The 72089-nt window shown below is 39.8% G+C and overlaps 1 long non-coding RNA gene across 1 annotated transcript; it reads left to right on the top strand.

Annotated features, from left to right (window-relative positions):
* Positions 1–45376: 45376 nt before the first annotated feature.
* On the top strand, positions 45377–49375 carry LOC145630700 (uncharacterized). The gene is made up of 3 exons (XR_014112190.1): positions 45377–47222; positions 47819–48451; positions 49064–49375. It is a non-coding gene; the product is annotated as an uncharacterized LOC145630700 (long non-coding RNA).
* The last annotated feature ends 22714 nt before the right edge of the window (positions 49376–72089 follow it).

Raw genomic sequence — 72089 nt, 5'->3', positions numbered from 1 at the left:
AGTTTGCTGCTCATCCACTTTGGTGTGGGTGGTTGCCTCTGCCCTGTTTAGGACATTCGATTTGTATCGAGCAGCAGATACAGCCGGCTTCCTTGTGGCCAAGAGCTTCTCCATTGCCTTGTCTGCAAAAATGAACAAGTGTTAGCACCACCAAACAAGTATTGAAAAGCAAAATGAAATTGCATATAAAACAGACGACCGACTACCTCTCGGCATTTCAGAGCTTAGCCCACAGGCGGCTAAGAACGTTCCCTCTTCAAACCATTTGTACAAAGGGAGATAGCATTGGGGGGTGACCTCCTTGTCCCCCTCATCATTCGTCGACACGGACACGGTAAACAACCCCCGGTCCATGATCTCCTCCTTTGCCCGCCTAGGAAGAGGCGGCAATGCACTCCTGCCTGGTTGGAGAGGTGGATTCTTATTCCACCTGTTATACTTTTGGTTCAGGCGGCTGTCGACAGACTTGACTATGTAAAACTTAGTCCTCCAGTCTTCCCACTTGTTCTCTTTGCCAACAGCCATCATGTACCCCTTGCAAGTGGTCAAGGTGTACCAGCCCTCACCGCCCCTAGCAGGCGCCCTGCTCAGATAGTGCATGTGGGCGAACGCTTCATAGCTCGCCTCCACCTGCAACATCTCACAGGCGGCAACGTACCCCAGAATATTAATCCAGGAGTTGGGTACAAGTTGCCAGATACCCAGTTGGTATCCAACCAAGATCCTCTCCACGACCGGATGTAGAAGGAAGCGGAGGCCAGCTTGGAAGGCCGCTTCATAGCAGCCGAATGCTCTGTCCTGATAGCTGGCCAGGCTCGGCCAGGTAATGGTGTCGCCCTCGTTAGGGACCGACAAAGTATAGCCATAGCCTAGAATGACCTTGCGCCTAAAATTGGGAAGGCAGGATGCCATGGAGCTCCGCCTGCTGGGCGGAACATGATGATAGTAGGGGGCTCTCTCCAAGCGCCTGGAAGCGCTCGACTCGGCCCAGCTTTCCCCCTTATCCACTGCCAGGGACTCCCTGGCTGAATCTATTTTCGTTCTTGCCTCCTCTGAAGTTATGGAGGCGTTCTCTGAAGAAGATGACGAGGCCGACTCGTCATTAGAGCTCTCATCAGAGCTAGGGGACCGCCGACTGGTGCCAGCGGGGTCCTCCCCCAGACTCTCTTCCGGCGCCTGTCCAGAAGGCCCGGGTTGATATTCTTCATCCGCTTCCCCTAGGATTGCATCACTTGGAGTTCCACTAGATGTGGGCGAATGGTAATAGGTGGGGGTTGGAGGAAGATAAGAAGGGCTGTCAGGATGTTCCGACAGCTCACTTCGAGGCACCCTTATTGAGCCGTCTGAATAAACAGTCGACCCATCTGAATGGTAGAAAATTCCATCGGAGCTACATTGTCTTGCTGTTCTTTTGGTTCTGGCCATAGTGTCCTGCACAGACACGGAAACGGTCGGATTCGGAGAAGTTCGCAAAGCAGGGTCCTTGGCCAAGCATTCGGCACTGCTAGTTCTAGATTCAGCCGTCCCCGGTGACCGGCTGATCACTATCCTATGCCGTGCCGCATGCGATTGGGTAACCGTTTTTTCGACAACAAAGAAAAAATGAAGAGTAAAAGAAAAAACAGGCGTTACCTTTAGAAGAAGGGTGAAAGACGCTTGGTTGACTGAAGAACGGTCGGACAGTTGGCCGAGTGTCGGATGCTTGAAAAGTGAAAACGCTTAGGGAATTTTGAGATTCTTTAAGTCAAAAAGTCCAAGATTCTCCAAAGATTCGTAAAGGTGTGAATCCAAGTGGGGGGTCAAACCTCACTATTTATAGGGGGGTAAAACCCTAAAAATTTTCCCTCCAACAGTTACTTTTTGAATCTGACCATTCAGATACTGACACTTGTCACAGGTGTCACGTGCGATGCACGTGACCCCTGTGAGAGGCAAATGATTTGGGTATTTTATACCCGGCCAGGTGGCCCAATCAGAAAGCGCCACGTGTCCTCCAAAGAGGTGCCATTTAGACCTATGGAATGATGACACGTGGAAGACGGACACTCTTCTGTCCTACGCAGACTGATGATCTAGCATGTACTATTCAGATGGCGTCACGTGTCACCCAAAAGATGCCCAAAGGCCTTTTGGGCTCAGTGACACGTGTCACTCAGGCATTGCCCCTGGGATGGCAGCCTTCAAAGGCCCAAATCCCGAGGCACCGCAAAACGGCGTGACCTAATTCCTAGGTCACCAGATCCTACGAGGGGCACATTCTTACATTTATGACGAAAAAGGAGAGAATATACAAGCAATACAAGACAACACGTCACTTAACATAGAGCTGTCGTTTTTAAGGAACACACAACACTTTACCTGAGCTTGGAATCCGAGCAGATAAACTTTACTTCCGCACGTTTTATTACCGAACATTTACTAACTTAATCTTCGGAGGCGGACCACCGACCATCCGGCGGTCCGTTTGCTTTGCAGGTACAGGCGTCCTTTGCTGAATCCAGTCTTAGTGTTGTAACTCTCCCAAGGAACAAAAACCACCGAAACATATATGGCATTCAAAAAGTTGAAGCCTTATTTTTTGGCACATCCGGTGGTGATCTACACCGACCAGCCACTCAAGCAGCCAATGTCCACCTTGGAGTCATCCGAAAGAATGCTAAAATGGGCTATTGAAATGCAAAGTCTTGAAATCACTTATGAATCGAGAAAGGTAGTGAAGGTTCATGAGGTTACCGACTTCATTGTTGAAATGACCAGTCTGGTGGCTCTGGATAATTTTGACCAGGTTTGGAATGTGTATGTAAACGGGAGCTCTACAAAGAACGGTTGTGGTGCAGGCGTAGCTATGAATCTTCGGAAGGAGGCAAATATGAGTATGCACTACGGTTCATGTTTCAGGCCTCAAACAATGATCAAATATCTTCAGGCGGTCAAAGATAAGGCTGCGACACTTGAAGGGTTCACCTTGAGCCAAGTGCCCAGGTCCGGCAACAACAAGGCGGATGCCTTGTCGAAATTGGCATCCTCCGCCTGTTGTGATATGCCTCGGTCAGTCTTCTGGGAAGTTCTTGAAAAAAGAAGCATATATGAAGAGCCCATTGGAATTCTGGACCGAAGCTCTACCTGGATGGATGGCATCCGGGCTTTCGTAACAGACCGCACGCTCCCTGATTCGCCACAGGAGGCAGCCGTCATGAAGAAGTGAGCGGCAAACTTCGAGATGAGAAACGAAGAACTCTTCAAGGCGGGATTTTTGAAGCCTCTTCCGAAGTGTGTTATACCAAAAAAGGGGAAGGAAGTTCTTGAAGATTTGCATGCAGGATACTGCGCCTCCCATATAGGCGGCAGATCCCTAGCCGTTAGAGCTATGCGACATTATTTTTGGCCTACCCTTGAGTCAGACGCCAAAGAGCTGGTGAAGAAATGTGCCAAATGTCAGAAGTTAAGCAAACTTATTCACCCCCTTGCAACTGATCTGACGGCAATCCATAGCCCAGTCCCGTTTGCTAAATTGGGCATGGACATTTTAGGTCCTTACACGCCTGCACCAGGCGGAAAACGCTACATTCTAGTTATTGTGGATTACTTCACCAAATGGGTGGAGGCGGAGGCGGTCAGGAACATGAAGACAAACTCGGCCGACCCTAAGCAAAAGGCTAAGTTGAAGCCTTCAACAAATTCATCTCAGACGGCATTAAGAAAAAGATTGAAAGAGCCGGTGGTTTATGGGAAGAAGAATTAATTCATGTCTTATGGGCCATCTGGACAATAGAAAAAGGGGCAACCGGTGAAACCCCATTTCTCATGGTTTACGGTACTGAAGCCGTCTTGCCCATTGAACATTACGAGCCGACTCTCAGAGTCATGCTTTATGATGAAGAGGCAAATTGGGAGGCCATTTGTTTGGCATTGGACTCTCTCCCGGAGCGTAGGGGCAATGTCGCCTTGCATCATGAGATATACTGTCTGATAATGACAAGAGCCTACAACAAGAAAGTGCACAAGCGCCCTTTGAAAGTTGGCGACTTCGTGTTACGAAAAATGGAGGCAACCGGTAGGGCCAATGAACTGGGAATATTAACTCCTTATTAGGAGAGCCCCTACCGGATCTATGAGGAAGTTAGAGATGGCACCTACTGTCTGGAAACTCCAGACGGCCGACGCCTGCCTATGACTTGGAATGTAGACAATCTGAAAAAGTACTAATTCTGAGTTGTAAATTTTGTAAACAAGAAGTCTATTAATGAGAAATCGCTTTTTGTTTTCAATTATTTTATTTCCTTCTTTAATTTTAAAATCGTCTGGGCAATATACAGACGGCCTAATTTTTGATCTCTCTAAGTTTAAAACTTAGTAGAAAATTCAACGTTCAGTTCACATGAGGCCACTGGCCAGATAACTAAACTCGGCACAAAACCGCTTAGTGGCTATACAGCCGGTCTCAACCTAGACTAGAGGCCAATGGCAAGATGGTTGTTTGTTTTATAAAATCGCCTGTACCAACATGGAAAATGGCGTCCGGCGACACCACTCCGGTTGCAATCGTCGTAGAGAGCAGCCTACCTGTTTGCTCTACGTATCTATGCAGACGACAAAGATTGAACGACCAAATTGGTCAAGTCATAGCCGTCTGACCAAAATAGTCTAAAGAACGATTAAGTTTTTGAAATACCGGATGTCCTAAGACATCAGCCGGTGACCGACCGAAGTTCTTAGGCTTTTCATTCCAAAATAGCATAAACTCTCCTGTCAAGGGCAAAAAATGTTGTGCAATGGCTATACAACCGTCTGGGAAAAGACTTGAGCCCAATGGCCAGATGGTTGTACATTTTTACAAAATTCGCCTTCTCCAATGAGTAATAAGGCATCCGGTAACACCCCTCCGGGTGCAATCGTCACATAAAGCACTCTATCAAAGAGTTCATGTACACAGGAAGGCGAAAAAAATGGACGACCTCATTAGTCAACTCATAGGCGCCTGACCTGGGTAATCTAATGAGCGACCAAGTTTTCGGGAACCTGGTGTCCAAAAAGACACTAGCCGGTGACCAACCTAAGTTCTAACCTAGATTACCTTCTAAACTTATACAAGTCCTCCCAATGGGGTAAAAGGACATGGAAAGTATATTTGGATTGCAAACACCACAGGCGGCCACCTGCCTCATGTCCTATGAAGGGACAGGCGGCTATTCGCCTCCTGCAATCTTCTCAAACGGTCTTTTTCCATCTGGTTGGAAGGCTGAAACGCCTGTCGTTTGGACGGCTGTGTACTTGGTTCGGGGCAATCACTAATGTGATTGATTAGCTTGCAAACATATCATGCTCTTTAAAGCATCAGATGATTCCAATCCGATCAATCGACTTAAAGTTGAAACCAACCACACAGCCGCCCAGGGGCAAGAACAGCCGGATTATCAATTGCCGCATGCTTTTCATAAGTTAGGCAAAAATACAAAGTATACTTGCAAAACTAAAAATGCAAAATTCAAGCGGAAAATGATAAAATGATCAAAACCGACTAAGTCGGCACATTCATTAAAGTCTATCCAACGAAACGGCTGTGGTAGAGCAATGTTAACCCGGCTCTTCAGCCAGTAAACAGAAGAAATACTTGGCACGCAGGCCGAAAATAAAGTTGATTTGGCATACAACCGCTGAACAAGAAAAAATTAAAAATGGCATACTGCCACAGAAATCATGGTTGAGTTACAAACGGGTCCTCCTGGTCAATGTCCCCTTCATCATCTTCTTCAGAAGGAATTTCATGCGCTTGACCTTGCACGGGATGCTCAGGCTCTGGAAGCTCAGTATTGGCCCAAACTTCAAAGGACTCCGGCTCTGGCTCGCCCTTCTCTCTCAAGTATACAACCTCCTCTGCATACTTGTGAGCCACTTCCCAGACGCCGTACTCCTTGTTTGGGTACAAGACGTTCCAGGCAATCGACATCCAGGCACCGTTATCAGCCTCACTTTCGGCAACCAGGAGCTCTTGTTCCGCCTGCAATGTCGCTGCAAAGTTAAGCTGCGCCTAAGAAGCCGCGTCCATCAGCTCTTTCACCTTGGCCTTGAGATCGGAGTTCTCTTGGGAAATACCCTTGAGCTTGTCCAGCTCCGCCTGAGCCTTGCCAAGTTCCTCTTGAGAATTTTTTAGCGTCGTCTCAGCTTCGCCGACCTTCTGCTTGGCTGCCCCCAAGTCCGTCTCGAGCTGCTCAATCCTCGTCACCTGCATCATTATCGTTGCTTTAGTCTCAAGTTCATTTAATGTACAGGAGTATCGAGCAACGTTGTCAACATCTCTGGCTAACTTATTTGCTCTCTTTACCTCTTCCCGCTTGCGAGAGTTGATAAGGGTTGGAACTAGGTCGTTATCAAATTCTTCCCTAAGTAAAACTAATTTGTAAACGCTTAACAAACCATATACGAGTATAGGGCAAGCTAAGGATCGAACCCAAAGGAATGAATCAAAACCATGTTATAGTCTAACATTAACCTATTTCGAAGAAATGTTAAAGGTTGAGTATTATAACTATGATAACAAGAATCGAGAATTCAATCAAAATGCTAAACACTAGGGATATAGGTAGCACATGCAAGCTTAAGAATCATGCTAATCGATAGATCACCAAATTGATTCATACATTGCAAAGGACAAACAATAGTTGCAATCAAAGGAATTTGAAGGTTACCTCCTATAAACTAAACTAGGGTTCACTATGAATGATTAACAAGGAGAATCACAATCAAATTCAATCAATTAAAGCAATTCCCAAATCAATTGTTCGTGTCATTAGAATTCGCAATACAATCTAGATTAATCTTATAGGTTGATCACTCCTAGTCTAATTAATCATATGCACAACTATGTCAACCAATTTAATTGCAACAATCAATCAATCAAGGATCATCGATTAACAATAACCATCAATAAAGCATGCTTCCTCTTCTCCCTAGCAACTAATCTACTCACTAATCATGATGAAATCTAAAACTTGAACAAATTCAATCTCAAACATATCCATCTCAAGCTAAATCAAAAGGATCAATCAATCAACAAATTCTCAAGACTAAATAAAGTTCCAAAACAAATATTCAAGCATAAAAGTAAATTGCTATTGAAGTAAACTCAAAGGAAAGAAATCTTACTAACTTGATTGATATTGAAGAAGAATCAAATACTTGATTGAAGAAACAATGTTGAATTACAATTCAAATCCAAAGATTACAATCTCAAACTTTCTCTCTAGTTTCTCTCTCTAAAAACTAAGCAAATTAAAATATTATTTAAAAGTTGGCCTTCAAAAGGATTTACAAGAGTATATAAAAGCAAAGAAACAAAAGCTGATCGGCCGCGCCTCTCCTCGAAACCCCGCGGGCGCGGAGAAATGGGTACAGAACCCGTAAATGCCTTCGCGGGAAATATGTGCAAAACCGCGCCCGCGGGCTACAGTACCCGTGCCCACGGCATAGCCACCCACTCCCGCGGCACTGGGCGCGGCAAAGAGATTCCAAAACCACTCCTGAGGGGTTGGCTAACTTTCTCATGAGGTCTAGTCCCATTAATTTGATCACCTTTTCTGACAAGGACTTACCTCAGAGGGTGATTAACACATCAAAGCATTAAATCTCATAGTAATCTGCAAGAGGATAAATGTCCCAATGACTTTTGCAGATAATGGATCAGCGATTAATGTATGTCCACACCGAACTGCGAGAATATTTGGGATAAAAGATGAAGAATTGTCTCCGTAGAGCCTATGACAACACTCGCCGCCAAGGTCTTTGAACTATCACCATGAATGTAATGGCAGGAGTCATAGAACATGCTACTACTTTTCAAGTGGTAGATATTAAAGCATCTTTCAACCTATTGTTGAGAATAAAAGTCGTCCTTTCATCCTTTCATCAAAAAATGAAGGCTATAGTTTGAGGGATCCTTGTCACAATCGATGTTTCACCGATGAAAATCAAGGCTATCGAGAATCCCATCATAAATGTGGAGCATGATGAAGATGATGAAGACTTGTGGGGCTTTAACAAAGAGGTCTCCTTAATTGAGGAGGATGAAAGGACCCTTCTTCACTATGACCTCCACTAACATGACGGTAAATGCTATCCTCAAGAAATAGGGATACTTTCCTGGAATGAACCTCGGAAAGAAGAAAGGGATAGCAAAGCAAATGGGACTACCTGGCCTCCCTAAATTGGACACTTTTGGACTTGGATTTGAACCAACTCCGGGAGATCTTAAGCGAGCCCGGAAAAAGGCAAATGCATGTAGGAATGCTCGTACATAAAAAAATAAAAAAGCAATCCCAATGGATCATTATCCTCTTACCCTAAATGGACAATTCATATAAGAGGGGCAGGATTATCCATGCTATCAATTTCTCAAACCCTTTGTCAAAAATGGGATAAGACAACGTGGGTTTGAAATATTTTTAGATTGTAACTTTCTAGATGATGTTCCAACTCCCATCCATAAGGAGAAAGCACCCCTATGATTTGACATTAATGTCATGGGACTTCTCTTTGGGTATGAAAGGAATGAGCCAAAGCATATTGAAGACAATTCCTTGCTCATTCAAACAGTACTACAGAGTGATAACTTTGATCCTTCCTAACTTATCACTCCAGCAGAAGGTCTAATTTAAGGATGGCAAAAGACCGTGAAGGTGACTACTCCAAGTGGAAGAGAAATCTCTATTACAACAGGACAAGGAACAATGTTCGAAGAATCATCTAAGTCGGAGTCGGAGTCAGAGTCTTCCCTTATTGAGTCTTCTAAGTCCTTAATTATAGCACCTTCTCCTAGTTCTTCTTTATCACCTTCTCCTAAAATAGTTCATACTCAAGTCCCAACAGACATAACTTTATCTGATGTAATGGTTTTTGAATTCAATAACATGTCTTCTTTTGCTTACTCCTCGTGTCATTATTTAACTCAAGATAATGAGCATTGCTTAACTAACAATGAAATTTACAAAGAAATATTAAAGCAATGGAAACACTTGAAAATAAAACACCGATAATTGAGGATACTAAAATGGTTGATATCTTAAAAGATCCAACCATTAAAAGAGATGTTAAAATCGGACTAACACTTAATAAAGATGAAAGAACCAATTTTATTAATCTATTAAAAGAATTTATCGATGTATTCGCTTGGTCATATGAAGATATACTAGGCATTAATAGAGAAAAAGATCAACACACAATTCCACTAATTCCAAGAATGAAACCTGTAAAACAAAAGTTACGTCGAATGAAAATTGAAGTAGCCCTTAAAATAAAAGAAGAAGTACAAAAACAGATAATAGCAGGTTTTATCAGGGTATCAAAATACCTCGATTGGGTTGCAAATGTAGTCCCAATTCTGAAGAAGGATGGAAGGGTATAAATGTGTATCAACTATCGAGATCTAAATAAGGCAAGTCCAAAGGTTGATTCCCTTTACCACACTTCAATATTCTAGTAGATAATAAAGCAAACCACGCATTCTCTCATTTATGGATGGATACGCAAGGTACAATCAGATTCTCATGGCAGAAGAAGACATGGAGAAGACAACATTCATAACACCTTGGGGTACTTACTATTACACGGTAATGTCATTCGGGTTGAAAAACGCGGGTGCCACTTACCTACGAGCAAAAAATACTTTACTTCACGACATGATGCATAAGGAAGTTGAAGTCTATGTAGATGACATGATTGTAAAATCAAAGGATCACCCAGGACATTTGGTAGCTCTAAGAAAAATTATTGAAAGTTTAAGAAAATACAACATGAGGTTGAACCCATCCAAGTGTGATTTTGGAGTCACCTTAGGAAAACTCTTGCGATACGTCATTAGCTCTAGAGGAATATAGATAAACCCAACGAAGATCTAGGCAATCATGTCAATGCCACCGCCCCAAAACCGAAAAGCAAATTTGGGGATTCATTGGCCGGTTGCAATACATAAGTAGGTTCATATCTTAATTGACAACAATATGTGAACCAATATTCACTAGTAGAAAAATTGTAATTGGCACCGAGTTATAGGCACCGGTTCTTATAACTGGTGGGAAAAAAAGGGGAAAAATGGGCGGGGATTTAAGAGAAAAGTATTGCCACCGGTTCATCTTTAAAACCATAAGTCCCTAGCTTCTCTCTCCGCCTCCTTCATTCCTTAATTCCTGTAATCTCCCTCTCTCTCCTCTCCCTTCTCTCTCCTCTCTGTTCTCCCTTCTCTCTACCTTCGATCTCCTCTCCCTTCTTTGATCTCTACTCTCTCTCCGATCTCCTCTCTCTCTTCGATCTTCTTTCATCTCCCCTTAGATCTTCACCACCAAAAAGTTCGACCACCGCCGCAAAGCCCACCACCACAACATCATCACTGCCGCAAAGCCGCCACCACCACCATATCATCACAACCACAAAGTTCGACCACCGCCGCAAAGCCCACCACATCAACATCAACAACAATTTCAGGGTATAATTATTCGAGGTTAGGGTTTAATTTATGGGTTTAATTCGAGTTTAATCGATTTTCTTGGATTTAATTTTGGGTTTGATTTTTTATTTTAATCGATTTTTTTGGATTTATTTAATCGATTTTTGGATTTTAATTTGATTTTTCTGGGCATAATTATCCTAATTTAATCGGTTTTGTATTTTGATTCGATTTTTCTCGTTTTTTCTGGGTTTAATTTTGGGTTTAATTAATCGATTTTTCTGGGTAGATGCATTTTTTTTTTTTGAGTTTTCTGGGTTTTTTTATTTTTCTTAGGGATATTGTGTTTTTTTTCATTTTATTTATAATTTTGAGTTTCTGGCTTTTTTTTTAGTTCGTGAGTTATCTTCGTTGAATTCGGGGTCGGAGGAGGAAATTGATGGCCGATAGTACTTCTGCTATTCAGCTATTGAGCTCATGCTGTTCTGCTTCTTCGTCATTTGTTTTTTTTTTTGTTTTTTTGTTTTTTTTTTTTTGCAAGTGTAAAATTACAGATTATGAATTTCAATTATATTATGTATTAATGTATTGAAAATTAATGTATTATGTATATATATATAACATTTTGGTGATTATGAATTTCAATTATATTTGGTGTGTAATTATTGATTTTGAATTTCAATTATATTTGGTGTTGTATAAGTTTTCTGCTAATTTTTAAGTAAAAAAAAAAAATATATTATGTTTTTTTGGACATTTTTGGCACCGGTTAACCAGTGCCAAAAGGAGGGAATTATATTTTTTGGGTATTTTTGGCACCGGTTAACCGGTTCCAATAACAAGTATTCCCACTGGTTCAAACTGGTGGCTTTTATGCGATTATTGGCACCCCTCTAATACTCATCGGTTCAAAACCGGTGGCATTGAGGGGTTTTTAACCGGTGCCAATATCGTTTTTTCTACTAGTGATTCAAAAATCTTAAAAAGAATGTGCCAATAATATGGGACGATGAGTGTTAAAAAGCCTTTAAGAAGATCAAAACCTATCTCGCTAATCCTCCTATATTAGCACCTGCACTCCCAGGAATCTCATTTAGGTTGTACTTAACAGTCACCAAAGAGAAAATGGGGGCTATGCTCGCACAAAAAGCATTTGAAAAGATCAAAGCCTATCTCGCTAATCATCCAGTATTAACACCAGCACTCCCAGGAATACCACTTAAGTTGTACTTAACAGTCGCTAAAGAGACAATGGGGGCTATGCTCGCACAAGAAGTAAAAGTAAAGGAGAACGCCATCTACTATCTAAGTAAGAAGATGCTCGAGTATGAAATACGTTATACACCACTTGAGAAATTGTGCCTCGCATTGGTGTGGGCCACAACCAAGTTAAGACATTACATGCTCATTAATACGGTCTTCGTAGTATCTCGAATGGATCTACTCAAGTATCTTTTCGAGAAATCTATATTAAATGGGCGAATATCAAGATGGATAGTCAACTTAACCCAATTTGATGTAAGATTCATGCCCAAAAGGCTTATTAAAGGATCTGTGGTTTCAGAATTCTTAGAAGATTTCCCAATTGAAGATTCTACGCCTATACACGAGAATTATTTTCCAAACGAAGACTTGATGGTCACAGAAGATGATACTTGGACTCCCTACTTCGATGGAGCCTCAAACCAAAAGAGATGTGGCATAGGTGTACTATTGGTATCACTTAAATAAGAACATGTTCCAATCTCCATAAAGCTAGATTTTGACATTACCAACAACGCTGCAGAATACGAAGAATGCGTAGTAGGCCTAGAAACAGCATTGGCGTTGGGAGATAAAAAACTTTGAATTTTCGGGGATTCTTCGTTGATCATTAATCAAATTTTCAACAGATAGAAAGTAAGGAGTGGAAGTTTGGCCCATTACGAAACCTACTTAGAAATTCTCACAAATTAATTGGAAAAGGTAGAATACACATATCTACCTAGAGAGGAAAATAAATTTGCTGATGGCTTGGCAAGACTTGTCTCAATGGTTAGGATTCCAATGGAAATTGAGCGAATTCCCTTAATAATAGAAACGAGGTATAAACCAGCTTATATCTAAGCAATAGAGGATGACGAAGTAACCCAAGAAGAAGAAGAAAGGAAGAACCTTGGTATACAGACATCCTCAATAATGTCCAAAAGGGAGAATATCCGCCCCATGTTGACAAAAGTGCGAAACGAGCCTTAAGACTTTTGGCTTCCCAATACGTGTTCATTAACGACAAATTACACAAAAGGGTACCTAAAGGTCGAGATCTTCTATGTATAGGCAAAAAGGAAGCCCAAAGGGCTATGAGAATAGTCCAAGAAGAGGTATGTGGAACACATGTAAATGGAAAAATGCTAGTCCAAAAGATAATGCGCGAAGGGTATTATTGGACTACTGTGAATATGGACTGTCATCAATATGTCAAAAGATGCCCTAAATGCCAAATATATGCTAACTTGCAACATGTTCCTTCATCTTTCCTCTACACCTATACATCACAATGGCCATTCTTAACATGGAGAATAGATATTATTGGAAGAATTATTCCTCCAAGAACAGGAGGCCATGAATACATATTAGTAGCAATTGATTACTTCACTAAATAGGTTGAAGCAAAATCATATGCCAAGCTCACTGCAAAACATGTAGCACTCTTTATCGAAAGAAACATTATTTGTCGGTATGGAGTCCCACATGAAATGATAAGTTACAATGGAACTCACTTTCAAGTAGAATGTGAAGAATTGTTACAAAAGTATGGCATTCAAAAACATCATTCTTCTCCATACAGACCTCAGGCAAATGGTGCAATTGAGGCAGCTAATAAAAATTTAAAGACAATCATCGAGAAGATGACAGAAAATTACAAAGATTGGCCTGACAAACTCCACTTTGCTCTGTGGGGTTATCACACGTCAATTCTCTCATCAACAGGGAATACACCATTTTCCTTAGTCTATGGAATGGATGACGTACAATCCGTAGAGCTAGAAATACCTTCCCTACGCATCGCGTTGGACAGTAAACACGATGAAATAGAATGGACTACAGCCAGATATGAAGAGCTAATTCTACTTGATGAAAAGCGACTAGATGCTCTACATCATACTCAATGTTATCAAACTCGTATGGCTAGACACTTTATTAAGAAAGTCAAGACAAGGAATATTAAAGTAGGAGACTTGGTGCTAAAAGCATTACGAAATAATGTTTTAGACCCAAGAGGAAAGTTTAGACCCAATTGGTCTAGGCCATATATTGTCAAAACTATCCTATCAGGAGGTGCTGCAAAACTGACTGATATGGATGGCACTGAATTCTCAAACATGACAAATCTTGACCAACTTAAGAAGTACTACCCATAATTACTTGAGTAGGACACTCAATAGAGCTACGTTTGGCCTGATTCGTTAGGAAAGGATACGTAGGCAACCCTTTTAGGCTGTGGCCACTTTAATTTTTACAAATCTCACATCCCAGCATCGACAAATCAACTTAAAGCAATTAACATGAAAATTTGCAAACGCATCCCAGAAAAGTTGTCGTCTAACGACAAATGTCAGCGTCGGCCGACAGCAGCAGCGTCTGGCGACAAGGTCAGCGCCAGGCGACGAAAAGCAGTGGCTGGCAACGAAGACAACGCCGGGTGATGAACATATGTGTCTGGCGACAGACCTAAATTGCGACGCTAATTTTTGCGCAAAAAACTGGGCAAATTTTTGTGTATTTTTGAAATTTTCGACTTCCGTACTCGAATAATTTTCAGAAAAATAATTAAGTGTTTTCATTGCTTTAATGGAAATTATAATGTATATGTAGATTTAATTTAAAAAGATGAAAATTGCATTAACAAAATAAAGTAAAATTACATTATTGATGGAATTTAAAGGAAAGCTTAAAAAATAAATTAACTTAAAATTAAAATTGTCTAATAAATTGAAAGTGAAACAATGCTTTAATCTTTTTTCTCTTTCTTTTCTCTCTTCCAATTCTTGTCAGCCTCTTCTTCCTCATCCATTACTTTTTCTAGAAAGCATCCTTTAGAGGATTTGCATTCAATTTTGGTGTCAATAGTTTCTCCCTTAGCCATTACACCATGTTTCTTCTCTACCCATATTTTCTTTTCTGTGGAGTCAACTTTCCTTTTCTCTTTGCCTTTAGTAGTGTTTTTCTTCTAAGTCATGATAGGAGTTTTAAATTCAACTTTTTCACCTAGGCGTTCCTTAGCAGGAGCTATCTTGTCTCCCAGACTATTCTTCACATTGGTTGTATTTTTATCTCTCTTCTTGTTCTTTATAGGCCTATCAAGTAGCCAATGCTTCACATCCTTGGACAAAGAAGGAGGAACCTTTTGGATAACAGCTTCCCATAAAGGCCTAGCACTCCAATGAGAATCAAACCTCTCTACTTCTTGTGAAACAGGAAATTCATAAGGACGACGAAGGTCTCAAGAAGGAATTGTTTGAGCAAGGCCATACTGTCTTTTTACCTTGCAGGGGTAATAAAAAGTCAACTTGAATATGCTAAGAAGACGACAAAAAGGTTGCTTGTTAACATCAATCATATTCTCAATTCTCCACCATGGGATGATCCATTTGATATCAAAATCACAAGAAGCGAATATTTTACTCAACTCCCAGCGACCCATCTTTATGGAAAAACATTTCTTTCGTCTCACAAAGCAGTTTGGTATATATTTTTCAACGTTGTCAAGAGGGCTAACTAATTCTAGCCTCTCCATTAGCCACATCTGCAAAAATTCAATACAAATAATTAGTATTACTATACAAAAATATATGTTTTTGAATTCTGTAATCAAAAATATTATTTTTCTACCTGTAATTAAATTGCAGATCCTCGAAAAGGTGCTTTTGGATTTTCTTTAATTCATCCAAACTGAGCATAGTTTCTCCAACAATTAACGGCATTGGATTCCTCCCTAATTCAATTTTTTCCATGGCAGACACTAATATTGCTTGACCCTCACGATTATTTCCACTAGTGAGAAGATATTAGCTAAACATGCAAAGGAGAAAATCTCTCCTCCTATAAACATGAAAAGACTCAGAATATGGTCTATGAAAGTAGTGGCGTGCAAATTCTTTCAGATTAACTACAATTCCAACTACAATATTTGTTAGATCTCTGTCTTTAAGATTAAAGAAACGCTCAAAATCTTTATAATAATATTCGCTCATATTAGGAATTATCGCAAGATTCATAAAAGGAAAGTCTAGAATAGCATCAAATTCTTCCGAAATAGGACTAATTTCATCATAGCCTAGTCTAAAGCAATGGGTGTCTGGATCCCAATATTCTAAGGAGGTATGAATAAAATCTATATCTATATCTACCCCCCTTAATACCATAAATACTTCCCAGATGAAAGAAATCAAGCTCTTTTCTCTCCCTAGTAGTCAAAGATCGGCACCACTCACGATTAAAATCAGTAAAACTTTTAGACATGATTGCTTAAAGAGAATTAAAGCTATAACTATCATTTTAATCTGCTCGAAATATACAAAACTCAGCAGATTTGGGGGCTATTTATGCACAAACTAGCTACAGTTTGTTTCCTGAAAGGATTAGGGGAAAAAAAGTGCAGCGTTAGACGACAAGAACATCGTCTGGCGACGAGGCCTGTCGTCTGGCGACAGATCAGCATTTGGCGACGAAATCAGCGTTTGGCGACAGAGAGTAGGTTTGACGAAAGCTTCTTCGCGCTATGCAAATCATATGTTTTTTTTAATTATGACTCGATTTTGTACATTGACTTTACGTTTTTTTATCCTTTCAAACACTTTTCGATTAATTTATGCTTAATTAATTTTTAGGCTTATGTTAGTCAAAATTTTATTTTACATTTTTTCTTTTTGGGGGAGAAAGTCGGATACCCTCCACATATAATAAAAATGACGGAATTTTTTTGCGCAAAAATTAGTCGTAATTTTTTTCACACGCACACAAAATAAAAAATAAAAATGCAAAGATAAAAAAGCATAATAAGTTTGTATATACAATAGAAGTCATATAATACATGTTAATAAAGTCCTACAAGTCAAATAAAATAAACACAGGTACAACTACGGTGCCGGAGGACGCAAATGGGGAGGCACTCCCAAAGTGTCGAAAAACAAGGTAGATCGTGGAGTATGTCCCTCATCGGCTCCGGGATCGTCGACAGTCGGGATCGAGAAAGTAGGGCCAGCCCATGCAGGCTCAACCTAATGTTGAATAGCAAACAGATGAGGCTGCGGCGGCTGCTGCGACGATGAGCCAACCTCGTACCTCCAACCATCCCCTAAAGGAGTTGATGGTACGCCTCTTTGGCCTGCCGGCCTAGCGTATGCACCCACATATGAAGAGCCTGAACCCTTCGGTCTCTCAGCAGGAGTCGTCTCTAATCGGCCACCTTCACCCCTGGAAGAGGAATGACGACGCCTCGAGTCAGACCTAGACCTCTCTCTCCTAGCCTCTGGTCTCGTCTGAGTGTGTGGAGGAGGAATAGGCTTTCCCTGCAAAAGCACACCATGTAAGATGCTTAATGAATAAATAAAAATATGAGATAAGATTAAGAGAAATACCTCTGTAGTGTCGTCACGGCGACATGAAGCTCGATCCCTCTATCTCACTAGCTGGTAACATAAGGCGTCCAAACCCCTCACCATCCTTGTAACCACCTCGCGAGAGAACTGTCAAGAGACAAGTCTGTAATAATCAAAGACATATATGCAAGTAAAAGGGCAAATAAATGACTCACCCAAGTCCGATGCCGAGGTATCGACTGCTTAATAAAGCGGTGATCCGCAAGAGCTAGAGGAATCATCTCCTCGGCGGGGCCATACATCCCCTGATAAGTGATGGATATGGGAGGAGCAATAAACTCCGCGTTCGCATCCTACAAAATAAAGCTGAGTAGTTTGTACCTACTTAGGGGTTATACAAGAAACAAATGCAAAATATGAAGAATACCTCCTTTGCTCCCTCTTGCATAGCAGGTGCTGGAGCTTAGAGCGAAAGTAATGCCTCTGTGTAGCATAGCTCCGGACGGGCATGAGTCTGCCAAGGTGTGCCCTCTAGCGACCTACTCGCTAAGGTCCTCAACCGAGTTCGATTTTAGTTTAGGGATGAAACTACCGAGTTCGATTTCAACTCTTCAACAACCATTTTGATCATTCTCTTAAAGAGTTCAATGCGGCTCTTGACTTTGATCCGAATTTGGATATTTTGGATCCCGAGCTCTTTTTCAACAATGAGTATGAACAAAACTCATGGTGGGATGTCATATCCGGGTGTGGTGACTTTGAGACCCGGTATGCTAAGATTAATAAGGTGTTCCAACCATGTCTCCGAGTTCTCCATCGGCTTTTGGGGTACTCGGTATTCCTGAAGCAAGAGTTAGGCAAAATGAGTTAGTTAGAGCTTTGAATTCTTTGGTTGGCTACTCATGAGGAATACCGAGGTCGCTTAAATTTGGGGTACACCTTTGTGAAGTATTGCCAAGGTTTGCAAGATAGGGAATCCGGCGAGATTCCATGTGGTAGTATGGTCACAAGGCTCGTGACCAACCTTGAGTTTGATCACTATTTGCTATCTTGTACTCTAGTGGGAGATGTTAATTCTCTCTACCTTGACATCAAGAAATTAAAGAAAATTCAGTTTTTGGCAAAGAACAATGATGACGAGGTGTTCGATTGGCTTAGGGATAACAAGCATTGGTGTTATCTCCCTAACCCCTCCTTGACTTCTCTCCACCGCGAGAATGTAGCGAATATTTGGGATGTCCCCTTGAGTCACCGCCCTCCCTACTATGATGATGATGAAGAGATGGGGGATGGTGATGAAGAAGAAGAAGAACAGCAACATCAACAACAACAAATTCCGCAACATAACAACATCAACAACAACAACACTAATATGCTAGCTCCGACTTGGATGCCCTTAGTGCTCAAATGAAGGGTATGCAAATCCGGTTGGACGGTATGTAAGATCAAGATTTTAAGGCCCTCTACACTCAAATGAGGGGAATTTTTGAGATGCAACAAGGTATGTTTCTCCAACAACAACAATTGTATGATGCGGGTGTTAACTGGGGAGACATCACTCCCCCGGTTAACTACCCTTACTTTCCACCCCAACATGGTCCTATACCATATTTTGGGGGTGATGGGGTACTGTAAGGAATATTTCAAGCATTACCCCTAGATTGAACCCCATTGTGATCATACACTAAACCATGGTGGCGTCCAAAGGGAAAGAAGATAGAGCAAAAGAGTCGCCAACAAGTTTTAGGAACTTGTAAACCGTCCACGAGGTGAAGGTTACACCCCTTAATGATCCAGGAGATCGTCAACTCCAATAGGTCTGGAACCATGACTGATAGTTTGGGGATGAAGGTGCAAATCCAACCTAAAAGAGATTGAACCTGCCCTAATAATAGGCCTCTACTTTATTCAGATCGTATTCATGTACGTTTTCTAACTAACATGCAATCATTAGGTTTAACCCTAAACTTGTTTATCTATGTTGGTTGAATATTAACGCACAAATAAAGTATTATTGGCGATCACTTGAATTATAATCAAATTAACCCTAAACAAGATTATTAATTATCTCATTAAGCGTGATTACAAGTACCAATTCCCTTTAAACATGCATAAAATGCGTGATTAAGCAATAACAATAAATAAAGCAACATAATAATAATTAAATTATATATAATAATAATCATGATCATAATAATAATAATAATAATAATAATAATAATAATAATAATAATAATAATAATAATAATAATAATAATAATAATAATAATAATAATAATAATAATAATAATAATAATAACAATAATAATAATGATAATAATAATAATAATAATAATAATAATAATAATAATAATAATAATAATAATAATAATAATAATATATTTCACGAAGGTTACCGATTCTGCAGTAAGTGGAGTCTGATTTTTTAAGTAATCCTAGTTGATGTTTGCTATCGTTCTGGGATTTCAGCAAGGAAAGAGGTTGATATTGGCGTGGTGGAGTCTGATTTTTTAAGTAATCCTAGTGAGGTCGCTGCCCCAAAACTTATGAAGAAATTGGCAGATATATATTTCACGAAGGTTACCGATTCTGCAGCATTGTTGAAATCTCAGCAGGGAGATCACACGTCTGCTTGGCTTTGGGCCGTTCCTATTTTAGGATTTGGTCAGACTCTGAATGCAAAGACTTATCGATGTGTATTATTCTACCGATTGGGTGTTCCGTTGTTCTCTGCCTCGACACCGTGCTCTGCTTGTTCGAGGGTTTTTCCAGGGGATATTTTTGGCGATCACGCGGTGTCGTGTGCTGGTATCGTGGGTATTAAACATAGACATAATTTTGTTCGGGATACCCTAGTTGATATTTGCTATCGTTCTGGGATTTCAGCAAGGAAAGAGGTTGATATTGGGTTGTCTGGAGGGAACGGTGATGCCCTCAGACCTGCTAATGTGTTACTTTATTCTTGGGATCGTGGTCGCGATGTCTGTGTTGATTTGACAGGATCTTCTCCTTTGACACAGTCAAGGCTATCTGACTTTATTCCTGGACGGGTTGTGGCTGATGCAGCTCAGCGAAAGCAGGATAAGTATCAGGCTCATTGTCAGGCGATTAGATATGGGTTCATTCCCTTCTCCTTTTCTTCATTTGGTGAATTAGAGAAGGAGGTTGTTGCGTTGCTTAAGCGAATTCAGAGGTTCTCGACGACGCAAGACATTGGAGCACGTGCTGCAACTCATATTTTTACTAGGGTAGGCTTTGCTATAGCTAGAGGAGTGGGGGCCTAGATTTTATCTCGGCTTCCCACTAATTTATTGTAGGTTGTATGACTTTTTGTTTTTGACATATAATAATAATAATAATAATAATAATAATAATAATAATAATAATAATAATAATAATAATAATAATAATAATTATTATTATTATTATTATTATTATTATTATTATTATTATTATAATAATAATAATAATAGTAATAATAATAATAATAATAATAATAATAATAATAATAATAATAATAATAATAATAATAATGTTAAATCATAATAGCAAGATCCTAGGCATGATACTAACAAGATTAATAACAAACCCAAGCATGTCACTAAACAATAAAGATCAATGCTTTAACCCTAACATGATACTAACATGCTACTAGGAAAGAAATAGGAAGCATCGCGGGAATCATAATAAGCATATTTGATATTAGAAATTTGAGTTGTTGCCCTAAACATGATACTAGGAAGATCAAAACACCCTAACATGACACTAGGAATCATAATAATAACCTAAACATGATTTCTATATCATTATATCAATAATGAACCAATTAAAGCACTTACTTGGATTCCTCGTACCTCATTCTAATAACAAAATACACACGTTAGTAACTTCAAGAAAAATAATAAAACAAACAATTAAATTAAATAATTAAAAGAGAGATTTGGGACCAAACCCTCAGAAATTAAAACCTTTCACGTCTAGGGCGAAGGCAACTTCGAACTTGGCTAGGTGTGTCTAATGCTAATTTATGAGGAATTTTGTATGAGAGAAGGCTAGTTTAGAAAAGAGAGAGAGAATAATCAAGAAATTCTTGATGAGAGTTGGTGAGAACAAAAGAATTAGAAAGAATAAGAATTGATGAGAATTGATGATGGAAAACGAAGTTTTAAGGAGGCTATTTATAGAGAAAATCAGCCGGACGGATAGAAATACGAATTAGAGTTTCGATGAGAATAAAACAGATTATCGCCAGACGCTGGACATTAGCGCCAGGCGCCAAAAATTAGCGCCAGGCGCTAATCCCTATTGTTAGACGCTAGTCATTAATTTCACGCGTTTTCTTAGTTTTGATAAAATTTTCCTTAAAAACACTCTTTCATTCTAATTAAAACTCTAAAAAGTCAACCAAAGTCAATTTATCAATGCTAATTGAATTAGGAATGAAAAGAACCTTCTTGAAGAATCTAGAAGACTAAATTCAATTCTAATTGCATTAGGAATGATAAATCCATATTAGGCTCTCCTCTAGATCATTAGGCCGCATATAAAGATCAAACCGGGCCTAGTTTAGTAATTTGGCCATAACTTCCTCATTATTCATCGGAATTAGGCTTATAATATATCGTTGGAAAGCTCCTTTTAAGCCCCATCCAACTACACTATTATTGGACCCTTGACATGGACCAAACCAAACTGGATTGGCTGTTTTCTTAAAATAAGGTAAGAAAAGAAATATTTCCAAAAACAGAAAGAAGAGATATTTTAATAACAACATCCTCATCACTGGACTTTTCACACTTTCGCTTTATTCGATAATCAAATGACGTGAAAGGTATTCATCACTGGGTTTGGCTTTGGGGAGACACATTTGGGTGTCTACAGAACCACCCACTTTGAATGAGTTTGGAGAAACACAGGTTTCGAAAACAAAAGTCAAAGTAGCGATAGGACGGAGAATGATGCAGAACGTTCTGCGATCCTAAATCATTCTAGTAACGCCGATACCTGCAAACTAGCGTTAGTTAAAACAGATAAAAGAGTTAAGAAACTCGTATCTTGCATCGTCGAGCACACGTCTCTAAAGGTAACCGATTTGTTGATGTTTGCTGTCGTTTGTGACAACCTTCCACAATCTAGGGAACGCCATCTTTTTGGTTTGATGTTCACTCGTCTCTGAATAATAGAGCTTTTTTTGGATATGTCCACGCGTCTCTGATCTGAAGAACTTTTTTTTAATATGAGCTTCTGAATTATGTGTCCACGCGTCTCTGAACAAAGAGCTTTTGAATGATATGCCCACGTGTCTCTGGAGGAAAAGAGCTTGATAATAGGATGCCCACGCGTCTCTGAGAAAAAGAGCTTGAAAGAAATGTCCACGCGTGTCTGAACAAAAGAGCTTGAAAGAAATGTCCACGCATCTCTGAACAAAAGAGCTTTGATACTTGAATGTTTGTTGCGATAATATTCCGAAGAAAACTTCTGAAGACCAACGCTTGTCGATCTTTAAAGTTCGCTTGAACTTTGCTTCCACTATGCCAGTACGTCGGCGCTTTTTCTGCTTGTGAACCATTATGTCGGTGCCTCTGCTGTTTATGAACCAGTATGTCGGTGTCTCTACTGTTTATGAACCAGTATGTCAGTGTCTCTGCTGTTTATGAACCAGTATGTCGGTATCTTGCGATGAACCAATGTTTCGGCGCTTTAAGCTAAGTGAGACGATCTTTCGTCAGGTCGATCACTTATTGCGATTGTAACCAAGCCGACTACGTAATCATGTCAAATTTATTATAGGACTAACTGGTGTACCAAGGAACCCAAAATTGCTGTAAGAGGTTGAAATAACTACTCTGAGTGATTGAGCGTTTTGTCGCCGCTGCAATGCCTCTGGCGCCGTGATTTGGCTCTGTCTCCAGACGCTGGGATCTAGCGCCAGGTGCTGAAAACTTTTTCCAGACGGTAGATGTTTTTGTTTGGCGCTGGAGTCGGGTTTCCATATTCTGCTCTTGATGCCGCCGGGATGCACTTGTATTTATCTTTGACTATAGGACTTTGCTAATCTCTTTAATTTTTTTAGGGTTGACCTAAGGTTTAGAGTTTCTTGACTAATCAAATTGACACGACTCAAGTTATAAACTCGACTCGCTGTGATTGACTCGATGTTGACTCGACTCGAAGTGAAATGACACGTGTGACTCATGACCCGTGTGTGCATTGTATTGTGATCGTGTGACTCGAAAATGCAAAAAAAGCAAAAATTTTGCGTCATTTTTGTAGAGGTGTAGGGAATATTTCAAGCATTACCCCTAGCTTGAACCCAATGGGATCATACACTTAAGTAAAGTGGCGTCCAAAGGGAAGGAAGCTAGAGCAAAAGAATCGCCAACAAGTTTTAGGAACTTGTAAACCGTTCACGAGGTGAAGGTTACACCCCTCAACGATCCAGGAGATCGTCAACTCCAATAGGTCTGGAACCATGACTGGTAGTTCGGGGATGAAGGTACAAATCCAACCTAAAAGAGATTGAACCTGCCCTAATAATAGGTCTCTACTTTATTCTGATCGTATTCATGTGCGTTTTTTCTGACTAACATGCAATCAATAGGATTAACCCTAACCTCTTTTTAATCTATGTTGGTTGAATATTAATGCACAAATAAATCTATTATTGGCGATCACTTGAATTATAATCGAATTAACCCTAAACAAGATTATCAATTATCTTATTAAACGTGATTACAAGTACAAATTCCCTTTAAACATGCATAAAAGGTGTGATCAAGCAATAACAATAAATATAATCAAGCAACATAATAATAATCATAAATCATAACAATAATAATAATTATAATCATAATCATGATCATAATAATCACAATAATCATAATAATAATAATAATAATAATAATAATGATGATAATAATAATAATAATAATAATAATAATAATAATAATAATAATAATAATAATAATAATAATAATAATAATAATAATAATAATAATAATAATAATAGTTAATATCATAATAATAATAATTAAAATAATCATGTTAAAGCATAATATTAATAGAAGGATCCTAGGCATGATACTAACAAGATTAAAAACAAACTCTAGCATATCACTAAACAATAAAGATCAAAACTTTAGCCCTAACATGATACTAACATGAATATTAGGAAAGACAATAAAAGGCATCATAGAAATCATAATTGATATTAAAGTTACCCTAGACATGATACTAGAAAGATCAAAACGCCCTAACATAACACTAGGTATCATAAAAACAATCTAAGCATGATTTCTTCATCATAATAACAATAAAAACCTTTAAAGCACTTACTTGGATGTCTCGTACCTCTTTCTAATAACAAAATACACACGTTAGTAACTTCAAGGAAAATATTAAAATAATACAATTAAATTAAATAATTAAAATAGAGATTTGGGACCAAACCCTGAGAAATTAAAACCTTTCACGTCTAGGGCGAAGGCAACTTCGAATTATGTTAGTTGTGTCTATGTCTTGTAAATGCGGAATTTTGTTTATAAAAAGGCTAGTTTAGAAAATAGAGAGAGAGTAATCAAGAGATTTTTGATGAGAATTGGTTATTCAAACCAGAGTTTTTAGGAGACTATTTAAAGAGAAAATCAGCCAAAAAGATAGAAAATCGAACAAGAGTTCTGACGCGAAAAAACATAGTTAGCGCCAGACGCTGACATTAGCGCCAGGCGCTAATGCTGGCGTTAGGCGCTAATCAAGTTTTTGACGCGTTTTCTAAAATCAGATAGAATTTAACCGTACAAGAGGATAAAATCGTATTTTCCTCAAAAACACTCTTTTATTCTGATTAAAACTCTAAAAAGTCAACAAAAGTCAATTTATCAATGCTAATTGAATTAGGAATGAAAAAAACCTTCTAGAAGAATCTAGAAGACTAAAACCATTCCTGAATGATAAATCCATATTAGGCCCTCCCCTAGATCATTGGACCGCATATAAGGCTCAAACCGGGCCCAGTTTAGTAATTTGGCCATAACTTCTTCATTATTCATCGGAATTGGGCTTATAATATACCGTTGGAAAGCTCTTTTCAAACCCTATCTAACTACACCATTATTGGACCAATATTATGGACCAAACAAAACTGGAATGCACGTTTTTTAAAAATAAGTTAAGAAAAGAAATATTTTCAAAAAGAGAAAGAAGAGATATTTTAATAAAAACATCCTCATCACTAGACTATTCACACTTTCGCTTTGTTCGATAATCAAATGACATGAAAGGTATTCATCACTGGGTTTAGTTTTGGAGAGACACATTTGGGTGTCTACAGAAGCCCCCACTTTGACTGAGTTTGGAGAAACGCAAGTTTCGAAAACAAAAGTTAAAGTATCGATAGGGACGGAGAATAATTCAGAACGTTCCGCGATCCTAAATCACTCTTGTAACACCGATACCTACAAACTAGCGTTAGTTAAACAGATAAAGGAGTTAAGAAACGCGTATCTTGCATTGTCGAGCACACGTCTCTGGGGTAACTGATTTGTTGCTGCATTTGTCATTGTGACAACCTTCCATAAGCTAGGAAGCTATCTTGTTGTTTTGATGTTCACTCGTCTCTGAACAATAGAGCTTTTCGGATATGTTCACGCATCTCTGAACAAAGAGCTTCTTTTTCATATGTCCACGCGTCTCTGAACAAAGAGCTTCTGAATGATATGCCCACACGTCTCTGAACAAAGAGCTTCTTTTTAATATGTCCACGCGTCTCTGAACAAAGAGCTTCTGAATGATATGTCCACGCGTCTCTGAACAAAGAGCTTTGATGATATGTCCACGCGTCTCTGAACAATAGAGCTTTTGATGATATGTCCACGCGTCTCTGAACAAAAGAGCTTGAAAGAAATGTCCACGCGTCTCTTAACAAAAGAGCTTGAAAGAAATGTCCACGCGTCTCTGAACAAAAGAGCTTTGATGATATGTCCACGCCTCATTGAACAAAAGAGGTTGAAAGAAATGTTCACGCGTCTCTGAACAAAAGAGCTTGAAAGAAATGTCCACGCGTCTCTAAACAAAAGAGCTTTGATGATATGTCCACGCGTCTCTGAACAATAGAGCTCTAATACTTGAATGTTTGTTGCGATAATATTCCGAATAAAACTTCCGAAAACCAACGCTTGTCGATCTTTGAAGCTCGCTTGAACTTTGCTTCTACTATGCCAGTACGTCGGCGCTTTTTATGCTTGTGAACCATTATGTCGGTGCCTCTACTGTTTATGAACTAGTATGTCGGTGTCTCTCCTGTTTATGAACCAGTACATCGGTGTCTTGCGATGAGCTAATGTTTTAGGTGCTTTAAGCTAAGTGAGACGATCTTTCGTCAGGTCGATCACTTATAACGATTGTAATCAAGCCGACTACTTAATCATGTCAAATTGCTTATAGGGGCTAACAGGCGTACCAAGGAACCCGAAATTGCTGAAAGAGGTTGAAATAACTGCTATGAGTGGTTGAGCTTTGTCGCCGCTGCAATGCTTCTGGCGCCAAGATTCGGCTCTGTCGCCAGACGCTGGAATCTAGCGCCAGGCGCTAAAATCTATTGCCAGACGCTAGATGTTGTCGTCTGGCGCTGGAGTTGGGTCAACCCTATTCTGCTCTTGGTGCCGCTTGAATGCACCTGTATTTATCTTTGACTATAGGAATTCGTTCATGTAATTAGGGTTGACCTAAGTTTTAATGTCTCTTGACTCATTGACTAGACACGACTCAAGTTATAAACTTGACTCGCTGTGATTGACTCGAGGTTGACACGACTTGAAGTGAAATGACACGTGTGACTCATGACCCGTGTGTGCATTGTATTATGATTGTGCGGCTCGAAAATGAAAAAAAGCAAAAAATTTTTGTCATTTTTGTGGAGGGTACCAACTTTCTCCCGAAAAAGAAAGACGCAAAAAAAGAATCGAAGTTTTCGAATGCATGTTGAATGAGCTTAGTCAAATGTTGTTTGATACTATCTCTCAAGGTGCAAGGATTAATCCATCCTAGGCTATCTCAATGGTTGACTTAACGATGAAAGTATTTGGGAAACTTAGGCACGGAGGCTAAGCACTTTATACTTCGTGATGCAATGACAATAATGATTGATGAGTGATGTTGATATGACAAGGCATGCTTCAACGTTGTGTTAAGATTCCATGACAAAGGGTTCCTAAGGGAAGGTATATTTGGTCATGTATCTGTGATGTGTGTGAAAGTGATTCTAAAGTTAGGCCGCAAGGGCTAAGTTTGTGGAAAAAGATATTATTTCAAGAAGAGTCAAATGATGATGACTCTTAAGTTAGGTAAGATAATGATGTAGGGATTAAGCCCCCAAGTCTAGCTCTAAGTAGATAAGGATGAGCATTGGAAATCCCTTGATATGATCATAGTGTGTGAATGTGAATATGAATGCATGTTTATTACGGTCGCACCTCAATGTGAGGTTGCCTACGTATCCGTTATGAATCAGGCCGAACGTAGCTCTAGCCAAACCTCACACAAGTGTGTGTATACCTCAAAAAGGTCTTTTTAAGGGTTGTAACGTGGTTAGGCTAAAGGTTATAGAAGAAGGGGATAAAGGCTCAAGACCCTCGATAAGCCCCCAAGGTGTGCAACCTTGCTTTTGAATCTTTATATTTTTATGCTTGAGGCTTGCTTCTCTTTTTTAGCTCTCTTTTCTGTCTCTCATTTTTTTTTAGCATTTATTTTTATTTTTATAAAAGTGGGCAATCCCGATCATGCGGTCTATCACTCACTTGGCATTCATGTTTCTCTGGCACTGTACCGAGCACTCGATAAGATATGCAATCTGAGACGTGTTCATATCAAAGACATGTTCATGTCAAAGACATTGGAACACTTGCCCTTTTGTACACTTTTATTTATTTTTTCTATTGCTTTTTTATTTATTTTGATCTTTTGAAGTCACTAAAGCTTTTTAAAATTGCATAAGTTGTACACCATCCCATCCCAAAGTTAGGTAGATATAGGTTGAAAAATGAAAGGTCTATCGTTAGACGAGGCTCAAAGTGGTTTATTAAGAAAGGATTTTAAATTAGAAGGGTGAAAGGCAATATGTTGTGTGTTTAGGGTAATTTTACCCCGCCACGTGGTCCAATCAGAGGATGACACGTGTCAGCCTCAGGATGGCCCAAAGTGGACCAATCCCTGCTCGACACGTGTCATTCCAAATAATTAGGGAAAAAGGCGGCCTTCAGGCCCAAATCCCGAGAACGCCGAAAAACGGCGCAGTCAACCAATGATTAGGGTTCAGTGACCTAATCAGAGGCAATTCCCCAAGACCCTATAAATAGGGAGATGTCCCTCATTTTGAGGACACGTTTTTTTTATCATTTAATACACATTTACTCTTTGATAGAGACATCCTGAGCTTGGAATCCGAGCAGATCCACACCTAAATTTTCGTACTCTTTATTCCCTTTCAAGTTACTAACTTGATCGTTGGAGGCGGAGCACCACCCAACAGGTGTCTCCGTTTGTTTTGCAGGTACAGCTCATCCCGGATCAGTCTTCGTGTTGTAACTCTCCCGAGGGACAAAAACACCCAAAACATTTGGCGCCGTCTGTGGGGAGAGTACCTCAAAGATTGTTCAAGAGTTTGTGCCACCTAACCGTCTGGGTGAAGACCCAGAAGTTTTTACAGACCATGAGGAGGATGAGGATCCTCAGGTCGACACCTCTACAGCCGAGGATGGCTCTCTAAGAGTCAAGCGCATCCGGCCCAGAGAGACTCTGGAGCGGGGCGCCTCCCAGGCGGGTCCGAGCAGATCCACTGGACAGCCGGAAGGGGCAACCCAAACGGCAGCTGGATCAGCCCCTGTCACCCGAGACGAACTCATGAGGTTCATGACTAGTTTCAAGGGTGAAATTACAGAGCTGATCACCAAAATCCGGGCTGGCCCAAGTAAAGGTCAGTCGGCTAAGAAGACTCCTCCAGGGAAGGGGAAGTCATTCAGAAACCGGCAGCCCACTCCTCATCCAAAGGAGAAGGCAGTCGGGACCATTGATTGGTCGAAGATTCTCCTTCCTGGGAGGAACACCAATAACACTCGCCGGCCCCAACAGCCGGTGAGAAGTAAAGAACCAACTTCTGATGCCCGGGAAATTATTAACCGGAAGAGAAATCAATCGCTGTCTAAGTCGGCTTCAACGTCGAACTTTCCAGACAGCTTCAACAACATTTCTGCAGGGAGTGCACCCTCCTTGCATGAGTGTCAGACAGGCGGTAATACCGTCCAATCTGGCCCTCATATGATTGGAGTTGTCCCGTATGTGCCTTCTCCGGCTTACGGGCAGTATCCTCCTCACTTCATGCAGCCGACCTTCTTTGGGGGTCAGGCGGCATATCCAAACGTCCAACCATTGGACTGGCAGCTTCGCCTGCTGCGCCTGGGTGAACAACCTTCAGCGTTCACTCGGGAGATAACCGAGGCGGCTCAGCCGGCCAAGGTTAAGAATGTGTTGGTTGGTACCTATGACGGTACCTCCAACCCAGAGGACCACCTCATGGCGTACACCAACCTTATGTATCTGCAGGGGTTGGATGATGCCACGTGGTGTCGGTGTTTCCTGGCTACATTGAAGGGCATTGCCCAACAATGGTTTGGCAATCTGCCAGCCGGGTCCATCGATAGCTTCAGGAACCTCGCCTTCCTGTTTGCTTCCAACTTCTCAATGAACATCCCTGCTAAGAAAACAAGCCTTGATTTGAGCACTATTAAGCAGGGAGAGAGAGAAGGGTTGCGCTCATATGTCAGGCGGTTCAATCTGATAAGAATTCAGATTCAAGGACTGTCTGACGAGGTAGCTTTTACAGACTTTTTCAAGGGTCTGAGAGACGGGTCGACCTCGTCAGAAAAGGGGCTTTTACCCTACAAGCGGCCCTGTGGGAGGCGGAAAGCTACATCCAAGCTACCGACCTCTGCTCGCCTGGTAGCAAGTCGGACTCTAAGAAGTCCGACAAACAGAAAGTCAGCCGGTCAGCTCAGCCGGCCAAAAACAAAGAAGAGAGCAAGAAAAGAAAAGAAGTCTGGGCGGTTACTGAGTCTGACCAGCCGTCCCAGAAGAAAAAGAAAGAGTTTAAACCGTACGTCCCCAAGTACGAGTTTAACAAAGACTGCAACTCCATCCTCATGGAGGTAAAGGACCGGCTGTCCATTGAGAAGCCGAATCCTATGAAGAGTTCTGTCCAGTCACGGAACAAGAATAAATTCTGTCAGTTCCATGAGGAGGTCGACCATAACACCAACGACTGCTTCAGTCTTCAGCGTGCGTTGGACCGTCTGGCTGACAAAGGGCTGTTGAAGTCCTACATTTCTAAGTCCCCAGCCGGGGCAAAAAAGAAAAACAAGGGTCAGTCCTCCAAGACTACCCCCCAGCCTGCTAGTAGCTCGGATACCGACAAGGAGCCGGTCTACACTATAGCAGGCGGGTTCTCATGTGGTGGCCCTACCATCCGGGACACCAAGAGCCATCTTCGAAAGATGGATAAAGATGATGATGAGCAGGCAGAAGCCAGCTTCTCCTTCCCAGACGTCTTGATCACTGAGAAGGACAGGGGCAGCGTCCGCTGCCCGCATGATGACCCGGTGGTCATTGAATGTAAGGTTGCCAACAAGCTGGTTGGACGGATCCTTATAGACACCGGCATCTAATCAGACATCATCAGCCTCCGGTGCCTGCAAAAGCTGAAATACAACGTCGGCAGCATGCATCCGGTCACCCACCCCTTGGTTGGTTTTGGGGGTGGGATGGTCTACCTAGCCGGGAGAATTGACTTACCCATCCGGCTGGGAGAGAAAGGCCAGGGACGACATATGGTCGTCAGATTCTTGGTTGTTGAGGAATTGACCGCCTATAACATCATCCTTGGCAGGCCAACCCTCAACGTAGCCAAGGCCGTAATCATCCCGTCTCTCATGCTCATCAAGTATGAGAGGGATGACGGCTCTGTTGGTTCCTTGAATGGGGATCAGAAGACGGCCCGAGAGTGTTATCTCTCAGCCGTCCGAGATATACTCACCCCAGGCGGTTAGGAACCAATAGAACTTGACAACGTCAAGGATGCCGACCCAGTTCCCGCCCCATCAGCAGCCGGGAAGAAAAGAAAGGCTCCCCTGCCGGTGGAGGTGAAGAAAGAGAAAAAATAGCAATCACTGACCGGTGAACGGTCAGACGAGCTTCGTCCCCAACCGGCTGGTGAAAGCATTGATCTCGTTCTGGACGACAGCCATCTAGAACGTACTGTTAAGGTTGGGACGGTAGCTCATGCTACCTTGGGTGCAAGCTTGCACCTTATGCTGAAAGAATTCAAAGACATTTTTGCCTTTGAAGTGGAAGAGATGCCAAGCGTCAGCCCGGATCTTGCTGTCCACAAGCTCGCCGTGGACCCCAAAAACAAGCCCATCCGGCAAAAGAAAAGAAACCACGGCGAGGAAAGAAGTCAGGCGGTAGCTGCCGAAGTCAAAAAGCTGCTAGACGCTAGGTTCATCCGGCCTTGTAATTTTCCCGACTGGGTGGCCAATGTGGTCCTTGTTAAGAAACCGAATGGGACCTGGCGCTTGTGTGTTGACTACACAGACCTCAACAAGGCGTGTCCAAAGGACAGTTACCCGCTTCCAAAGATCGACAGTCTGGTCGATTCAACAGCCGGTCACGCCTTGATGAGCTTTATGGATGCCTACTCCGGCTTCCATCAGGTACCCTTGTGGAAGAAAGATCAAGAGAAGACGGCCTTCGTCACTGATCAGGGGCTATTTTGTTATACTGTGATGTCGTTTTGCTTGAAAAATGCGCCTGCCACTTTCCAACGGATGATTAATACGGTCTTCATTAATCAGATTGGGAGGAATGTGGAGGCGTACATTGATGACATGATAGTCAAATCCAAGCTGCAGACGGATCGCCTTGCTGATCTCCGAGAAACATTCACCACCCTCAGGCGGCATAAGGTTATGTTAAATCCTAAGAAATGCGCCTTTGGTGTTGAGTCTGGGAAGTTTCTCGGATTCCTGATTGATCAAAGGGGGATAGAGGCTAACCCTGAAAAGATACAGGCGGTGATAGACATGAAGTGACCCCGTTCTGTCAAGGAAGTCCAGAGACTCACCGGTTGCCTGGCCGCCTTGGGGAGGTTCCTCAGCCGGTTAGGCGACAAATGCCTCTATTTCTTCCAATCAATCAGGAAGAAGACCAGATTTGAGTGGGGGGGGGGATGATGCTGAGGCGGCGTTCCAGAGGTTGAAAGATCATTTGCACTCTCTGCCTAGGTTGGTCAGTCCTTTGCCTAGAGAGACGTTGTATATGTACCTAGCCGTCTCAGACCATGCCCTCAGTGCCGTTCTCCTTACTGAGAGAGACGGCGTGCAGCTCCCGGTTTACTTCATTAGTCATGTTCTTAAAAATGCTGAACTCCGGTACCCCATGGTTAAAAAATGAAGCCTTACTTTTTGGCACATCCGGTGGTGATCTACACGGACCAGCCACTCACACGGCCGATGTCTACCTTGGACTCATCCGGGAGAATGTTGAAATGGGCTATTGAAATGCAAAGTCTTGAAATCACTTACGAACCAAGAAAGGCAGTGAAAGGTTAGGCGTATGCCGACTTCATTGTAGAAATGACTCGTCCGGTGGCTCCGGATAATCTTGATCAGGTTTGGAAAGTGTATGTAGACGGGAGCTCTACAAAGAACGGCTGTGGTGCAGGCGTAATTTATGAGTCTCCTGAAGGAGACAGATTTGAATATGCACTACGCTTTAAGTTTAAGGCCTCTAACAATGAGGCGGAATATGAAGCCCTGCTAGCCGGCATACGCATGTGTAAGGCGGCAGGGGCCATGAAAATTGACGCCTACTCTGATTCTCAATTGGTCGTTAGCCAGTATGAGGGAAGTTATGAGGCTACCCATCCGGCTATGATCAAATATCTTCAGGCAGTCAAAGAAGAGGCCGGGGCACTTGAGGAATTCCGACTGAATCAGGTGCCTAGGTCTGAAAACAACCAGGCGGATGCATTGTCAAAGCTGGCATCTTCCGCCTGCCATGATAAGCCTCGGTCAGTCTTCTGGGAAGTTCTTGAAAAGAGAAGCATCTATGAGGATCCCGTTGGAATTCTGGACCGAAGCTCTACCTGGATGGATGGCATCCGGGCCTATCTTTCAGACGGCACACTTCCTGATTCGCCACAGGAAGCAGCCGTCCTGAAAAAGCAAGCTGCAAGATTCGAGTTGAAAAATGGAGAACTCTTCAAGGCGGGGTTTCTAAAGCCTTTGTTGAAGTGTGTCACTCAGAAAAAGGGAAAGAAGTTCTCGAAGACTTGCACTCAGGATTCTGCGCCTCTCACATAGGTGGCAGGTCCCTAGCCGTCAGAGCCAGACGACATTACTTTTGGCCCACTCTTGAGGCAGACGCCAAGGAATTGGTGAAAAAATGTGACAAGTGCCAAAAGTTTGGAATTCACCGACCGGCTACTGACCTGACGGCCATCCACAGTCCAATCCCGTTTGCAAAGTGGGGCATGGACATTCTAGGTCCTTACACGCCTGCTCCAGGCTGAAAGCGCTATATCTTAGTGGCTGTGGATTATTTCACCAAGTGGGTTGAGGCTGAGGCGGTTAAAAACATCAAGACCTCAGACGTCATTTCCTTCATCTGGAAGAATGTTATCACCCGGTACGGGGTACCCATGTCTATGGTGTTTGATAATGGTCCTCAGTTTGAGACGCCTCAGCTAAAAACTTGGTTGGGAGATCAGGGGATCTCGAGTTATTTTGCATCTGTTGGCCAGCCCCAAGTAAACGGCCAAGTTGAAGCTTTCAACAAAATCATCTCAGACGACATCAAAAATAAAATAGAAAGAGCCGGTGGCTTATGGGCAGAAGAATTAATCCATGTCCTATGGGCCATCCGGACGACAGCAAAAGGGGCAACCGGTGAAACCCCATTTCTCATGGTTTACGGTGCTGAAGCCGTCTTGCCCATCGAACACTACGAGCCGACTCTCAAAATCATGTTGTATGATGAAGAGGCAAATTGGGAAGCAATGCGCCTGGCATTGGATTCACTCCCAGAACGCCGGGGCAATGCCGCCTTGCGTCATGAGATTTACCGTCTGAGAATGACTAGAGCCTACAACAAAAAAGTACACAAGCGTCCTTTGAAAGTTGACAACTTAGTGTTACGAAAAATGGAGGCAACCGGTAGGGCTAATGAGTTAGGAAAGCTAACTCCAAATTGGGAAGGCCCCTACCGGATCTATGAAGAAGTAAGAGACGGCACGTACCGCCTGGAAACCCCAGACGGCAGGCGCCTGCCTAGAACTTGGAATGTAGACAATCTAAAAAAGTACTACTTCTAAGAATGTAATTCTTTGTAAACAATGAGTCAATTATTGAAGATTCAGCCTTTGTTTGCAAAATTGAGTTATCGTTTGATTATCCATCCGGGTAATATCCAGGTGGATTCCCCATCTACCTGACTAAGATCGATACTTAGTGAAGGTTACATTTGTTTATCCGCCTGGGTAATGCTCAGATCCCTTGTTTACTTAAGTTGGATACTTTGTTTATTCAACTGCTTAACCATCCGCCTGGGTAATACTCAGACGGATTCTCCATTTTTCTAACTAAGTTTGATACTTAGCATGATCCGCCTGGGTAATACTCAGACGGATTCTCCATTTTTCTAAACTAAGTTTGATACTTAGCATGATCCGCCTGGGTAATACCCAAACAGACTCGTTTGATTAAAAAACTAAGTTCGATACTTAGTGTAAATTCAACACTGATTAAGAAACTAAGCACAAAAACGTTTAGTGGCTACACAACCGGTCTCAAACAAGACCAGAGGCTAAAATGGCCGGATGGTTGCTCTTTTTATAAAATGGCCTGTCCCAACATGGACAAAGGCGTCCGGGTGCAATCGTCGCAGAGAACAGATTATCTGTCGGTTCTACGTATCCATGCAGACGGCAAAAATTGAACGACCGAATTGGTCAACTCATAGCCGTTTGATCGAAATAACCTACGAAGAACGAATAAGTCCCTAAATACCGGATGCCCATAGGCATCAGTCGGTCACCGGCTGAAGTTCTCACTTAGGTTATCCATTCCAAAAAATTGCACCTCACCCCAATTGGGGCAAGAGTTCAATGGCTATGAAATCTCTACCAAGACGGGCGTAACCCGTCTGGGTAGTGACCGAAACGCCTGTGGGTGTACGGCTGTGCACTTGGTTTGGGGCAATCACTACTGTGATTGATTGACTTACAAACATATCATGCTCTTTGCAGCATCAGACGTTTTCAAGTCAATCAACCAGCTCCAACTGAAACCAATCACACAGCCGTCCAGGGGCAAGGACAGCCAGACTATTGACTAGTTAGGCAAAGAATCGCCGCATGCTTTTCATAAGATAGGCAAAAATTAAAAATTCAAATGCAAAATAATCAAAACCGACTTAGTCGGTGCAATTCATAAAAGTCCATCCAACCAAACAGTTGTAATGGATCAAATGTTAACCGGACCTCGTCCGGGAGAAAGAAATTGTTAATTAACACGGCTCCATAGCCGCTAAATACAAGAATACTCGGCACGCAGGCCGGAAAAAGCAAGTTTTGGCATACAGCCGCTGAATAAGAGAAAAAGACAAAAGCAAAGATTGGCATACTGCCGCTGAAAAGTCACTTCTGGCCTGCAGACGGAGCCTCCTGGTTCTCCCCCTTCTCCTCATCATCTGAGAGAAATTGATGTGCTTCGCCGGGACCAGGAAGCTCAGGCGCGGACGGCTCATTATTGCTGAGCCAGGCTTCAAAGGAGGCAGGCTCTGGCTCACCTTGCTCTCTCAAGTACACCACGTACTCTGCATAGCTGTGTGCCATTGTCCAGATGCTATAATCAGCGTCTGGATACAAGGCAGCCCAAGCAATCTTCATACGGGCGTCGTTGTCAGCATCACTCTCAGCAACAAGGCGGTTTTGCTCTGCCTCCAAGGTTGCTGCAAAGTTCTTCTGAGCTTGAGCAACATCCTTCTCCAGCCTCTCAACCCTAGATTTCAGTTTGCCAAGGTCCGCCTGGGCCTTCTTGAGCGCCTCTTCAACCTGTTTGGCGCTCTCGTCTGCTTTCTTCTGGGCCTCCTCCGCCCCCTTCTTGGCCGTCTCAGCATCCGTTACCCGCTGGTCGGCCGCCTTCAGATCAAGCTCCAACTGCTGGATTTTAGACGCCTGTGTCATAATTATTGCTTTAGTTTCAAGTTCATTTACGATAGTTGAGTGGAAAGCAATATTATCAGCGTCTATGGCAAACTTCTTGGCCCTTTTTACCTCTTCCCGTTTGCGGGAATAAGGACGTTTGAGCCCGTCCACCCGCAGCATGGCCTGCAAAAAAGCAGGCGGCATAAGAATTATAGGCGGGGTAATTACTTGAAAAATATAACATGGAATTGAAAAGTTTCTTACCTCAGCCAGAAGGGATAGAATGCGTTCAAGATTGAACGTCTCTATCCCAGGGATATTGTCCTTATCCCTCTTTCGGACGGCGTCCAGCATGGCCTTGGCGTGCTTCTGGACGTCTGGCCAGCGGGGAGATTGATCTGCACCATAATCAATACGTGATGAGTGCGAAACTAAGGCAGCACCTATCTGTTGCCGACCGTCTGAGGATGACGTCTATTGGGAGTGGAATTTCACCCGTAAAGGCCACCCCAGCTCAAGCGGGGATTCAAAAGGGTTCTTACCTTCAGAGCCGGCCAAGCGGGAAACGCTTGCAGGCGTGGTGAACCCGGCGGCTGCTGAGGGGTTGGCAAGATCAAGGCACAGGCTGCCGCCTACCTTCTCGAGTCGCCCCGCAATCCTTATCGTCTTAGCCCCGGTTGAGGCGCCAGGAGTTGACGCAGAGGCAGACTTTTTTATTTTATTGAGAACGGCTGGGGCCTCCTCTCTAGCCCGTTTGAGATTCTTCTCAAACGATTTCCCAACTTTTCCCCCCTGTGAAAATAAACAAGTAAAGGTTAGTATCCGGGCAAGACAGTTTATAAAATAAACTTAAGAAAGGGTCAGGCGCTCAATACCTTGGCCCTGACCTCGGCCGCAGCTTTCTCCGCAAGCTCTTTGCGGATGGCCGTAGAAGACCGCTTGGGAGTTTTCTCCGTCTGCAGCATGTTCAATGCTTCTTCTGCAAAAAGAAAGAAATTGGTCAACATCATAAATCAATACCGATAGAAAAATACTACAGACGGTATGAACTCAGGTGCATACGTTTATTAAACATGTGCCCTAGCCCGCAGGCGACTAAGAAACATTCATCCCTGAACCAGGCGCTCTTGGGAATCCAGTTCTTAGGGACTTTTATTGTTTCCCCGGTTGACAAAGTTGCGTCTGTGAGGCCAAAAAAGTCTGCCTCAATTATTTTGTCAAAGTCTTCCTCTGGGATCCGGGGAAGAGCGCACTTCCTGCCCAACAAGTCAGGCTTCTTATTGTACAGACGGAATTCATAGTTTTCTCGTCTGGTTGGGGCTGACATCAGGTAGAACCTGTGTTTCCAGCCATCGAATTTGGAGACCTTGTCCAAGGTCATCATATATTGCGGCTGAGTGGTTAGAGTGTACCACGCCCTCCAGCCGCCTGGGCTCCTACTGAGGTAGTGCATGCTTGCAAAAGCCTCCCAGCCGGGGTTAAGCCCTTGGAACTCGCATGCGACAACATACCCCAGAATGTTGGTCCAGGAGTTGGGGGTAAGTTGCCAGAGCCCAAGGCCGTAGCCTCTCAAAATTGCCTTCACCGCCTGGTGAAGGGGGAAGCGAAGGCCGGCTTTGAACGCCGCCTCATAACAGCCAAAATAGCTGTTGGCGTTCTCTTGATCATCCCCCCAAGCGATGGTGCCCAGCTCAGGCGGCACCCGGATCTTATACCCGTCTCCAAGCGGGTGCATTTTCTTAAAGTTCTCTAAGTTCTCCCCCATTTGGATCCGGTCTTTGGAGGAGACGTGGATGCTGAAGGAATCGTCCTTCTCACTCCACTTTTTCCTTTCTTCCTCCTCGCTATCCGGAAGAGGGGGCAAGTCATCGCTGCTCTCAGAGGTAGAGGCGGAGCTGTCACTCTCCGTCTCCCCCTCACTTTGGTCCATGGGGGCAGAGGCGGCCTCGTCGCCGCCTTGGTCACACTCTTCCAAGAAAGAGTCAGCAGGGGTTGAAGGGGCGCGCGGAGGGGATCTCTCCAGAGCCGTCTAGTCTCCCTGACCAGACGTTTCTCCCTCAGGCGTTTGGCCGCTAGAGCCTTCGCTTTTGTAATTTGGATCAGTGGCCGTCTGCATTGTCCGAGCCATGGTGTCCTGCACAGACACATAACTGGTCAGAATCCATGGCAAAGGGTGGTCCCAACACCCCGAGCCAGCACTCCCAGTCCTAGACTTAGCCGTCCCTGGTGACCGGCTGGACTCTAACCTAGGCTGTGTCGTGTGTGTTGGTGATGCATCCATTTATTGCAAGAAATATGTACAAGCGGTGAAAAAAGAAAAGAGCTGAGAGAGACAGAGACGGTACCTTTGGATTTGATATCTGAAGGAAGGCGGGTCCGGCTGGGTTGCGGAAGAACAAAGTTTCTTGCTCGCGCCTGACTCAAACGGATGACTTCTGCTCTCTCAAAGTTTTTCTCTCTAGAAAATTTTTGTAAACGTACAAAATTATGAGGGTAAAACGGCTATATATAGAGGGTAAATATGGGGGCATTTCCGTAATTTACCCGGAAGGTGAACAGTTACTCTGTAACGGTAAAATTACCGCCAACCGGAGCGTGACATGTGTCACAGATGCCACGTGGCGTGCCACGTCACATTTGTGAGGGGCAAATATTTAGGGTAATTTTACCCCGCCACGTGGTCCAATCAGAGGATGACACGTGTCAGCCTTAGGATGGCCCAAAGTGGACCAATCCCTGCTCGACACGTGTCATTCCAGATAATTAGGGAAAAAGGCGGCCTTCAGGCCCAAATCCCGAGAACGCCGAAAAACGGCGCAGTCCACCAATGATTAGGGTTCAGTGACCTAATCAGAGGCAATTCCCCAAGACCCTATAAATAGGGAGATGTCCCTCATTTTGAGGACACGTTTTTTTTATCATTTAATACACATTTACTCTTTGATAGAGACATCCTGAGCTTGGAATCCGAGCAGATCCACACCTAAATTTCCGTACTCTTTATTCCCTTTCAAGTTACTAACTTGATCGTTGGAGGCGGAGCACCACCCAACAAGTGTCTCCGTTTGTTTTGCAGGTACAGCTCATCCCAGATCAGTCTTCGTGTTGTAACTCTCCCGAGGGACAAAAACACCCAAAACATTGTGTTTACAAGGGGTGCCTCAAATCATTGGTATACCTTGTGCTTAATTCGACAATGATTTTTTTTTTAATGCAATGCAATGCAATGAAATGATCATATGCAAGGAAATTAATGCTCATTTTATTAAAAAAGTGAAGGGTAAAATTCAAACTCTAAGAAATATAATCAAGGAGGATGAAGGGTGCCTATGCTAGACTTATTCGGGAAAGGGTTTTAAAAAAAAAAAAAAAAAGAAGAAGAATAAAGCATGAAATCTTGGTGAGAAGCTTGCCTTATGTTTTGTCTCATCATTACCCTTTTTCACGCATTACCCCTAGCTTGAACCCCACTGTGATCATACACTTAAGTACAGTGGCGTCCAAAGGGAAGGAAGCTAGAGCAAAAGAGTCGCCAACAAGTTTTAGGAACTTGTAAACCATTCACGAGGTGAAGGTTACACCCCTTAACGATCCAGGAGATCGTCAACTCCAATAGGTCTGGAACCATGACTTGTAGTTCGGGGATGAAGGTACAAATCCAACCTAAAAGAGATTGAACCTGCCCTAATAATATGCCTCTACTTTATTCTGATCATATTCATGTGCGCTTTCTGACTAACAGGCAATCAATAGGATTAACCCTAAACCTTTTTAATCTATGTTGGTTGAATATTAATGCACAAACAAATCTATTATTGGCGATCACTTGAATTATAATCGAATTAACCCTAAACAAGATTATCAATTATCTTATTAAGCGTGATTAAAAGTACAAATTCCCTTTAAACATGCATAAAAGGTGTGATCAAGCAATAACAATAAATATAATCAAGCAACATAATAATAATCATAAATCATAACAATAATAATAATTATAATCATAATCATGATCATAATAATCACAATAATAATAATAATAATAATAATAATAATAATAATAATAATAATAATAATAATAATAATAATAATAATAATAATAATAATAATAATAATAATAATAATAATAATAATAATAATAATAATAATAAGGGTTGGTGATGGCGATTAGGGTTGGGTAGTTTTAGGCTTGATCACCGGCTTCCACGTCAATTTTCCGGCTTCTTCTCCGGCGAAGTGTTAGGTCTCAGGCAAAGGGCGTTTTCTGGGTTCTTAGCAGGCAACAACTACGCAATTTTCCGTCGACATTCAGGCAGTTTCGGGGCTATTTTCTGAGAGGTTGCGCGAGCAGTTCAGCGGTTTTCTGGCAGCATCTACAAGCTAGGTCTGCTCTGTTTTTAGTCGTGATTTTGGGTGCGTTTTTTGATCGATTTTGGTGCAATGATCAGGCGGCTTTTGGGTCTGTTTTGAGGGCTGTTTTCGGGCTAGTTTCAGGCTATTTTTCAGGTGACATTCTGATCGATTTCAAGTTGTTTCTGCTCTGTTTTCAATCGTGTTTTTGGGTCTGTTTTAGTCGTGTTTTAGGGTGTGTTTTTGGAGCGTTTTTGGGTGCGGCTTTGGGTCAGTTTTGAGGGCTGTTTGCGGGCTGTTTGAGGGCTGTTTTCAGGCTGGTTTCCTAGCAAATTTCTGTTCGTTTTTAGGGCATACTTCAGGTTGGTACTGCTCGAGTTTAAGGCTGTGGTTTGTGGCAGTTTCGGGTGCAGTTTCGACTGCTTTTGGGTGCAGTTTATGGTCTGTTTCTGGTGCATTTTCTGGCGTATTTCAGGTCAGTTTTCAGGCGTTTTGGCTCTGGTTTAAGTCTATTTGTGGACTGGTTTTTCTGGTCAATTTTTGGCCAGTTGTTTTGGTGCGTTTTGGTGGTGTTTTTGGTGTGTTTTGGGTGCAGTTTTCAGGCAGCTTTATAGGGGTTTAATTAGCAGTTTCCAAGTGTCACTTGGGAGGTTATTTGCAGCCTATGTCGGGAGTCGTTGTGAAGTTTCATTGTCCGTTTGTGGGTCTTAGTGGTTGTCAAGATGGGAGTGGAAATGGCCTTACTCGACGTTCTCTAATCAGGCATCTTAGTGATCGTCATTGTTGTATCGGTGCGCGAGATATCACCCGACATTCTCTTACTTCTAATTTGGCTGTTTATAATGAGGCAGAAGTTACTTTTAGGCGTATGGGGATTTGGTTATGTGGAGTTTGCTATAAAACGCACACGTTTCGTTCTAAGTGTCGTCATGATAGGGATGAGGATGTGTCACCCCCTGATGAAGGAGATGGTATTGTTCGTTTTGTGCTTCATAATTTCAGCAAGCCGCAAGCTCCTTCTTCTTCTTCTCCTGCTCGAGTTGGTCATGTGGATGGTGAGGTGCGAGATAATAACGGCGGTTTTGATGTGGCTCTCCTTGATTGTTTATTCTCTAAGGGGTTTCGCACTGTTAAGTCTATCCCTCCCAAGTGTCGTTTGGGGTTTTCTCGGGTTCTGAAAGGCACTCTTGATAAGGTGATCTCTAAGCCTGATGACATTTCTAATTGGGTCTCTTTGTTGGTGTTACCTCTTTGCATCCTTAAAATCTTTCGCCCGAGGAGTAGTCGTGAGTCTCGGTCTTCGGTCAGACGTCGGCATCAGGAAGAGAGTATTTCCCGTGCTATTTGTTCTTGGGATGTAGCGGGTGGTAATTTGCAGCTTGTGAGGGAAATTTTGGTAGAGGATTCTCCTACTTTGTCGGCGGTTGATGATGAGGACATTGATTTGGAAGAGCGTAATATAAAGCAGTGTCGTAGGAAGATTTGCGATGGCCATTACACTGCTGCAGTTCGTATTCTTTCTTCTTCAAGCGTTGCTCCTTATAATGACGCCACTCTTGCGGATTTACAGGCCAAGCACCCTCCATCTCCAGCTCCATCCTTGCCTGATATACCTATTGATCACCTTCATCTTGTTACGACTTCTGCTGTTGTTTTGGATCGGATTAAGAGCTTCCCTCGTGGCACATCATGTGGTAGGGATGGTTTGCGTGCTCAACATCTTATGGATTGCTTAAGTGGTGCAGCTGTGGCAGTCTCAGATGAGTTGGTTGACTCTATTACCGGGGTGGTTAATCTCTTTCTAGCTGGAAGATGTCCTATGGAATTAGGAGAGTACATTGCTAGTGCTCCTCTTACGCCACTTGTCAAGCCCGGTGGTGGTATCCGTCCTATTGCTGTGGGTACGGTTTGGCGGCGTCTCGTTTCGAAGGTGGGTGCTGTTATGGTTGGTCAGTCTTTAGGGAGTTACTTTGATGGCCTTCAATTTGGTGTTGGGGTTTCTTCAGGTGGTGAGGCAATTCTTCATGCGGTGAATCGGTTGATTGAGGACCGTGGTTCTGATGTGGGTCTATCTATGTTGTTGGTGGATTTTCAAAATGCCTTCAATCTGGTTGATCGTTCGGTCATGTTAAGTGAGGTACGTCGCCGTTGTCCGGGCATTTCGCGATGGGTTGAATTCTGCTATTCTAATCCAGCCAGGTTGTACTATGGGGACCAAACCTTATGGTCATCTCAAGGGGTGCAGCAGGGTGATCCCCTTGGTCCTTTGCTTTTTTCTTTGGTTTTACAACCCCTGGTATGTAAAATTAGGGAGACTTTTGATGTATGTCTTCAGGCTTGGTATTTAGATGACGGCACGATTATTGGTGACACTTTGGTGGTGGGGCAAGTTCTGCAGTTGATTATGGAGGAAGGACCTCGTTCTGGGTTATGTCTTAACGTGGAAAAAACTGAAGTTTTCTGGCCTACGGAAGACCCTCGAAGCAGGCTGGTGGGTGTCTTTCCGCCTAAGATTGCTCGACCTTTGCGTGGTGTTAGGTTGCTTGGAGGTCCCGCTAGTTCCGATTCTGGTTTCAGTGGTGACCTTGTGCTGCAGAGGGTGACCAAGACAATTGTCCTTATGGATAAGGTCGCTATGCTTGATGATCCTCAGTGTGAACTGTTGTTACTTAGGGCATGTACTGGAGTTTCAAAACTCTACTTTGCATTACGTACTTGTCCTCCTAGTACTTTTGAGGTAGCTCAGCGCACTTTTGATGGAGCTCTTCGATCTTCCTTGGAGCGTATTGTTACCGCTTCGGGGCCTGGGTTTGGTGATTGGCAGTGGCGGCTTGCCACCTTACCATTTGCGTTTGGAGGGCTTGGTGTTTATTCTGCAGGTGATGTTCGTCACTATGCTTTTCTTGCTTCTCGGTTGCAGTCTGCTGGGTTGCAGACACAACTTCTTCGGCATGCTGGCATTGTTGGTCTTGGACGAGCCTTTAAGGATGCGTTGTGTTTGTTTAATGGAACAGTGGAGTCTGACATTTTGAGTAATCCTAGTGAGGTCGCGGCCCCTGAAGAAATTGGCAGATATGTATTTCACAAAGATTACCGCTTCTGCAGAATCTGCTTATTCTTTAACTCCTCGACAATCAGCATTATGGAAATCACAGCAGGGTGATCATACCTCAGCTTGGCTTCGGGCGGTTCCTATTTCGGGGTTGGGTCAGACGATGAACGCTAAGACTTATCGATGTGTGTTGTCCTATCGGTTGGGTGTTCCTTTATTCTCTGTCTCGACGTCGTGCTCTGCTTGTTCGAGGGTTTTTGCTGGAGATATTTTCGGTGATCACGCGGTGTCTTGTGCTGGTATTGTGGGTATTAAACATCGGCATAATGTCGTTCGGGATACCCTTGTTGATGTTTGCTATCGTTCTGGGATTTCGGCGAGAAAGGAGGTTGACATTGGGTTGGCTGGAGGGAACGACGAGGCCCTCAGACCTGCGGATGTGTTACTTTATTCATGGGATCGTGGTCGCGATGTCTGTGTTGATTTGACAGGGTCTTCTCCCTTGACACAGTCGGGGCTATCTGACTTTATTCCTGGGCGCGTTGTGGCTGATGCTGCTCATCGGAAGCGGGTTAAGTATGAAGCTCGATGTCAGGTGATTGGATATGGTTTCATTCCCTTCTCCTTTTCTTCGCTTGGGGAATTAGAGAAGGAGGCTGTTGCGTTACTGAAGCGGATTCAGAGGTTCTCGTCGACGCAAGACATTGGAGCTCGTGCTGCAGCTCATATCTTCACTAGGGTAGGATTTTCTATAGCTAGAGGAGTGGGGGCCCAGATTGTATCTCGGCTTCCCACTAATTTATTGTAGGTTGTATGATTTTGTTTTTGAGATAATAATAATAATAATAATAATAATAATAATAATAATAATAATAATAATAATAATAATAATAATAATAATAATAATAATAATAATAATAATTAATATCATAACAATCATAATTAAAATAATCATGTTAAAGCATAATATTAATAACAATCATAATTAAAAAAATCGAACCAGAGTTCTGAGACGCGAAAAAACAGAGTTAGCGCCAGACGCTGACATTAGCGCCAAACGCTAACGCTAGCGCCAGGCGCCAAGCTTAGCGTCAGGCACTAATGCTGGCGTTAGGCGCTAATCAAGTTTTTGACGTGTTTTCTAAAATCAGATAGAATTTACCCATATAGGAGGATAATAAAATCGTATTTTCCTCAAAAACACTCTTTTATTCTGATTAAAACTCTAAAAAGACAACAAAAGTCAATTTATCAATGCTAATTGAATTAGGAATGAAAAGAACCTTCTAGAAGAATCTAGAAGACTAAAACCATTCCTAATTGCATTAGGAATGATAAATCCATATTAGGCCCTCCCCTAGATCATTGGACTGCATATAAGGCTCAAATCGAGCCCAGTTTAGTAATTTGGCCATAACTTCCTCATTATTCATCGGAATTGGGCTTATAATGTATTGTTGGAAAGCTCTTTTCAAGCCACTACTACAAAATGCGTATTTTTTCGACGTTGTGGGCAAGACGCTGTATAAGGGGAGTTAGCTAAGTAAAATATTTTCCGTGTTATCTCGACGCCATTTTAAGTCGAAAATTAATTTCGACATTCAAAAGCGTCGAGAAAACCCTCACATGCGGAACACGTGACATATTTACCTAACCCACATCTTCATATTTGGTTCTCTTGAAAAATAAAACCGCCGCTTCTCAACAAGAAACCCCCACTCTTATGACTCTTATCATTCTAATCTTGATATCTTCTCTTTTTCTTTTTTCAATCCTTAAAAAATGCATAGAAAATCATGGAGTTTGGTCTCAGATTTACTTTTCCCTGGTGTATTACGATGCAGCAGTGTTGTTCTTAATTATCGTCTTTTCAATTTCATTTCTTGTTCAGATCGATAATTCCGATGTGTGTAATAATTTTTCCTAATTTCGTTTTAGAATTTTGTATTTTTTATCGTTTTAAGTGTTATGATGTTGAGTAATGTTTTGGTAAGAGATGGATTCGACTCATGAAGAACAATTTTAGGGTTTTTTTCGAAAGAATTTACAGGTTTTTATGCTTTTATCAAAATCCAATTATGTAATTAATTGTTTTTCTTAATTCATTTAGGATAGGTTGTCGATGATTGCCCTCACTTCTCTACTTCATAATTTATATAATTCTGCATCATAGTTAAATGAAATTATTGGTCAGAGGTTTTGTGTTTCATTATTGGTTGAGTTTGGGTACTATTGGTAATTAATCTGACATTTTCTTGTTTATAATTAATTCCTCTTCTAGCTCTATTCATCTAATATAGTGGTAAAGTTGTTAAAATTGTTAGCAATTCTTTTGGTTTCTTGCTTTCTTCCATTCATTGTTTCTCTGAATTTTTCATTTTGTTTCTTTGTTGAATTGTAGAGTTATTTACTCAAAGAGGTTTCATCCGTCCATGTATCTTTGTTCTTAAATATGTGAATCTTATTTTGATTTTAAAATTCCAAGTTTCTAAATGAAATTACTACTATTAACAAAGCAAATTGATGTTTCTTGGTTTTGTACTAATGAGTTGATTTTGTGATGGAAATATTAGAGAATGTTAGGTGCTCGAGTTTACAAGTTTCTAAAATCGCCAAAAGCTAAAAACTGAATGTGGAATTCGATACACCCTTCTATATATAGATGTAAAGACGCAGTAGTTTAATATTCTGAGTGCTAAACACCCATTTCTGTACATGATGTTTCTATTGGGTGTGATAATGAATTTCACTTTTGAATTCTGATTATAATGAACAGTAACTAGTGAGAAAAGGTTAAAAGGACAAATTAAAGGTGTTTTTAATCGTTAAAAATGGGATCTAATTAACCTCGTGGATCAATTATGAATTTTTTAAATATTTGTAGACTAATCTATACTATCATATCAGCACAACAACAAAGACTTTTGTTGATTAACCATTGACTTAACTCCTACTATGTACGATTACTTGTGAGTGACTTAGGGTAGTCAAACTAATACTACCTCCGTTTCTTATTATGTGTAACAAAGGTATTATTTGTGAGATATAAAGAAACGAAAGAAGTATAATTTTTGTATTAGTATATTAGCCATATAAGGAGTTACAAAAATCCAAATTCTTAAAAACCAAGCTCTTAACCTTTTGGAATTCAAGCCTCTTTGTTGTTGCACTATAAAGGAAAGTAAGCTTTACTTCCTGTGAAGTCGAGTCATAGCAAAACACCGAAAAAATCAGCTTTTCTTTCTTTGCTTCTTTTTTCTTACACATTTTTTAACTCTAACATCAGCAAAAACAATAGTAGAAGTGTAGGCACTAGTCCATTGGAAAAACTCCTTGTCTGATCCTTACTCGCTCAATTCATGGAGACTTTCCAATGCCCAAAGTCTTTACAGCAACTGGACTGGCATTGTCTGTGACAACCTTAACTCTGTCACCAACCTGGACAATCAAAGCCTCAGCAGCACACTCAGCAGCCTTGACTTCAGTGTATTTCCTAGTCTTACAAGCTTATCCCTATGAATATCAACCAGCTGCAGGCTCAAATCCCACCAAACATTGGTAATATTTCTCAACCTAATCACTTACACCTCAACAGTAACTTGTTTGTAGGTGTTATACCTACTAAAATCGGTCACTTATTACAGCTCGAGTATCTTGACCTGTATAATAATGATATAGCTGATGCAGTTCTTGTTGAACTTAGTAAGTTACTTAGATATTGGATCAAATAAGCTTAGTAGTCCTGATTGGTCAAAGTTTGCTACGATGCATTCGTTGACCCACTTGAATTTAGGATACAATAATTTTAAAGGAGAGTTTCCAAGTTTCATATCTAGCTGCAGGTTCCTAACTTACCTCGATCTCTTAAATAATAAATTTAGTGGGGTGATCCCAGAATCCTTTTATACCAGCCTTCCTAAGCTTCATAAGCTTCAGTTTCTTGATCTTAGTTATTGGATCAAATAACTAATACATTTTGGTAACTAGTTTATCTTGCTAATGAAATATTATCTCCTCGCATATTTAGAGTGGGTAATGTTAAAATTCTTCCTTTTCTTTTTCTAATTTATGCTGCTTCTCTGTCATCATTTTTATGCACAAGCAATCTCATGGCTATGGAAACAATAATTGAGGTTATTTTTTTATTTTCCTAGCTCTATGATAAATGTGGTGGAAGTTGGCGCAATTACACAAGCTAAGCTATACCGCGCTTTAGAAAAAATTATCCTGATACATGGTTTGCTTCCATCCATTTTTTACTGATACGAGTCTTCTAAAAATTTTAACTGCATTTTTATGTATATTGCTCAAGTTGTCACTAGTATCATAATGATATATAATGGCTTTCTTAGTGGAAATTTGTAGTTGTCTCACGAAAGGATCTTAATCGAGTGTTGTCTGGTTTAATCTAATTGAAGATCCTAGCTTTCGTAACTACTTCGCTGATTTGTTAGTGTGCTCAAATAATTTGATACTATTGGCATGCTCTTACATCAAGTTTGCTTACTTTATGTTTTGGTTACATTTGGTGGCAAGTCCTCAGTTCTCAGCTAGTTTGCTTACTTTTTGTCATGCTTCAAGGAGGACTAGCGGCAAGCTAAAATAACTCAACGGTTTTAGTAAGGGCTTAATCTTTATCTGATTGTTGATACTCTAATAAAATGCTCTTGCAATTCTGCCATTTTATTTTTCAGCAAACTGAAATCGGATTATAAATAGCAAGACTGGGATGATCTCTTACTCAGTAGTCAGGAGAGGACTTGAATATTTTCCTACTTCCAAACCAGGTTTCACTGCTCATATTTACTTGGTTTCATTAGTGCTGCTCAAACAGTTGGGAGCTATAGTTACCTGTTCAGTTATTCTCTTGTTATCTTGTAGATCTAGGAGAGGAATTATGAATTTCAAAACTGAATTCAGAGCTGAATTTTAGAACTGAATTCAGAGCTGAATTCAGAGAACTTAATTCAGATCTGAAGTTCAGAACTAAAAATCACATTTGAAATCAGAGCTGAAATTCAAAATATATGCTTGTGTGTGTGTGTAATTCAGATCTTGTGTGTGTGTATAAGCGTCAATTATCCTTTTTATTAGCTTTGTCGTTTAGCTTTTCTTATATACTTGTTGAACCTCATTTTAATTATTTTATCTTATGTTTTGATATTTATCATGGTATATTATGGTGCTTTATTATACTTGGCTGATACAAAGACTTTTATTAGTTTCAATTGTGGACTAGTTCTTAATATGCTATAAAAGTTATAGTTTTCTCAGCATGAATATGTTCTGGTTTAAATACATTGGTCTTTTCATTTTTGTTTAAATACAACATGTTGAATCTTGAGCATATATTGTGTAATGTACTAATTTATACTTTGTATTTTTTTTTTTTTTTTAAGATTGGAAAAGGCAATGTAGGTGCAACAAGAGAATAGGTCGGGAAACTTGAGCGTCAAAACAAGCGACTATATCTTCTATAAGGCCATCATCTATCTGTTTTGGTTTTTAGTCTTATATTAGTGATGTATTTATTTAGGGCCAAGCTACTATAATATGCGACGTTTTTTTAAATTTTATTGATGGTTTCTCTTATAAATTTGGTAATTGACTACGTACTCTTATTATTGTTGAATAATTATTGTTTTTTTTGTTTATCTAGTTATATAGAATATTTGTTTATTTTAACTTTAATGTTATTAATTTAATTTATTGTGATAAATTCTAATAACTATAATGTATGTATGATGGTAATAATTTAATAAAAGGAAAAAGCAAAAAGCTTTAAAAAAAAATTCTAGACGCTTTTTAATGTCTGCATATATTGCACATTTTCATATTTCAAGAGTTTCTCGCCATACCATAGGTTGACACGAATAAACGCAAGATAATAAAAAACGTCGCTAAATTTGAGTATGTGGACATGTAAAAGCGTCGCTAAAAAACTACACAAATTTGGGGTAATGCGCGAAATAAATATTTTCTGACACTTCGTATATTAGTGAGGACACATAAAAGCGTCGATATTCTCGACGCTTTTTTGTGTCCCTAAAAATTCTCGACTCACATATTCTCGACGCTTTTTAGCAGCGTCGAGAAATATTTTTGCGACGCTTTTTAGCGTCGAAAAAAGGCCTAAAAAGCGTCCAAAAAACACGCCTTTTGTAGTAGTGGCCCTGTCCAACTACACCATTATTGGACCCATATTATGGACCAAACTAAACTGGAATGCACGTTATTTAAAAATAAGGTAAGAAAAGAAATATTTTCAAAAACAAAAAGAAGAGATATTTTAATAAAAACATCCTCATCACTAGACTTTTCACGCTTTCGCTTTGTTCGATAATCAAATGACATGAAAGGTATTCATCACTGGGTTTGGTTTTGGAGAGACACATTTTGGTGTCTACAAGAGGGTACTGACTTTTTCCCGAAAAAGAAAGATGCGAAAAAAAAAAGAAGTGATGTTTTTTTAAGATGCATGTTGAATGAGCTTAATCCGTTAACGTTGTCTCAAGGTGCAAGGATTAATCCATCCTAAGCTATCTCAATTGTCTTGATAATGAAAGTATTTAGGTAACTTAGGCGCGGAGGCTAAGTACTTCATACTTTATGATGGAATGATGAGTAATGTTAATATGACAAGGCAGGCTTCAGCGTTGTGTTAAGATTTCATGACAAAGGGTTCCTAAGGGAAGGTATATTTGGTCAAGTATCTGTGATGTGTATTATAGTGACACTAAAGTTAGGCCGCAAGGGCTAAGTGTGTGGAAAAAGATATTATTTCAAGAAGAGTCAAATGATGGTGACTCTTAGGCTAGGTAAGTTAATAATGTAGGGATCAACCCCCCAAGTCTAACTCTAAGTAGATAGGGATGAGCATTGGAGATCCCTTTATATGATCATGGTGTGTGAATGTGAATATGAATGCCTGTTTATTACGGCCGCACCTCGATGTGAGGTTGCCTACGTATCCGTTAGGAATCAGGCCGAACGTAGCTCTTGCCGAAACTCGCACAAGTGTGTACACCTCAAAGAGGTCTTTTGAAGGGTTGTAACGTGGTTAGGCTAAAGGTTTGAAGAAGAAGGGGATAAAGGCTCAAGACCCTAGATAAGCCCCCAAGGTGTGCAACTTTGCTTTTGGAATATTTGTATTTTCATGCTTGATGCTCTTTACTTTTGAGCTCTTTTCTTTTTTATTATTATTTTTTTTTTGCTCTCTTTTTTTTGCTTTTGCATTTTTTATTTTGATAAGTATGGGAAATCCCGATCATGCGGTCTATCACTCACTTGGCATTTATGTTTCTCAGGCACGGTACTGAGCACTCGATAAGAGACGCAATCTGAGACGTGTTCTTATCAAAGATATTTTCATATCAAAGACATTGGAATACTTGCCCTTTTGTACACTTTTATTATTATTATTATTTTTTTTTTTTTTTTTTTTTTGCTATTTTAATCTTTTGAAGTCACTCAAGCTTTTTTTTGAAAATTGCATAAGTTGCACACAATCCCATCCCAAAGTTAGGTAGATATGGGTTTAAAATTGAAGGGTTTATCATTTGACGAGGCTCAAAGTGGTTTACCAACAAAGGATTGCATATTTGAAGGGTAAAAGGTGATATGATGTGGCTACAAGGGGTGCCTCAAATCATTGGTATACCTTGTGCTTAATTCGACATGGAATATTTTTTTTGTTTTGATGAAATGATCATATGCAGGAAATAAATGCTCATTTTATTTAAAAAGTGAAGAGTAAAAATCAAACTCTAAGAAATAAATTCAAGGAGGATGAAGGGTAAACGGGTTGGGTTTGAATCGGGTTAGTGTGAGTCGGGTCAATACGGGTTAATGTCATAAAATATGCGGGTCGGGTTCGCGTTGGGTCATGCTTGAGTTAGGTCACGTCGAGTCATACATCTTATCGGGTTTGGGTCGGGTTTAGGTTTGGTTAGTAAAAGGTCGGGTTACATTTGGGTCGGGTGAAAAATAGTTCGGGTTAAATTCGGGTCTTTACTGGTTTTAATGAGTTAGGGTCGTTCTTAGGTTCAAGTCGGGCTCGGTTCAAGTCAATTATTTACAGGTTATAATCAGGTCGGGTCATTCCCGGGTTCAAGTCAGGTTCGCTTCAAGTCAATAATTTGCGGGTTATAATCAAGTCGGGTCATTTCCAAATCGGGTCATTCTCGGGTTCGAGTCGGGTTCGGTTCAAGTCAATAATTTGCGGAAAACATGTTTCGTCCCTGAAATTTGTCCTAAAAACATGTTGTGATACTAACCTCTTAAAACCCAAAGTGAAATATTGAAGGAATAGAGTTAGGATTCAATTTCCGTTCCAATACCAACATGAGATAACGACCTATACATATTGATTCAATAACAAGTCGGATTGAATTTGGGTCGGGTCAATAACAAGTCGGGTTGATTCGGGTCGGGTTTGTAATAGGTCAGGTTGAAATTCGAGTCAGGTTTGTAGCAAATTAGGTTAAATTCGGGTCGGGTTAGGAACAGGTCGGGTTGAATTCGGGTCGGGTTAGGAACAGGTCGGGTTGAATTCAGGTTTTGACGGGTTAAAATGGGTTTGGGCCAATTTTGTTAGGGTCGGGTTCGGTTCAGGTCAATAATTTACGGGTTACATTCGGGTCGGGTTCTCACTAGGTCGGTTAATCTTCGGGTTTGGGTCTCAAATACTCGAGTCAACTCGGGTCTAGGGTAGGGATAGGTCGGGTTCGGGTCACCATTTTTAATTTTTCGGGTTCAGACGGGTCGGTTAATAGGTCGGGTTAGGGTCGGTATTTCAGGTCGGGTCATCTTTTGACAGCTCTAGTGTCTATGCTAGACTTATTGGGGAAAGGGTTTGAAAAAAAGAAGAAGAAAGCATGAAATCTTGGAGAGAAGCTTGCCTTGTGCATTTGTTTCATCATTACCCTCATTTTTTTGTTTGTTAGTCACATGACTCAAACTCGATTCAACATGTATGGATGGAAGAAGGTAGGAAGAATTAAGGTTGTGATATGGAGAAAGGTGATGTAGATGGAGATATATGAAAAGATTAGGAATAGAATGTACCCCCAACTCAAATGACGGAAAAAACCGACTCATGCATGAACCTAAGACATGGTCATGATGACATATATTCAAAGTGTGTGCTAAGACTAGTGAGTGTAGCTAGGTGACATGTTAAGACTTGTGTAAGACCATGTGGCTAGACTATGTGACTAGACTCGAACAAAGACTAAATTAAGATCTCGCGTATATGCATTAAACCGGACAAGATGTGTTATTTTAGTCATAACTTTTGATCTGTGACTCTGATTGGGATGAAACCAACGCCAAATTAAAGATAAAACTCGGGGCTACAGATCCGTACGTTATACGATTCGTAGTATTTCCTAGAAATTTGGCTATGACAAAAACAAGTTGACGCTTGTGCAGTATACGGGAATAAAAATCCAGGTTGACTTAAAGGAGCTATGACTCGATTTTAAGGTATTTATTAGCTCAAATTAATTAATTAATTAATTAAGCAAAGTCCTTCAGTCATTAATTAGTTTAATAATATTTAACACAAGTCAAACAAACGGTTAGGAAAAAACACATAGAGTTTGCACAACAAATAATGCACAATTAGTCAAGTAGGCACAATATGATGCAATGAGTTTGCAACCTAACCATGGCTCTAGTTCTCTAAAGTTCGGGATATGGGTTAGTCAAAGTGGTTCCATGGTTAATTTTCTGGATGCACCGCGCGGAAGCCTAACCGTGAAGGGTTGGCGCGAGTGGATGGGACACCGCGAGTGAAGAAAAAACTCGCTTCCATGGTTTGGTGAATTCAACATTCTCGGATGTACCCTTTGTTGCACAGAGCGTTCAATCAGGTAGATGGAGCATGAATTCCCAGAGGGTTATGTCCATATGTAGAACACATATGGGTTTCAGAAAAGTGAGAAAAACTCAATCAGGAAGTAGGATCGAGCAAACAGTGCTAAAAACTGGTCAAAATTAGAACGCATATTTCTGGCTCGGTATTGGAAGAACTTGGCACTAGCAAATAGAGGCCAGCGCTAGACTCTGTTTTCTGACGCTAGTTCCTACATGCCTCAGCAGCTTTCTGTGCTCGATAAAATTTTCCAGTTCTGCGCAGCATTATTTCGATCCAAGTTGTGAAAGATATTCCTCAAATTTCCTACATGTAAAAATCCTATGTTTTTAACTCATTACGAATGGTCTTTCCAATGAGATCTTTTTTATGCATATGATAATAATGTTAATCAAAATTACGCACATGAAATACTTAGAACTTTTCGAGTCTCATCCACTCATTCTAAATCATTGCTGAAATAAATTTCAGGAATTAAAATAGAATTCCTCCCCAGCCAAGTCGCAAAAAACTGTAGGGAATATTTAAAGCATTACCTCTAGCTTGAACCCCACTGTGATCATACACTAAAGCATGGTGGCGTCCAAAGGGAAAGAAGATAGAGCAAAAGAGTTGCCAACAAGTATTAGGAACTTGTAAAACCGGTCACGAGGTGAAGGTTACACCCCTTAACGATCCAGGAGATCGTCAACTCCAATAGGTCTGGAACCATGACTAGTAGTTCGGGGATGAAGGTACAATTCCAACCTAAAAGAGATTGAACCTGGCCTAATAACATGCCTCTACTTTATTCTGATCTTATTCATGTGCGCTTTCTGACTAACATGCAATCATTAGGTTTAACCCTAAACCTGTTTATCTATGTTGGTTGAATATTAATGCACAAATAAAATATTATTGGCGATCACTTGAATTATAATCAAATTAACCCTAAACAAGATTATTAATTATCTCATTAAGCGTGATTACAAGTACCAATTCCCTTTAAACATTCATAAAAGGCGTGATCAAGCAATAACAATAAATAAAGCAACATAATAATAATCAAATTATATATAATAATAATCATGATAATAATAATAATAATAATAATAATAATAATAATAATAATAATAATAATAATAATAATAATAATAATAATAATAATAATAATAATAATAATAATAATAATCATCATCATCATCATCATCATCATCATATTAAAGCATAATAGCAAGATCCTAGGCATGATACTAACAAGATTAATAACAAATCCTAGCATGTCACTATACAATAAAGATCAAAGCTTTAACCCTAACATGATACTAACATGCTATTAGGAAAGAAATAGGAAGCATCACGGGAATCATAATAAGCATATTTGATATTTTAAATTTGAGTTGTTACCCTAAACATGATACTAGGAAGAACAAAACACCATAACATGACACTAGGAATCATAATAATAACCTAAATATGATTTCTATATCATAATATGAATAAACCAATTAAAGCACTTACTTGGATGCCTCGTACCTCTTTCTAATAACAAAATACACACGTTAGTAACTTCAAGGAAAATAATAAAACAAACAATTAAATTAAATAATTGAAAGACAGATTTGGGACCAAACCCTCAGAAATTAAAACCTTTCACGTCTAGGGCAAAGGCAACTTCAAACTTGGCTAGGTGTGTCTAGTGCTAATGTATGAGGAATTTTATATGAGAGAATGCTAGTTTAGAAAAGAGAGAGAGAATAATGAAGAAATTATTGATGAGAGTTGGTGAGAAGAAAGAATTAGAAAGAATAAGAATTGATGAGAATTGATGATGGAAAACAGAGTTTTTAGGAGGCTATTTATAGAGAAAATCAGCCAGACGGATAGAAAAATAAATTAGAGTTTCAACGAGAATAAAACAGATTTGGAGATGCTGGACATTAGCGCCAAGCGCCAAGCATTAGCGTCAGGCGCTAATCCCTGTCGTCAAACGCTAGTCATTAATTTCACAGGTTTTCTTAGTTTTGATAAAATTTAGCCATACAAAAGGGCAAACTCTTATTTTCCTTAAAAACACTCTTTCATTCTAATTAAAACTCTAAAAAGTCAACCAAAGTCAATTTACCAATGCTAATTGAATTAGAAATTAAAAGAACCTTCTAGAAAAATCTAGAAAACTAAAATCAATTCTAATTGAATTAGGAATGATAAATCCATATAAGGCCCTCCTCTAGATCATTGGGCCGCATATAAAGATCAAACCGGACCCAGTTTAGTAAATTGGCAATAACTTCCTCATTATTCATCGGAATTGGGCTTATAATATATCGTTGGAAATTTCCTTTCAAGCCCCATCAAACTAAACTATTATTGGACCCTTGCCATGGACCAAACCAAACTGGATTGGCTGTTTTATTAAAATAAGGTAAGAAAAGAAATATCTCCAAAAACAGAAAGAAGATATATTTTAATAAAAACATCCTCATCACTAGACTTTTCACACTTTCGCTTTATTCGATAATAAAATGACGTGAAAGGTATTCATCACTGGGTTTTGTTTTGGGGAGACACATTTGGGTGTCTACAGGTACCTACGTACCCCATTGGCAAGGACCCCCAGGGTCCAACACCGAGACTTGCTCATTCCCCGATGAGCACAGTAACTATGATTACCGTGTTCCCGGTGGGAGCGACTATAGGGGTGATCCTAACTACCCATATGTGCATCCCAAGCACCCACTACCGCTCGCTTTGCCCGAGAAATTTACTCCCCTTGCCCCTTGGCAACAAGATAACTTTAAGGGGCACTATGGTTGGCCACCCGGTTACACCAAGGGTTGGGATCCCTATGGTCCCCCATCCGGGTTTTCCTATGATAGGGATGACTAAGATGGCACCGGACCGAGTGGTAGTGGTAGCTAGTTCCCTTATTTTTGTGTTGTTTGCCTCCATCCCTTATCTTATCTGTGCTTGTTTGTATTGATGGGATGTTGAGATGTATTTATGATTAGCTTGGGGGAACTTTACTTTTCTTAGGGGTTTGTCTCGGTGGCAAATTTGTTGTTGAGATTTCCTTGTTTTCTTTTGCCTCTTTGTATGATGGTCTCTATCTTGATCTCTCTTTGATGGTGTTTGTTTTTCATGCCTATTTCTCTCATTATTTATCTTGTTGTTGTGATTATTTTTCCTTGATGATGATGCACGTGTTTCTCCCTCAAATCCAACCCCCTAAAATCCAAATCCCATGAATCTAAACCTTTGAATCCAAATTTTGTAGTTTAGCGCTTTGTAGTTAGTTAGGTGTTTAGTTGGTTATTTAGTTATTATTTTCTTATCTTTGCTTTTTGATAGTTTAGTTTAGTTTTGCTTCGTAATTTCTTTTTTTTTTTTTTTTTTTGAAGTTACTAACCATTTTCTTTTGTATATAGTTCCTTTTTCTACTTTTTTTCTCACATGGCTTTGATAATACTGCTATTGTCTTTGGAGCTCAACGAAGGTGGTCGATTCTATCACCTATTTCTTTTTATTAGCATTGCTCGGAAGCCGGTGAGATCTTTCTTATTTTTCTTTATCTCTTTTCCTTTCTTGGACGCATAGTTTAAGATTAGTTTTAGGAGAAGTAGAATGGTTCAAGCATGGATGCTTGTAACACCTAGAGTGTTTGGGATCATTGGCGATGTTGTCAATTGATCATTTGTTTTTTGATTAGGAATTACGTGTTATACTTGCATCTTTGTTCCTTTCTTTCTTTTCCTACTCTTCCTTTATATATGTTTTTCCTTTTCTCTTTTCTTTTCTTTTATTTTTCTTTCTTCTTGATTTTGGTTTGTGGTATATTTTGAGGCTTTATTTGTCATTTTTTGTCTTTCTTTTGAATTGGACTATATACATTCGATTTTTTCTTTTAAATGAATATCTTCCTAAGTGGTAATGGTATGCACGGTTTGAGAATACGCTTGGTTGACTCTAGGATAGGAGTATGCTACGGTAGCATGTCTAAGAACCAGGGGATCATGAAACCAGATTCTACTTGTTTGTGGCATGTTGGTAGTCTCTTCTTATAGTCGATTTGACACCTATAGTGAGTTTTTGCTACATCCACGTGAGGTTCATCATTTTTCAAGCCTTCAACATTTATTTGCATGAGCGGCTTGGATCTTTGACTATTGCGGACCTAATCTTGAAACTTGACTCATAATTCTCAAACACGAGACCGAACCATCTAGGGAGGACAAAGGCATCTTTTGGGGTGGTAATTTTTCATTTCTAGGATCATATTCTTTATTTTTAGTTCATTGGGTTTACATTTGCCTTCTTGCTAACCATTTAAGCCTTTTCCCTTCTTTTCAAGCCACATCTTTAGAACTTTGAGCCTTTTGTTTCTTTTTGTTCCACTTTTTGTTTTTGTGAAGCAAATGGTCATGCTATTGGAGATTGTGGTATATAAGTATGGATATTGGTTCCTTTTGTAAGCAAACTTGTCTTGTGTATATATTGTGAATAATGGCAAATGAATGATGGAAAAAGTCGTCCACAGTTAAAAAAGGCAAGGACATAATAAATGCAAAGTTGTAAGAGCCGTCCATAGTTAAAAGAGGCGAGGACTATTGCTTTGAGAATAATGAAAAGAACAAAAACAAAAGTAAAAAATGTGAAAAGAGAAAATTCAAAAATGTTTTAATATGATTCTTTTCCCCTTTTCAAGCATTGAGGACAATGCTTCCTTTAAGCTTGGGGGATAAGCATTTACGCTTTTTGTATTTATGATTGTGGTTATATCTTTGAATAAGCTGGGGGTATTAGTTTGTTTTTGTTTTGAGATTGCTTGGTTATGAGGAGAAGGTTTGGTCACCCTTTGCTTCACTAATTAGGAATACCGCCAAATTTTTAAATTTTTAGCCTATCCTCACCCTTTTTGCCCTTATGTTACAACCATTGGGATAGACCTTTTGACTTATAGGTTGAGTCGCATATCGAGGGAGGGCATTATGATTTAAAGCCTAAAGAGAGGGGACGCAAAGTCATCGAGTAGCCCAAAAGTATGTTCTTTTCCGGCTCCTTCAAGGAGCTATTGAGATTCTCATTAGAGGGAGATTTGAGACTATAAGGAGAAGGCGGTAAGATCTAATGGGATGAAGGTGGATTGTGATAACTAGTTCTCTACACTTAGCATATTCTATGTTTCAATCAACCTCGGATATCTTGGAGCGTGCATTCCCCTATTTGCTTAAGAAAGATTTTTATTCATTAGAAGTGTAGTCATTTTGTAAAGTCCAATTCGTAATGGTTTTGATTTTGTTTTTCTTTCTTTTTCTTTTACTTTTTGTGGTTTACCTCATGTATGTTGGTGGAGAGTTATAGGTTAAGCTCTTAGGAAACCTTTATGAGACCTCACTCATCCTCATAGGCGACTTTGGGGTTTAAAGGGCTAGTTATAGCTAAAAACAACCGTGATTCCTATGTTAGTGAGTCTTAGTGTATATTCCCATCTCATGTCTTTCTTTTTCGTTTTGAATAAGTCATTCATCCTTATTCTTTCTTGCTTTGTTTTGCTCGAGGACGAGCAAAAGTTTAGCTTAGAGGAATTTAATGAGTGTCATTTATGGCACTCATTTGGTTCTTTTTAGGGTGCAATTCATGCTATTTTATAGCTCTTTTCTTTAGTTTTACTCTTTATTTCTTTAGTTTGCATTTTCTTAGTTGAATATCTATATATTTTTGTGCATTTTTTGGTTTATTTTGTTATTTTCTCTTTTATTTTCTTGTTTTCGTTCATTTTTCAGGTTATGATAGTAATTCGAGAATTCCCGAGTCTCCTTCCCAAGTTTTACATCGTTTGAGATGTCTGTTGCCTATCATTTGAAGTAAAAGTTTGAAGGAGTGTATAGTCCAAGTCTTCTAGCTCGTGCATGCAAGTGGTGGGTACACCATTGAACCCACTGTGGGGGCTATTTGGAGACTGCCTCCTTCCGTGTTCATCAACATCATCAAGTGGAGCGCATGAGAAAGAGCAAGTCGAAGGTGAAGGAGGCTGCCCTGCTCCCAGGCGCGGGCGCGCGCGACCATGGCGCGGTCGTGCCTCTCAGGGTCTCTATTTCGTACCCAGTTTTGCGCGGCCACGCTCCCCCTTGAAGATGCTTGCGCCTGTACGGGATTATTTTGGATGATCTAACTACTTTCTCTTTGTTAGTTTTACTATATATAGACTTTCCTTCTATTTTTAGAGTAAGTTTTTGAAAGAGGAGAATTATAATAGAAGTTTTAGATCATTTTGTAGAGAGAGAAACTCTAGGTTGTAGAGAGAGAAGTTCTTGATTGATGATTGAAGATTGATGATTCTAAGCATTTTCTCCATTGATTTGAAGCAAGTTTGTAAGGATTTCTTTTACTTTAATCCAATCTTTAGCTTTTGATTTCAATTGTTTTGTTGATTGCTCAAGTTTCATTGGATTTGTGATTGAATTAGTTTGATTAATATGATGATGATGAATTTGTTGTTTAGCTTAGTTTTGATCTTGATTTCCATGGATTGTGAGTAGTTTTCTTGCTAGGGGAATGGTGAAGCATATATGAGTAATGGATTGATGCTAATTGGGGAAAATTGATGGAGTTGATGTAGTGATTAAATTGGTTGATTGATTAAGTGCATGTGTGTGATTGATTGAAGAGTAACTAACTTTGATTGTTGCACTAGATTGCTTATAAGTTCACATTGATACGGACAATTGATTTGTGGCTTTCATTTGTCGATTAAGTTGGTTTGTGAAGGTTCTAGCTAGAGTTCCTCGTAGTTGGCGCTAGTTTGACCTCTAGGAGATTAGCCTACCATACTCTCTTGATTGCTTAATTGATTTTCCCTCGCAACACTCGACTTAGTCAATTCCAATCCCAATTAGTTGTATCTGTTGCATGTATATGTGGATCCTAAACCCTAGTGTTTAGAGTACACACACCTTACTTTACTTCTTCGAAATAGCTTAGCTTTAGCATTAGCATTCACCTCCCATTCCTAGTGGTTTGACCCTCGACTTACTCCTATGCTAGTTATAAGGGTGTGTTGAGTGATTACAAATTTTATTTGTCCTAGGGAAGATTAGTCCAACGACCTAGTCTCAACCCTTTTTCATTAACATGGCTAGTTCGCAGGTGCTTTTAGGGAGATTGCAAGCACACAGTTTTTCACAACCACAAAGAATTGGACCTGACTTACAAGAAGATTACAAGAATCATATGGGTTCAAATGAACTCAATTCGGAACAATATGTAGATGAAAAAGATGTGTTTTAATATGATGATTTTAGTACTCTTACCCGCGAGGAGCTAGGAATGCAAGATGAACCACTAATGAATCAAGAGCACGGAAGTGAACAAATAGGTAATGATCACTATAATTCTATTCTAAATATTTCAAGATAGATAAAAACCATGTATGATTTTAATAACTTTGTTGAGTTAATGTTCATGTAGCACTTCCAAAAAAGAAGCAAACTAGAGGACCAACTATGTGTAAAGATGTTCACGAATGGACATTAGAAGATTGTAAGCTTATTATTCTTAATGAAATGGGAAAGCTTATTGAACCTGATGATAAGACTGTAGATACATTTACCAGATTCTTAGGGACATTAGCACATAATGCTTCTCTAGCGCCATTAAACAAGTTTAATTAGCATCATGTTACTGTAGACACCCATTTGTGTCTCCCCAAAACCAAACCCAGTGATGAGTACCTTTTACGTCGAATCATAATTGAATGAAGTTAGTTTTTATTTCTTTTCTTTCTCTTTGTTTTTAAAAACCTATTTTATGAAAACAACCAATCCAGTTTGGTTTGGTCCATGGAAAGGGTCCAATAATGGTGTAGTTGGATCGAGTTCGAAAAGAGCTTTCCAACGATATATTTTAAGCCCAATTCAAATTAATAATGAGGAAGTTATTGCCAAATTACTAAACTGGGCTCGGTTTGATTCTTATATGCGGCTCAATGATCTAGAGGAGGACCTATTACTGATTTATCATTCCTGATGCGATTAGGATTGATTATAGTCTTCTAGAATCTTTCTAAAAGGTTCTTTTGAATCCTATTTTGATTAGCATTGATATATTGACTTTTAAGAGTTTTAATTAGAATAAAAGAAGTGTTTTTAAGGAAATTACAGTTTTACCCTCTCGTACGCTTAAATTTTATCAAAATTAAAAAACGCGTGGAAAACTGATTACAGCTCTGTACGACAGACCTGGCGTCTGGCGACAGGCGCGTGTTTGGCAACAGCGTCGTGTTTTATTCTTTTCAAATCTCTGATTCGGTTTTTTATCATATCCGGCTGATTTTCTCCATGAATAGCCTCCTAAAACCTCCGTTTTCAATCACCAACTCTAGATACAACTCTCTCTCTCTCTTTTCTAAACTAGCTTTTCTCATACAAAATTCCGCATTCACAAGATCTAGACACATCTAGCCAAGTTTGAAGTTGTCATCGCCCTAGACGTGAAAGATTTTAATTTCTGAGGGTTTGGTCCCAAATCTCTCTTTCAATTATTTAGTTCAATTCTTTGGATTATTATTTTCCTTGAAGTTACTAACGCGTGTATTTTGTTATTAGAAAGAGGTACGAGGCAACCAAGTAAGTGCTTTAATTGTTTGCATTGTTATTATGATATAGAAATCATGTCTAGGTTGTTATTTTTATTCCTAGTATCATGTTAAGATATTTGATGTTTTGAATGACAACAATGATTCCTAGTACCATGTTTAGGGTAAAGAATATAATATCAATTATGATTTTTATGATGCCTTTTATTGTCTTTCCTAATATTCATGTTAGTATCATGTTAGGGCTATATATTTGATCTTTGATGTTTAATGACATGCTAGGGTTTGTTATTAATCTTATTAGTTCATACCTAGGATCTTGCTATGCTTTAACATGATTATTGGTTATAATAATGGTTATTATTATGATGATTGTTATATTTTGATTATTATTGTTGCTTGATATTTATTGTTATTGCTTGATCACGCCTTTTATGCATGTTTAAAGGGAATTTGTACTTGTAATCACACTTAATAAGATAATTAATAATCTTGCTTAGGGTTAATTTGATTATAATTTAATTGATCGCCTATAATAGTTTTGTTTGTGCATCAATATTCAACCAACATAGATAAACGGGTTTAGGGTTAAGCCTATTGATTGCATGTTAGTTAGAAAGCGCACATGAATACGAGAAGAATAAAGTAAAGGCCTATTATTAGGGCAGGTTCTTTCTCTTTTAGATTGGATTTGTACCTTCATCCCCGAACTTCTAGTCTTGGTTCCAGACCTATTGGAGTTAACGATCTCTTGGATCGTTAAGGGGTGTAAACTTCACCCTGTGAACGGTTTACAAGTTCCTAAAACTTGTTGGCGACTCTTTTTCTCTAGCTTCCTTCCCTTTGGATGCCACCATGCTTAAGTGTATGATCACAGTAGGGTTCAAGTTTGGCGTAATGCTTGAAATATCCCCTACAGTTACATACAAGGATAAAATTTGGAGTTATGTGCAGGTATGTACCTTTTATTACGTATGTAAAAGCTGGTATTTGTTGTTGTTGTGTTGTGATACTAAAGCTTGCTGCAAATCCCTTGACAAAATCATCAAAGTCCCTTATCATCCACCACCACCTCAGAATGATTTCATGCCTATAGTGCCTGCCAAGTATATTTTCACATCATTTTATTTAGTGGATTGATTTTATTAGTTTATGTTCTATTATATGTGCAGCTGATGTAATTGATTGCTCTCTAATTTTCTTGTTTAATATTTTACTTAATATAGAAGAAATACATTATCGTGGAAAAAGGTAAAGAATGTGTTTTGTCATCCGTGGTAAGGCTTTGGTGTAGATATAAATGTAGTGTGAAGGCAACACACTTTACTCCATATGACAATGATGGTGATAGATTGGCAAATTCACCTAATATAATTCCAAAAGCGCATTTCAAAGAGTTGCTAGAAATTCGGAATTTGGAACTAGTACAGGTAAAGTTATGTTGTTTGTTTCGATTATATTTACACTTGCTTATTTCCCACTCAAAATGAAATGTGTTAAGTTATGAACTGTACGTTATGCACGCATGTAGGAGGACAACGTAAAGAAGAGGGAAATAAGTATTGATCAATATGATAGGCACACTATGGGTCCTATGACTTTCGCGTGGAAACAACATAAATTGGTATATTTTTATACCATTCTTCCTTCTTTATCGTTCTCACTATGATCATGTAAACAATCTTGTTTCAACTCTTATTTGGATGTTTTTATTCTAGCAACAACTAGATGTTGAAAACAAGCCACCATCCTTAGCACTCATGTACAAAGAAAGTCGTAAAAGGAAAGCTGACAAGAAATACAAAACATCTTATGAGCCCACCCAAAGTAACATTGTAAGTCCTATTACATCCATATTTTTTAGAATATGATTATTTGTCTCAAATTAGTTGTTTATTTGATATATTCCCATTGTAGGACAAGATGGAGGAGGTACAAATTCAAAGTGAAATTGATAGAGATGTTGCATGCTATGAAGTAATGAATATACCAAATAACTTTGGCAATAGAAAAAGGCAACCGGGGATATGTTCACTAAGGGGAAAGAGAAACAACCCAATAATTCCCGATGAATTCTTAAAGCCCTATAAAGACCAAATTGTGAAAGAAACTGTAGCAGAATTAATGAAGGCACTCAAGCAAATTGATCCAGAAGTGTTGGATACTTTGACTCGATCACTTGAAAATGCATCATCCAATCCAGAACTTATAGATAATAATCCCACTATACACTCTAATGAAAAGCAGCGAAATGAGGTAATGGTTAATATACAATCTTTTAAAAAGTAGTAACTCTTATTATTGCGTTATTTCTTTTTCGTTCTAGTTGTTTGATATATGATGCTTTCACACATAGGATCAATTGGATAAAGATTTGGCAAGAGGAAAATGTAGGTCGTTTTCTACCCTTTCCTAGAGCTAAACTAAATTTGTAAACACTCAACAAACCTAATACAAGTATATGATAAGTCAAGGGTCGAACTCAAAGGAATGAGTAGGTGCAAGCTATAGCCTATGTCAAGCTAATTTGAAGAATGTAGATGGTTATGGTTGGTAACTAAGGTATTAAGAAACTAGATAAATCGAGAAATTCAATATGCAAAACACTAGGGATAAAGGTTCCACATGCAAGCTCAATGATTATGCTAATTGATAGATCACTTAACCGATTTAAACATTATAAAGGACAAACAATATTTGCAATCAAAGGAATCCAAAAGCTATCTCCTATAAGCCAAGCTAGGGATCACTATGAAATCTAAACTCTAATAAAATTTGATTGAAGCAATGTTGTAATATAAATCAAAATCCAAGAATTTCTATCTCTACTTTCTTTCTAACTTCTCTCTAGTTTCTTTCTCTAAATTTTAAGAAAATGAAATTATCTAAAAGTTGTCTTTTCAAAAGGAAATACAAGAGTATATATCGGCAAAGAAGAAAAACTGATCAGCCATGCCCTCTCCAAGAAGTCCTGCGGTCGCTAAAAATGGGTACGGAACCCATAACAAACTCCACGGGCAATCAAGGCAACCCTCACGCCCACGGGTAGTAGAGCCCGCGCCCGCGGCAATGACCCTCGTGCCCGCGGCTATGGGCGCGGCAAATGCCCTGCTCCCAAGTGAGGGGCCCGCGGTCTCTCCAAATAATCCGCGCGAGCGGCTAGGCCGCGGCCAGGGCGCGGAGGGCTACTTCCAAAAATCCCCAATTTTTGCACTTTTACCCGCGCCCGCGGCCTTCAAGACTTGGCCCATGGCTTTTGGCAAAAGCTTTGTGCCCTCTCCAAGGAGCTTGCTTCTTCTTTGCTTAGTCCTTTTGGCTCTTTTTATCCCTTTGCAAAGCCAACTCCTTAAACACCTATAAAAGTAAACAAAGAGAGAAAATAGAAGAGAAAGAGAGCCAGATAAAAGGGAAACACGAAGAAAACCACATAAAGGAAAGCAAAACAAGAAGAAAGAAGGAAATAGAGAAACTAAAGGAGAAAAGACCAAAATAATAAAAGAAAGCTATGAAAATAGGGTGAAAACATCCTAAAAGACTATCCTATGAGTGCCATAAATGACACTCATCAAATTCCCCCAAGCTAGACTTTTGCTCGTTCCGAGCAAAACAAAAGCTAAAAAGGAAAAAGAAGGGTTTATTTAGAAAAGAAATGAAAAAATAGAGAAAAAGAATAATACACTAAGACTCATTAACGTAGGAATCACGATTGTTTTTAGCTACAACAAGCCCTTTAATCCCCAAAGTTTCCTATGAGGACGAGTGAGGTCTCGTAAAGGTTTCCGAAGAGCTTAACCTATAACTCTTAAATAAAAGGAGGCAAAGTATAAGAGGAGAAAAGAGAAAGTTAAAACTTTGAAAGGAAAAGAGGAGCTTATACAATGGACTTTTGCACATGATCAAAACACGAGAGGATATCAAACTTTCTAAAACAACAATGGTAAGCACGTTCTAAGATATCAAGGGTTGATTGAAACATAAGACATGCTAAGTATAGAGAACTACAAAAACGCAATTCACCTTCATCTTAAAACAATTTTAGCACGTTTCACCCATTGGCTTCAAATCTTCTCTCAGTAAGCATTTATATAATTCTTCGAAGGAACCGCAAAAAAAAAATAGATTTAAGGTTTTCTCGACATCTTGACTTTGCATCCCCTCTTGTTACGCTTTAACTCATAATTCCCTACCTCAGTATATGTCTCAACCACTAGGTCAAAAAAATTTTCCCAAAAGTTGTAACGTAAGGGAGAAAGGTTGAGGGTAGGCTTAAAATTTAAAATTTGGTGGTACACCTAAGTTGTGAAGCAAGATCGGCCAAATCTCAACACCAAAACAAAGTGGTCACTAAACAAAAACAAACTAACACCCCCAAGCTTATTCAAAGCTATAACCACAATCATATATACAAAAAGCGTAAAACGCTTCCCCCCCAAGCTAGAAAATAGCATTGTCCTCAATGCTTAAAATAGGGAGAAACGTTCACATCACAATGTTTTTGAACTTTTTCATTTTCACCATTTTTATGTTTTGCAAAAGCTTTAAGAGATTTGCTTTGCTTTTTCTCAACTTTTCAAGTTTTCACTTTATTAAACATACTTGCCTTTTTGTAACTTTGGATGACTTTTACAACTATGCATTTCAATGTGTTTGCCATTTTTTAACTTTGGACAGCTGATTCATTTAATCACTTGCCACTATTCACAAGATATTCAAAACACAAGCTTGGTTACAAATAAGAACTAATATCCAAACGCAAATACCATAATCTCCAAGAACATGACCATTTGCTTCACAGAACCAAAAATGGAACAAAAAGAAACAAAAGGCTTAAAGATCTAAAGATGTGGCTAGAAAAGAAGGGGAAAGGTTCAAATGGTTAGAAAGAAGGCAAATGTGAACCCAAGAACTAAAAATAAAGAAGATTAACCTAGAAAAGAAAAATTACCACCCCGAAAAGATGTCTTTGTCCTCCCTAGATGGTTCGGTCTCGTGTTTGAGAATTATGAGTCAAGTTTCAATATTAAGTCCGCAATAGTCAAGGATCCATGCTGCTCATACAAGTAATTAAAGAAGACTTGAAAACAAAGAAACCTCACAAGGTTGTGGCCAAAACTCACTAAAAGCATCAAATTCACCAAAAGGGAACAATTGCGAGTTTTCAAAAATAAGAGAATCCGGTTTCAAGGTTCCAATAGTTCTAGACAACTACCTTAGCATGTTCTATCCTAGAGTCAACCAAAGATACTCTCAAACCGTGCGAACCATTGTTTTTAGGAAGAATAATAGCCAATGTGCAAGCTTAAGGGGTACTAAGTCCAAAGTAAAAGCAAAATTATAAAGAAAGAAAAGCAATGACTCAAAAACATTTATTTTTATTTACAAAAACTATGTTTTTTTTTCAAATGAAAGAAATGTTTAAGATCAAAATATATGAAAGCAAAATACAAAAAGGAATGAAGAAGAAAAGAGAAAAAGGAAACAAAAAGGAAAACGAAAACCATAAGAAAATAGAAAATGAGGAAAAAGATCTGAAATGAAAAATAGAAAAACAAAAGAGAAGTAGAAATGCAACAAGGAAGTAATGCTAACACACATAAGTCCCAATCGACAAACAGGTGAACATTCGGCCACAACGCCAATGTTCCCAAAAACACTAAGGTGTTAAAAAGAAAACATCCTCGAACCGTTCAACTCCTCGTAAAACTAATTCTTATCTAAGCATCCAAGAAAAGTAAAATAAAAAGAAGAAAAATAGAAGGATCTCACCGGGCGTCAAAGCTATGGTACATCAAACAAGGTGAAAGAGAACCTTTATGAATCTTCGAAATCCAAAGCATAAGTGTCAAAGCAAGGTGAGAAAAAAAAATAATTACAAAGAAAATTGTTAGTAACTTCAATACAAAAGTAAACAAAAGAAAACTACTTGAAAATTATGAACAAAAACTAGAAAAAAAAAAAAAAAAAAAAACCATCATCATCATCAAAACCAAGATCCCAAAATCATCATCATCATCATCATCAAGACAACATACCAAAATAGACTACCAAACTCTAAGCATGAAAAACTCACTCAAACATATCCCCATGAGTCCATCGTGCCTCCCCCTAATCTTACCAAAAATACACCCGTTTTGACTCCGCCCTCAAAAAATTAGGGCATCGACCACGATGCACACAAGCAAATAAAACTCAAAGTGGGGCCAAAAAGAGGAAATAAACAACCAAGGGGGGTACTAATGGCCACTAGGGCCGGCACCACTATCACCCACATCCTCCCCATCATAAGAAAATCCCGAAGAGGGGCCATAGGAATCCCAACCACTGGTATAACTAGGTGGCCACCCATAATGACCCTTGAAGAGGTCAAGTTGGGATGCGGATAATTAATCATATGGCTCGGGTTGCATACAAAGTTCGGGGTGAGTGGGGTGAACATAAGAGTGGTTGGGATCCCCCATATAATCACTCCCTCTCAAAACCCGGTAGTCATAATGACCGGACTTATCGGGGAAATCGCGCCTAGGCTCATCGGGGTTCGTGACACTCGACCAATAAGGGTACGTAGGGAGGTTGTCACCACCCTAAAAAGGCACGAGCCCTTGTTGGGCTAGCACATACAGGTAATTAGCTAGAGGAGTGACCTCCCCCCTACGCACACTAGCATCATATAAGGCGCTAGTTTGATAAGAAAAAAGTTGGTGATCGGCATACATACCTTGCATGCTTAATTGCATGTGCTCCATTTACTCACGCATAGCTGCCATCTCACGAAGATAGGAATCTTGTTGGTAGTCTTGTTGTTGTTGTTGTTGTTTTTGTTGTTGTTGTTGTTGTTGTTGTTGTTGTTGTTGTTGTTGTTGTTGTTGTTGTTGTTGTTGTTGTTGTTGTTGTTGTTGTTGTTGTTTTTGTTGTTTTTGTTGTTGTTGTTGTTGTTGTTGTTATTGTTGTTGTTGTTGTTGTTGTTGTTGTTGTTGTTGTTGTTGTTGTTGTTGTTGTTGTTGTTGTTGTTGTTGTTGTTTTTGTTGTTGTTGTTGTTGTTGTTGTTGTTGTTGTTGTTGTTGTTGTTGTTGTTGTTGTTTTTGTTGTTGTTGTTGTTGTTGTTGTTGTTGTTATTGTTGTCTTCTTCCTCTCCTTTGTTGTTGTTGTTGTTGTTGTTTTTCTCCATTATCACCATCATAACCATCGCCTCAAACATCATCATCAACCGCTACTCGCCCATTATCTTTAGGAAATATCCAAACATTCCCAGCAACGGCGCCATTTTGACAAGAGGAAAATGTAGGTCGTTTTCTACCCTTTCCTAGAGCCACACTAAATTTGTAAACACTTGACCAATGCAACCTAATACGAGTATACGGTAAGTCAAGGGTTGAACCCAAAGGAATGAGTCGGTGCAAGCTATAGCCTATGTCAAGCTACTTCGAAGAATGTAGATGGTTATGGTTGGTAACTAAGTTATCAAGAAACTAGATAAATCGAGAAATTCAATATGCAAAAAAGTACGGATAAAGGTTCCACATGCAAGCTCAATGATTATGCTAATTAATAGATCACTCAATCGATTCAAACATTACAAAAGACAAACAATGGTTGCAATCAAAGGAATCCAAAAGCTATCTCCTATAAACAAAGCTAGGGTTCACTATGAATGGCTAACAAGGAAATTCACAATCAAATTTAATCAATTAATTCAATTCTCAAATCAAGGGTTCATGTCATTGAAATTTGCAATGCAATCTAGATTAATCTTATAGGTTGATCACTCCTAGTCTAATTAGTCACATGCACAACTATGTCAACCAATTTAACTGCAACAATTCAATCAATCAATGATCATCAACTAGCAAAAATCATCAATCAAGCATGCTTCCCCTTCTCCCTAGCAACTAATCTACTCACCAATCATGGTGAAATTGAAAGACAAAACAAATTCAATCACAAACATATTCATTTCAAGTTCAATCAAGAAGGAATTCAATCATTCAACAATTTCTCAAACCTAAACCAAAATTCAAATCAAACCTTTAAGTATTAAAGGAAATTGCAATAAAATTAAATTTAAAGTAAAGAAATCTCACAAACTTTCATTGATATGAAGAAGAAATCTAAACTTGATTGAAGCAATGTTGTATTACAAATCAAAATCCAAGAACTTCTATCTCTACTTTCTCTCTAGTTTCTCTCTCTAAAAACTAAGCAAATGAAATTATCTAAAAGTTGTCTTTTCAAAAGGAAATATAAGAGTATATATAGGCAAAGAAGAAAAACTAATCGGCCACGCCCTCTCCAACAAGTCCCGCAGTCGCGGAAAAAATGGGTACAGAACCCATAATAAACTCCGCGGGCATTCTGGGAAACCCCCGCGCCTGCGGGAAGTGTAACCAGCGCCCGCGAAGAAAACCCCCACGCCCGCGGCTAAGGGCGCGACAAATGCCCTGCTCCCAAGTGTAATGAGGGGCCCGTGATCTCTCCAATCAGAAGCGGTCTCTCCAAATAATCCGCGCCCCCGGTTAGGCCGCGACCAAGGCGCGGAGAGCTACTACCAAAAATCTCCATTTTGTGCACTTTTACCCACGCCCGCAGATTTTGGCAAAAGCTTTGTGCCCTCTCCAAGGAGCTTGCTTCTTCTTTGCTTAGTCCTTTTGGTTCTTCTTAATCCCTTTGCAAAGCCAACTCCTTAAGCACCTTCAAAAGTTAGCAAAGAGAGAAAATAGAAGAGAAAAAGAGCCAAATAAAAGGGAAACACGAAGAAAACCACATAAAGGAAAGCAAAACACGAAGAAAGAAGGAAATAGAGAAACTAAAAGAGAAAAGACCAAAATAATAAAAGAAAGCTGTGAAAATAGGGTGAAAACATCCTAAAAGACTACCCTATGAGTGTCATAAATGACACTCACTAAGATGAAGAATTGGGATAGCAATTTATGATGCTACAAGAACTTACTTTTACTGATGTTTTGCTGCTGTTTTTAGCTGTTTTGTTGTCACTGCTGTTTTGCTGCTGTATTTTGTTGTCATTGATGTTTTTTTACTGCTACTGTTGTCTGTTGCTGACTCTTGCTACTTCAATTTGCTGCTACTGCTAGTTACTTCCACTGATGTCTGCTACTGCTGGAAGCTGCTGCCAACTAATGTCTGCTTACTTCTGGAAGCTTCCGCTACTATCTGCTACTGTTGGTTGCTGTTAAAGATCGCTATCTTTTTTAAAATTTGGAACTTTTTTTTTATTTTCCTTCTTCAAAGCTAAAGATCGAATTTAATATTGATTATTATATTGTTTGGCCAAACATTAAAATTGGTGCTTATGGAATTTTTTTGTGAGAATTATAAAAGTATTTCAATCAAAACTGGTTTCTATCATATGTGTTGATTTCTTATTCATATAGTTGTTGTACATATAATTTTTTTTTGGTATAATAAAAAAATATATAGTAAAAGTTATAATAATAATAATAATAATAATAATAATAATAATAATAATAATAATAATAATAATAATAATAATAATAATAATAATAATAATAATAATAATAATAATAATAATAATAATAATAATAATAGGAAATTTTGACTTTTACCACCAAAAAATTTGGACAAATTGTTTTTTACCACCTACTATTTTAAAATTGTATTTTACCACCAAATAAAACTCAAAAACTTGTTTTTTTACCACCTACCGTTTAGAAAACCGTGAAATCTAACAGAATTTTTTTAAATTCTTCGATTTTCGTTCCCAAAATATGTTCTTCATAGGTTTAGGGGGGAATTTTGGTCCTGCAGACCTATTTTGAGGTCAAAATTGATAAAAAAAATGATCGGAAATACCTCGTTTTGCGTGTTTAAAAATACATCGAATTGCGTGAACACGCAAAACAAGGTATTTTTGATCATTTTTTTATCAATTTTGACCTCAAATTGGACCCGTAGGATCAAAATGCCCCCCTAAACCTATAAAAAAACATATTTCAGGAACAAA

Source organism: Chenopodium album, chromosome 5, assembly GCF_948465745.1.
Source record: "Chenopodium album chromosome 5, dcCheAlbu1.1, whole genome shotgun sequence".
Classification (NCBI taxonomy): Eukaryota; Viridiplantae; Streptophyta; class Magnoliopsida; order Caryophyllales; family Amaranthaceae; genus Chenopodium; species Chenopodium album.
Note: the sequence above shows the minus strand (reverse complement) of the source record. Positions and strands in the feature narration are given on the sequence as shown.